This window comes from Leucoraja erinacea, chromosome 38 (genome assembly GCF_028641065.1).
Source record: "Leucoraja erinacea ecotype New England chromosome 38, Leri_hhj_1, whole genome shotgun sequence".
In the NCBI taxonomy this organism is placed as follows: Eukaryota; Metazoa; Chordata; class Chondrichthyes; order Rajiformes; family Rajidae; genus Leucoraja; species Leucoraja erinaceus.
The window spans coordinates 7124632-7194507 of NC_073414.1; the positions used below are offsets into that span (position 1 = coordinate 7124632).

The 69876-nt window shown below is 49.1% G+C and overlaps 4 protein-coding genes, 1 long non-coding RNA gene and 1 pseudogene across 8 annotated transcripts; 3 read left to right on the plus strand and 3 right to left on the minus strand.

Annotated features, from left to right (window-relative positions):
• The first annotated feature begins 4693 nt into the window (after positions 1 to 4693).
• Positions 4694 to 17145, plus strand: LOC129714223 (WD repeat-containing protein 20-like). 3 transcript variants are annotated; one of them, XM_055663756.1, is made up of 4 exons: positions 4694 to 5316; positions 8866 to 9048; positions 9791 to 11042; positions 16383 to 17145. In XM_055663756.1, the coding sequence occupies exons 1-4, from the start codon at positions 5065 to 5067 to the stop codon at positions 16409 to 16411; spliced, it is 1716 nt and encodes a 571-aa protein (XP_055519731.1). In that variant the 5' UTR covers positions 4694 to 5064; the 3' UTR covers positions 16412 to 17145. The 3 variants fall into 3 exon arrangements, with proteins under 3 accessions (XP_055519731.1, XP_055519729.1, XP_055519730.1); XM_055663755.1 differs by having other exon boundaries at positions 4696 to 5316; positions 9791 to 11050; XM_055663754.1 differs by lacking the exon at positions 16383 to 17145 and having other exon boundaries at positions 9791 to 11617.
• On the minus strand, positions 17095 to 19418 carry LOC129714224 (uncharacterized). The gene is made up of 2 exons (XR_008726327.1): positions 17716 to 19418; positions 17095 to 17556 (listed from the first exon to the last, which is right to left on the minus strand). It is a non-coding gene; the product is annotated as an uncharacterized LOC129714224 (long non-coding RNA).
• A 2170-nt stretch (positions 19419 to 21588) lies between these two features.
• tbcb (tubulin folding cofactor B) lies at positions 21589 to 29038 on the plus strand. The gene is made up of 6 exons (XM_055663757.1): positions 21589 to 21903; positions 23616 to 23759; positions 25301 to 25397; positions 26727 to 26918; positions 27498 to 27570; positions 27703 to 29038. Exons 1-6 carry the CDS (start codon positions 21781 to 21783, stop codon positions 27818 to 27820), a joined length of 747 nt encoding a protein of 248 aa, XP_055519732.1. The 5' UTR covers positions 21589 to 21780; the 3' UTR covers positions 27821 to 29038.
• A 1642-nt stretch (positions 29039 to 30680) lies between these two features.
• sdhaf1 (succinate dehydrogenase complex assembly factor 1) lies at positions 30681 to 34419 on the plus strand. Of its 2 annotated transcripts, none has more exons than XM_055663758.1 (2): positions 30681 to 30775; positions 33826 to 34419. In XM_055663758.1, exon 2 carries the CDS (start codon positions 33856 to 33858, stop codon positions 34138 to 34140), a length of 285 nt encoding a protein of 94 aa, XP_055519733.1. In that variant the 5' UTR covers positions 30681 to 30775; positions 33826 to 33855; the 3' UTR covers positions 34141 to 34419. The 2 variants fall into 2 exon arrangements, with proteins under 2 accessions (XP_055519733.1, XP_055519734.1); XM_055663759.1 differs by lacking the exon at positions 30681 to 30775 and adding an exon at positions 30789 to 30807.
• On the minus strand, positions 31922 to 33854 carry LOC129714063 (basic proline-rich protein-like; annotated as a pseudogene).
• A 10440-nt stretch (positions 34420 to 44859) lies between the features above and the next one.
• On the minus strand, positions 44860 to 47770 carry LOC129714228 (mRNA decay activator protein ZFP36L1-like). Its single transcript, XM_055663760.1, has 2 exons — positions 47631 to 47770; positions 44860 to 46627 (listed from the first exon to the last, which is right to left on the minus strand). The coding sequence occupies exons 1-2, from the start codon at positions 47667 to 47669 to the stop codon at positions 45767 to 45769; spliced, it is 900 nt and encodes a 299-aa protein (XP_055519735.1). The 5' UTR covers positions 47670 to 47770; the 3' UTR covers positions 44860 to 45766.
• Positions 47771 to 69876: the final 22106 nt, after the last annotated feature.

A 69876-nucleotide genomic window follows, 5' to 3' on the forward strand; every position in this document is an offset into this window, starting at 1 on the left:
ACCCCGCCATGTCCCGCCCCCCTCGCTGACCATTGGTCCGCGCTCCGGCCACGTCGTTGGGCCAGGGGTTGGACAGTCCATCCGATTGGTGGAGATCGCTGTCCGTCTGCACGAAACCCGCCAAACTTCAGCGCGCCAAGGACAGCTCGTGCCGAGCGATTGTCCGTTCGCTTCGGCCACGAACCCGCGTGACCTCCCCCCCCCCTCCTCCACTGCCGCCAAGCCGGACACTGAGGGAAATGAGCGACACTGAGGGAAGATTTTTTGTTTAATTATTATTTTTTTAATTTTATTTATTAGAAGTAGTGTAGATATAAGCCAAAAATAACATTATATATTTCATGCACCACTTCATATTTTAAACTTTAAAAAGAAGGAAAGTAAAGAGAGTTAAATAGGATAGTAAGTGTGTGAAAGAGTGATCAAAAGAGACCCTTAGAAACGAAAAATTCGAAAAAGAGTTAAGAAGCAAGCCATAGGAAAAGAAAACAGAAGATATATTAAAAGTAAAAAAAGAGATAAAAGGGATATACCAACTTCGCATTTTTACTCACCCCTCACCAGGTCCTGAAACCATTTATTTTCAGAATTCTGTTGCACCTTATACTTGTAGTAAGTCGATAAATGGAGACCAAATGTTTTGGAAATGGTCTGGTTTGCCTGCTAGAAGGAATCTCATATCTTCCAGGTGTAGCATTTCAGACATATTTGAAATCCACATATTTATTGTTGGTGTGGTGGGGTTTTTCCAGAATTTAAGTATGAGTTTTTTCCCCCATTATTAAAACGTAATTAAGTAGGCTATTTTGGGACGCAGTTAACTCATTGTTCCATTGTTCCAAAAATAATCAATTCTGCGTTCGGATTCAATTTTATTTTGAGGGACCATTGGTAGCAATGTTACAAAATTTTGAGATTTAAAAAATCAAGTCTGCAATTTATCCCATCAGATAAAGCATAAAAAGAAGTTTAATTTGACACCTAATTCACTTTCATATCTTCAGTATTAAAAAAGTTATGCTCATTTTCATACTCAGAAATTAGCATCTTGTTCTCTATTGCTTTTCCATTGACTTAACTCAAAAGCTGAGATAATCGGACACAGTCAAAAGTCCATAACCTACTTAAAAATTAAGATAACTGAATGACATTTTCAGTTATTATAGATTGAAGCATTCTGAAACAAATATAAAACAATCTCATTTGGATGACCTGAAATTAAAGCATATAATTAGTTAGTTACCTAATTGTAGCTAATTACAAAATTGAATTACTAGATTTAAACATCTATCAATTTCTTAAGAAAAGGTTAACATTTTTAAATAGCCTAAGTGTCCAAATAACATTCACACAAGAATTCACAATATAACATGATTTTTTAAAATCTCATTGTCTTGAATTTATAGGCCAAATGGAAGGAATTTAGTGTTTAAATTAATGGCCATTTAAATCATCTTGCGAGTGAGATGTTGTGGAACGCGATCGATTGGAATGTTGCATTTGCGGTGAATTTAAACCCCATATCGGCAGGAAAAACACTGCCGGTTCGTATGGGGCCTAAATCACCTTTTTGCAACGTAAAATTTGGATTAAATTAATCCTAAGAAGCACGTTTATATGTAAAATAAACGGCTTACCTTGCTTTGTCCCATACGTGAGATCCGTCCTGTTGTCTGCGTTGACAGCGTTGGAAGTCGATTTTTAATTTACTCCAGCAATTAAATTATCCAGCGATGTTTTTAAAAAACTTGATAAAACACAAGTCGTATCGATTATTCTTCAGCAGCTAAACAGCCTGACAAAGATCGACTTGGTCACTGAGGGTCAGTTGGTCACTGAGGGACTGCCAGACTGAGGGTCATTGAGGGAGCACTGGACATTGACTGATGTTGAGGGACTGAAGGACGCTTGAGTAGATGAGTAGCAATGTTACAAAATTTTGAGATTTAAAAAATCAAGTCTGCAATTTATCCCATCAGATAAAGCATAAAAAGAAGTTTAATTTGACACCTAATTCACTTTCATATCTTCAGTATTAAAAAAAGTTATGGCCATTTTCATACTCAGAAATTAGCATCTTGTTCCCTATTGATTTTCCATTGACTTACACAAAAGCTGTGATCGAGGACAGTCAAAAGCCCATAACTTTCTTAAAAATTAAGATAACTGAATGAAATTTTCAATTATTATAGATTGAAGCATTCTGAAACAAATATAAAACATCTTACTTGGATGACCTGAAATTAAAGCATATAATTAGTTAATTACCTAATTGTAGTTCATTACAAAATTGACCGTTGTGACGGAAATAGTAATAAACGCCCAGACTGCCTTGAATATTCAAAAATGTGATATTCTCAAGATCAGAACTTTAATATTATTGTATTATATGCTGCAAGTCCGTAACAGATAGGTAAATAAATTACAATTTCTAGCATTAGACCAATAGAATTTTGGAAAAGATCAGTTGCTAGCTGGTACATTGGCGTATCATAATCAGTAGCATCATCCTCCTCCTCAGATGGTAACCAATAAGCAGTTATTTAAGAAGAAACTGCAGATGCTGGAAAATCTAAGGTAGACAAAATGCTGGAGAAACTCAGCAGGTGCAGCAGCATCTATGGAGCGAAGGAAATAGGCAACGTTTCAAGCCGAAACGTTGCCTACTTTCTTCACTCCATAGATGCTGCTGCACCCGCTGAGTTTCTCCAACAGCTTGGTAACCAATAAGCAACTCTGTACACCTTGTTTTCCCTCAACTTTTCAATTTTGGCATTGTAAATTACAAGTTTTTGCTCTTCAAACCACGCATGACATGCCTTTCTGCCCACTACTTTCCCATTAAGATTTTTGATGTGGGTGGAGGCCCGGGAGCGGCGCTGTGGGTGGAGGACCGGGAGCGGCGCTGTGGGTGGAGGACCGGGAGCGGCGCTGTGGGTGGAGGACCGGGAGGCGGCACTGTGGGTGGACGCTGTGGGTGGAGGACCGGGAGCTGCGCTGGGTGGAGGACCGGGAGCGGCGCTGTGGGTGGAGGACCGGGAGCGGCGCTGTGGGTGGAGGCCCGGGAGCGGCGCTGTGGGTGGAGGACCGGGAGCGGCGCTGTGGGTGGAGGACCGGGAGCGGCGCTGTGGGTGGAGGACCGGAGGCGGCGCTGTGGAGGCGGCGCTGTGGGTGGAGGACCGGGAGCGGCGCTGTGGGTGGAGGACCGGGACCGGGAGCGGCGCTGTGGGTGGAGGACCGGGAGCGGCGCTGTGGGTGGAGGACGGGACCGGTAGCGGCGCTGTGTGTGGAGGACCGGGAGCGGCGCTGTGGGTGGAGGACCGGGAGCGGCGCTGTGGGTGGAGGACCGGGACCGGGAGCGGCGCTGTGGTGGAGGACCGGGAGCGGCGCTGTGGGTGGAGGACCGGGAGGCGGCGCTGTGGGTGGAGGAGGACCGGGAGGCGGCGCTGGGGTGGAGGACCGGGAGCGGCGCTGTGTGTGGAGGACCGGGACCGGGAGCGGCGCTGTGGGTGGAGGACCGGGAGCGGCGCTGTGTGTGGAGGACCGGGACCGGGAGCGGCGCTGTGGGTGGAGGACCGGGAGCGGCGCTGTGGGTGGAGGACCGGGAGCGGGCGCTGTGGGTGGAGGACCCGGACCGGGAGCGGCGCTGTGGGTGGAGGACCGGGAGCGGCGCTGTGGGTGGAGGACCGGGAGCGGCGCTGTGGGTGGAGGACCGGGAGCGGGGAGCGGCGCTGTGGGTGGAGGACCGGGACCGGCGCGGCGCTGTGGGTGGAGGGACCGGGCTGTGGGGGAGCGGCGCTGTGGGTGGAGGACCGGGAGCGGCGCTGTGGGTGGAGGACCGGGAGCGGCGCTGTGGGTGGAGGACCGGGAGCGGCGCTGTGGGTGGAGGACCGGGAGCGGCGCTGTGGGTGGAGGACCGGGACCGGGAGCGGCGCTGTGGGTGGAGGACCGGGACCGGGAGCGACGCTGTGGGTGGAGGCGCGCTGTGGGTGGAGGACCGGGAGGGAGCGGCGCTGTGGGTGGAGGACCGGGAGCGGCGCTGTGGGTGGAGGACCGGGAGCGGCGCTGTGGGTGGAGGACCGGGACCGGGAGCGGCGCTGTGGGTGGAGGACCGGGACCGGCGCTGCGGGTGCTGTGGTTGGAGGCGGCGCTGTGGGTGGAGGACCGGGCGGGAGGGCGCTGTGGGTGGAGGACCGGGACCGGGAGCGGCGCTGTGGGTGGAGGCGGCGGTGGGTGGAGGACGCGGGAGCGGCGCTGTGGGTGGAGGACCGGGAGCGGCGCTGTGGGTGGAGGACCGGGAGCGGCGCTGTGGGTGGAGGACCGGTAGCGGCGCTGTGGGTGGAGGACCGGGAGCGGCGCTGTGGGTGGAGGACCGGGACCGGGAGCGGCGCTGTGGGTGGAGGACCGGGACCGGGAGCGGCGCTGTGGGTGGAGGACCGGGAGCGGCGCTGTGGGTGGAGGACCGGGAGGCGGCGCTGTGGGTGGAGGACCGGGAGCGGGAGCGGCGCTGTGGGTGGAGGACCGGGACCGGGAGCGGCGCTGTGGGTGGAGGACCGGGAGCGGCGCTGTGGGTGGAGGACCGGGAGCGGCGCTGTGGGTGGAGGACCGGGACCGGGAGCGGCGCTGTGGGTGGGAGGACCGGGACCGGGAGCGGCGCTGTGGGTGGAGGACCGGGACCGGAGCGAGCGGCGCTGTGGGTGGAGGACCGGGAGCGGCGCTGTGGGTGGAGGACCGGGAGCGGCGCTGTGGGTGGAGGACCGGGAGCGGCGCTGTGGGTGGAGGACCGGGAGCGGCGCTGTGGGTGGAGGACCGGGACCGGGAGCGGCGCTGTGGGTGGAGGACCGGGACCGGGAGCGGCGCTGTGGGTGGAGGACCGGGACCGGGAGCGGCGCTGTGGGTGGAGGACCGGGACCGGGAGCGGCGCTGTGGGTGGAGGACCGGGACCGGGAGCGGCGCTGTGGGTGGAGGACCGGGACCGGGAGCGGCGCTGTGGGTGGAGGACCCGGGGCGGGCGGAGATCATCTTTGGGCGGAGCCGCTGTTTTGCGGGTCGCTCGGGCTGAAGATGGCGGCTGAGGGCGGGGGGAAGGAGCTGAATGAGATCAAGTCGCAGTTCCGCACCCGGGAAGGAGCCTACAAGCTGCTGAGCCTGCCCGAGTACAGCCGCCCCAACCGGGTGCCGCTCAGCGCCGCGCAGGGCACCAACCCCGTGCGGGTCTCCATGGTCAACGTGCGCGACCAGAGCGGCAGCGGCGACCGCATCTGCTTCAACGTGGGCCGGGAGCTCTACCTCTACCTGTACCGGGGGCCCAGGAAGGTGAGGCCGGGCCGGGGGGAGGGAGGGAGGGAGGGAGGAACCGGGCCCGGGATGGAGAGATGGACCCAGACCGCGGGGACCGAGTCCAGTCGGGGAGAGTGAGAGGAACCGAGCCGGGGGTGGGTGGGGGTGTGAAGGGACCGGGGTGGGGGAGAGAGATGCACCGAGACCGGGGAAACCAAGCCCGGCCCGGGAATGGAGGGGAGGTGAGGTAGAACCGAATGTGTAGGAAATAACTCCAGATGTTGCTATAAACCGAAGATAAGACACAAAATGCTGGAGTAACTCAGCGGGACAGGCAGCATCTCTGGAGAGAAGGAATGGGTGACGTTTCATGTCGAGACCCTTCTTCAGACCGAACCCAGGAGACTAACCCAACCCGGCGCGGGAGAGAAGGGAGGACCGAGCCCGGTCTCTCCTCCATTTCCCCCGCACAGTGGTCAGAAGGCTGAAGATCAGACAGCGATGGCTGGATCGGAGAGGGAGGTCAAACACTGGGATATAATCGGAATCCAATGTTACTGATGGGGTGGAGATAATTCAAGGGTTTGCAGGTTAATCGGCCTCTGTAAACCTACCCCTAGTTTGTAGGGAGTGGGTGAGAAAGTGGAATGGGTGATTGATAGTCGGTGCAGATGTTGTGGGCCTGGGATATTTCCATGTTATACTCTAAACTAACTAAAAACTGCAACCTTCTGAAGGGCAATTAGATTCGGGCGATAAATCCCACAGCCTAAGAGCGATGTCCAGATCTGTAACGTGAATTTATCTGAATAAAAGTTGTGCTGGGATTACGTAAGAGAATGCCCCCCAAGGTCGGGTATGGACTGGGCTGGGATGGGTTACTTTAGGCCTGGTAGCCCGGGCTGCATCTACTACCGATAAATAACATGGGGTAAAAAGCATCCAGAGGCCAGGAAAACACCCGATCCCATCGATGTAATTGAATGGGAAAGGATTACTGTTTATGACAGGGTGATGGACAGTAAGATTCAAAGCGTGTCAGCAAGGAGATTTAAAGTGAGAAAAGGAGGCGTGGTGTTGTAAGTAAGATGAAGGGAGGTGTTAATAGGTAACAAAGTTTGGAGGAGGTGTGAAAAATAAAACTGCTGGGGGAACTCAGTGGGTCAAGCAGCAGAAATGTGAGGTGTTACATTTTGGGACGTCTAACATGGCCAGGACCTACAAAATAAATGAAGAAGGGTTTCGGCCCGAAACGTTGCCTATTTCCTTCGCTCCATAGATGCTGCTGCACCCGCTGAGTTTCTCCAGCTTTTCTGTGTAACCTACAAAATAAATGGTAGGGCTCTGGGGAGTGTTGTAGAGCAGAGGGATCTAGGAGTCGCGGGTGGATAGGGCGGTCAAATGGCCGTTTGGCACACAGAGTATTGAGTATAGTTGGGAGGTCATGTTGAAGTTGTATAAGATGTTGGTGAGGCTACATTTAAGCTATTGTGTTCAGTTCTGGGCACCATGTTATAGGAAAGATGTCAAGCTGGAAATGGTACAGAGAAGATTTACACAAGGGCTTTTTTCCCACACTGCATCAATCTCTGACTAACCTTGAGTGAAAAGTAGTGGGCGACGTTTTGGGTCAAATAATCTATTTACAAAAACAATGGGGAGTGAAATTGATAGGACAGTCCGAAGAAGGGTCTCGACCCGAAACATCACCCATTCCTTTTCTTCAGGGATGCTGCCTGACCCGTAGTTACTCCATCTTTTTGTGTCTATCAGTGGAGTGAAATGGAGTCAGGAAACTAGCGACTACAGGCTGTAATGTGGAGTAAAAAACAAACAGCTGGAGGAATCTGGATCAGGTGGCATCTACGGAGGGAATGGACAGGTGACGCTTCGAGTTGGGACTCTGAGTCCGCACCCACCAGTGATCATCCTGTGGAGGGTTGCAGAGGAAGATTTCCAGTACACTGCCTGGATTAGAGGGCTTCAGCTACAGGGAGAGGTTGGATAAACTTGGATTGTTCTCAAGAACATTGGAGATTGAGGGGAGACTTGATAGAAATATATAACATTTATGAGAGGCATAGATAGGGTAGACAATCGGAACCATTTTCACATGGAAATGTCCAATGCAAGAGGGCATAGCTATCAGGTCAGAGGGGGAATGTTTAACAGAGACGTTCAGGGCACTTACACGGAGAATGGTGGGATCCTGGAATGCATTTCCTGGGGCGGTGGTGGAGGCTGCTACGATAGTGGTGTTTAAGAAGCTTTTAGGTAGGCACGTGGAAGTGCAGGAAATAGAGGGATATGGATCAAGTACAGGTGGATGAGATCAGTGTAACTTGGCATCATGTTTGGCACAAACATTATGGGCTGAAGGGCTTATTCCTGTGCTGCACTGTTGTGTTCTGCAGGTCAAAGGCTAGTAAACGATAGGTGACATTTCAGGTCAGGGCTGTCTTTAGACTGATTCAATGTGAAGAAGGATCCCGACCCGAAACGTCACCTATCTGTGTCCTCCAGAGATGCTGCCTGACCCTCTAAATTACTCCCGTACTTTGTGTTTCAATCAAGTAGTGGGTGGATATAGGTAAGGGGGCTTGACTGGCTGATAGGTGGAGTAAGTCATGAAAGTTAGAGATGAAAGGGGTATTAGATAAGGAGACGAGGAGTGAAATGGAAACCCAGAGGAAGGAATATACTGCTAGAACCTAGCAGGTCGGGTAGCATCTGGTGAAAACTGTTTAAAAATGCCACAAATACCTACTACGGTTCAAGAGGTTTCTTTGATAAAATGAGATTGGCAATATTTAGCTGATTGGCCAACGTTCATAACATACCTGGAGTTTTGAAGATAAAGTGGATGTAGGGTTTGTAGATTTTAAAATAGATTTGTTAAAATGTAACCACGCGCAATTTACTGGTTTGCAATTTCAAATTCCTACCAACATGTTAGTCTCGACAAGTCCCTACGCTCAATCCGCCTTGGCCTATGCGATCTCCTGGCTGCCAGACATTTGAACTCCCCTTCCCATTCCCACACTGACCTTTCTGTCCTGGGTTGCCTCCTCTGTCAGAGAGAGGCCAAACGCAAATTGGAGAAACAGCACCTGAAATTTCACTTGGGCATCTTACCCCCGGGCGGTATGAATATTGATTTCTCTAATTTCAAGTAATCCTTGCATTCCCTCCCGCTCCATCTTTCCCCCACCCTAGAAGTCCTGCTAGTTTCACTGTTCGTATCCCTTTCTTATTACCTCCTTCACAGCCAACAATGGACCATTGTGGGCTCCTTGGCCATCGGTGCCGGCTGGGATTTGGTCTGTACCTTTTTATACCCCTTAGTTTCCTCCTCACCTGACTCTCAATCTGCAGAAGGGTCTCAATTCAAAACGTCACCCATTCCTTTTCTCCAGAGATGTTGCCTGTCCCACTGAGTTACTCCAGCATTTTGAGCCTACCTTTGGTGTAAATTAGCATCTGCAGTTCCTTCCTAAACAAGTCATAAAGTGGCAAATGTTTCATTGTTTGCATGGAGGTTTGGCACTGGCTTGACTAAAAATGGGTCTATTATGTTCTCTGTAGGCGGCCGACCTAAGCAAACCCATCGACAAGCGAATCTACAAGGGGACGCAGCCCACCTGTCACGATTTCAACCAGTTCACTGCCTCACCCGACAGTGTCTCGCTTGTGGTCGGCTTCTCTGCAGGTCAGGTGCAGTACCTGGATCCCATCAAGAAGGAAACCAGCAAACTCTTCAACGAAGAGGTAGTGTAATTGTACTTTTTCTGTTGAGGTTTGGCTGCAATTTATAACCAGATAGAATGCAGAACATAGAACAAAGGGGCGGTGCAGCGGTAGAGTTGCTGCCTCACAGCGCCAGACACCTGGGTTTGATCCTGACCGCGGGTGCTGTCTGTACGGAGTTTGTACCTTCTCCCCGTGACCAAGCTAGTGACTAAAAACTCCCCCGTGACAGCTGTTTAGTTTAGACACAGCGTGGAAACGGGCCCTTTGGCCCACCAAGTCCACACGGTTAATGATCACGCGTACACTAGTTCTATGCACACTATGGACAATTTGCAGAACCAATTAACCTTCAAACCTGCCTGTCTTTGAGAGGCGGGTGGAAACCGGAGCACCCGGGGAAAACCCACGGGGTCACCGGGAGACCATACAGACTCCTCCCCTCTCCTCCCCTCCAGTTTAAATTCCATTTGGAATATTTTGGAGGACCAAGAACCCAAGAAGAACAGCACCCGTAGTCATGATCAAATCTGGCGCTGTGAGGCAGCAACTCTGCCACTGTCTGTCCTGTGTAGGGACTTCAGCTCATCAGTACTGCTAGTTGAAGCTGACGAAGCGTCTCGACATGAAATGCCACCCATTCTTTCTCTCCAGAGATGCTGCCTCACCCACTGAGTTACTCCAGCATTTTGTGTCTTTATCTTCTGCTAGTTTCCTGCCAGTTAGAGGCTGATGACGGCTTTTCTCTCTGTTCCCACTGCAGAGGTTCATCGACAAGACCAAGGTGACCTGTCTGAAGTGGATGCCTGAGTCCGAGACCCTCTTCCTGGTGGCCCACACCAGCGGCAACCTCTACCTCTACAACGTGGACCACCCGTGCGGGACCACCGCCCCCCACTACCAGCCGCTGAAGCAGGGGCCCGGCTTTTCCGTCTACACCTGCAAGAGCAAGTCCAGCCGCAACCCGCTGCTGAAGTGGTCAGTGGGCGAGGGGGCGTTGCACGAGTTTGCCTTCGCTCCGGATGGGAAGCACGTGGCGTGCGCCAGCCAGGACGGCAGCCTGCGGGTCTTCCACTTTGATTCCATGGAGCTGTACGGCGCCATGAAGAGCTACTTTGGCGGCTTGCTGTGCGTGTGCTGGAGCCCGGACGGGAGGTACATCGTGACGGGCGGCGAGGACGACCTGGTGACCGTCTGGTCTTTCTGGGACTGCCGGGTGATTGCCAGAGGCCACGGTCACAAGTCCTGGATCAGCGTGGTGGCATTTGACCCATACACGAGCAGCGTGGATGAAGGGGAGCCGCCCGAGTTTAGCGGCAGTGATGAGGAATTACAGGAACACGCTCTCCCCCTTGCCCGCGATCGCACCAACAGCACTTTATCCCGACTCTCCAAGCACAACTCCACAGAGGGGCGGGCTGCCGGAGTCACCTATCGCTTTGGCTCCGTGGGACAGGACACCCAGTTTTGCCTGTGGGATTTGACGGAGGACATCCTCTTCCCCCACCAGTCCCTCTCGCGGGCTCGGACGCACACCAACGTGGTGAGCACCGCGGTGCCGGGCTCGCTGAGCGGCGGCAGCCTGGCGCTGGAGGCCGGCACCGCCAACTGCGTGCCCCACTCGCTCTCCCGCTCCAACAGCCTGCCCCACCCGGCGGTGGCCAATGCCAAGGGCCACGCGGACGGCCCCGCGCCCTTCTCCGTCAGCAAGTTCGCCACCCTGGCCTATCACGAGCGCAAGGCCAAGGGCGCGGAGAAGGACCACAAGCGCAACCACAGCATCGGGCACGTCATCAGCAAGAGCAACGACAAGCTCCACATGGTGACCCGCGCCAAAGGCGACGCGGCAAAGACCCTGGGCACCACGCTGTGCCCGCGCATGGACGAGGTGCCCTTGCTGGAGCCTCTGGTCTGTAAAAAGATCGCACACGAGAGGCTAACGGTGTTGATATTTCTGGAGGACTGCATAGTCACTGCCTGCCAGGAAGGCTTCATATGCACTTGGGCGCGGCCAGGTAAAGTGGTGAGTATGGGAGGTATGGGGACAGGGCAGAGGCATCGTCTCTGTAACCTCCTCCTGCCTTAGAACCCCTCTCAGATGTGTGTGCTCCTCCAATACTGCTTTCTTTTGACGGCGCTGGGCCTGTACTCGCTGCAGTTTAGAAAGATGAGGGGGGGGGGAGACCTTATTGAAACTTACCGAATAGTGAAAGGCCAGGATAGAGTGGATGTGGAGTGGTTTCCACTAGTGGGAGAGTCTAGGACCAGAGGTCTCAGTCTCAGAATTAAAGGACATTCCTTTAGGAAGGAGATGAGGAGGAATTTCTTTAGTCAGAAGGTGGTGAATCTGTGGAATTCATTGCCACAGAGGGCTGTGGAGGTCGTCAATGGATATTTTTAAGGCAGAGATAGATAGATTGTTGATTAGTACAGGTGTCAGGGGTTATGGGGAGAAGGCAGGAGATTGGGTTAAGAGGGAAAGGTGGATCAGCCATGATTGAATGGCAGAGTAGACTTGATGGGCCGAATGGCCTAATTCTGCTCCTATCACTTACAAGCTTATTCTGCTCCCTCCCCCCCCCCCCCCCCCCCCCCCCCACTGGTGCATATGCCATCAGCGGCAGGAAAAAGTGTGGCAACAATAAACCACCCCTCCTTTTACAATGCTGCTTTAAAACCAGCCCCTTTGACCAAGCATAATACCTTCTCGCACAATAGGAAGGAACTGCAGATGCTGTTTAAAACCGAAGATAGACACAAAGCTAGGGTGACTTAGTGGGTCAGGCAACATCTGGAGAAGAGGAATAGGTGACATTTTGGGTTGAGACCCTTCTTCAGACTGAGTCAGGGGAAAGGTAAATGACAGATATAGACGTTGATATGGAGAGATATGGAACAAATTAATGAAAGATATGCAAAAAGTAACTGATCGAGGAAAGGTTGAGCCCACAATGGTCCATTGTTGGCTGTGGGCTAGGTGATAACAAGTTCTCCAGAGATGCTGCCTGACTGCTCAGTTACTCCAGTTTCTTGTGCCTACCTTCTCACACAACACAGAGTGTATTGTGTTGGCTGGCAATGACCCTTTGAGGGACAGCAGAACAGTTTGTGATGTTAAAGGATGCTACATTACAGCAAATGACCACACTTCAGAATCACATCGTTCTTTGGGATGTTCTGAGGTGGTGAAAGGCACTAAAAATATGTCATTTCATGTATAAATGCAAGTTAGTGTAGCGTTTAATTGATCAATTGATTATGGTGGCAAAGTGTATATGAAAGGCCTATCAACATTCAAGAGTGTTTAATTGTCATTTGTACCCACAAAGAAACAATGACATTCTTACTCGTAGCAGCGTAAAATACAATACACATGGGTAATATATAAAAATAAATAATCATAATACATGCAAAAACCCAAAGGTTCTTAGTTCAACCAAAGACAGTCCATCGGTGTTCATGGTTGAGGTTCGTGTCGTCTAGCGTTCAAGAGCCTGATAGTTGCTGGAAATAAACTATTCTACATCCTGGCAGTCATGGTTTTCAAGTTCCTGTACCATCTTCCCGATGGTAGTAGCGAAATGTGAACATGGCCAGTGTGGTGTGGGTCTTTAGGTCATAATATCCTCCTGTGTGGCTTAGTCACATTTTGTCAGATCATGCTCTTGCGATGCACTTTGACACATTTTGCTGAGTTTAAGACACTATAGTCTAAATGTCTGCGCATAAGATTCTGCCAAATATCATAACAAGAGGTAGTGGATTTGGGAGAAGTTAAGGTTTTGAACATTAATGTGTCAGCGTCTGTTTCCTTCTTGTGCCATCTCTGATCTCCACCTCTCGTGAGACTTTAGAGCGTGGAAACAGGCCCTTTGGTCCACTGAGTCCACGCCGATCAACAATCGCCCAGTACACTAGTTCTATTCTACACCCCAGAGATAATTTACAATTTACAGAAGCCAATTAACCAAACCTGTACTTCATTTAGTGTGGGAGGAAATTGGAGCAACCCGAACCAACCCACGCAGGTCACAGGGAGAACACAAACTCTATACAGGCAGTGCCCGTAATCAGTATCGAACCTGGGTCTCTGGCTCTGTAAGGCAGCACCTCTACCGCTGTGCCACTGTGCTGTCCCAATTGCCCTCTCATGAAGATGTGACCCTTGTTTTGGCCCTTATAATAATTATGTTGCTCCCGTCAATAATAGTCATACAGCACTAAAAAACGCCCTTTGGCCAAACTTGCCCATGCCGACCAGATGCCCCATCTATGCTAGTCCAATTTGCTCTTTATCCCATACCCCTCTAAATCTTTTCTATCCATATACCCATCCAAATGTCTTTTAAATGTTGGAATGAAATACTTTATTGTCACATGTGACTAGGCATGGTGAGATTCTTTGCTTGCACACACAATGTATACAAATAGCAGCCACCTACGGCACTGATAGTTACAAAGCTTGCTGGCTCCTCCTTCTGTTCTCACCCCCCCCCGCCCCCTCCCATTGTACCTGCCTCAACTATCTCCTTTGCTTTATCTAGAATCTAAATCCACAAGGCTGCATGTGCTTTGTGTTTCTTTGATTAACAAAATATCTCACACAAACTTGACATTAATGGTTGATTTAGCATGAGTTCATCTTTTAGCTAGGAGCTGTTAACTTTGCCACCTCTTGTTCGCAGGAGTGTGTTATAACCGCTTGATCCGAGAACTGATTCATTCTAATCTGTCAGTTCTCTGTGTTGCCAATTAAACATCTTCAAGCTTCTAAATCATAGGGAATACAACCAAAGGACATATAATTTCTCCACTTTAATTAAGAATATAATACACTGGAGTGGGCTATTTGGTCTTTCATGCCTGCTCCACAATTCAAGAAGATCATGGCTCATCCTTTTCCATATTATATTAACACTTTCCGGCCTAACTCAATATCTGTAGATTTCCTTAATATCTAAAAATCTACATGCTTCTGAAAGCGTACACCATTTCTTTGGAATCAAGGTATCATTTGGCTAAATGTGTAACTCACTCCTCCCCGGGCCATGATAGGGCTGATGTCCAAGATTGGTCACCAGATGCAGATATATATATCAGGGTGCATGAAGCTCAGAGTAAACGCGGCCTAGACCATCACGCAAACCAAACTATTGACTACGTCTACACATCATGCTGCTTCGGCGTGGCCACCAGCATAATCGAGGACCAGTCTTATCCATTCCCTCTTCTCCCCTCTCCCATCCCAAGAGGCACAGAAGTGTGAACACGCACACCTCCAGATTCAGGGACTGTTTCCTTCCAGCTGTTATCAAGGAACTGAACCATCCTCTCACCAACTGGAGAGCTGTACTGACCTACCATATACCTAATTGGACTATCTTTTATTGGATGTTATCTTGCACTAAGCATTATTTCCTGTATCTGTACACTGGATGGCTTGATTGTAATTATGTATAGTCTGACTATAGCACACAACAAAAATGCTTTTCACTGTACCTCGGTACACATGACAATAAACTAAACTAAAACAGTATGCATTATACTATTAAATATACCAATGAATGTGAAGCAGCAGAATGATGCAAATATTGCAATCCAAACTGAAGTAGTGCAAAGAAACACTAGAATACAACAGTGGAATAACTCAATGAGGTAGGGTTAACAGCAAGAGTACATGGCACCACCTCCGGGGTTTGTGCAAGATGTGATTGGAGAGTCCGTTATGCGTGGGGAAGAAGCTGTTCTTGAATTTACCAGAAGGTGGAAAAGAGAAAAGGAAATGGCCAGGGCAGCAGGCATCCTTGCCAATAGTTCCAGCCTTCCTGATGCAATGCACCGTAAAGGTGGACTGAATGGAAGGAAGTAACGAGCCTGTGATGGACGAGGCTGTGTTCATCACTCTGGGAAGATTCGGGCGGTCAAGAGCAGTTGTCCTGACAGGGTGAAATGCATCCTGTCAGAAAACTTTCTAGAGTGCATTTGTAGAAGTTTGAGAGAATCCTTTTCGACATGCTGAACCTTCTCAGATGCCTAAGAATGTGGTAATGTTGCCAGAGATCTGAGTTCAAGCCTGACCACGGATGCTGTCTGTACATTCTCCTTGTGACCAGGTGGGTTTTCTCCGGGTGCTCTGGTTCCTTCTCACACTACAAAGAAATACATGTGTGTAGGTTAATTGGCTTTTGTAAATTGTCCCTTGTGTTTAGGATAGTGCTAGTGTATGGGGATTGCCTGTCCATGCAGACTCGGTGGGCTGTAGGGCGTGTTTCCAGTCTAAAGACAGGTATCGTTGGAGACTGGCAGTGAATTTCAACGATTGGAATTACCATCCAGATTTGAGGATTTAGGCAGAGAGGAATTATAAAGAAAACATTCTACTTCAGTGATGTGAAACTAATGTTGAAGCTGAGTAGTTCAGTTTCAGTGTCACGGGTTCAGTGAAAAGCTTTTGTTGCATGCTAACCAGTCAGCGGAAAGACAATACATGATTACAATCGAGCCATTCACAGTGCACTTAATGTTGAGTGTGTGTGAAGTTTGTCTGGAGATGACATAGGAATAGTCGGCCTTTCAGTCCATTTCCACCATTTAAACCTGAACTGCAGAGAGCATATTGACTGGTTGTCACAGCCTGATTTATCACCTTGAATGCCCACGGACAAAGAAGGTTGCACAATAAGGTGAACACTGCCCAGTTCATCAGTATACTGACCTCGCCACCATTAAAGGTATCTAGAGAGGTCCACATCATCAAAGACCCATGACACCCTGGCCACACTCTCATTTCACTCCTGCCATCAGGACAAAGGTATAGGGGCTTAAAATGTGTAATATCCAGATTCAGGAGCAGCTTCTTCCCAACAACCATCAGAATATTGTACACTATGAACTCCAACTATACACCGAACTATAAACTGCCCTTGATTGCACTAGGGGCATTGGTTTTTTTTTGCGCTATACTGTTTGTTCGTTCCTATATTGAACTTTTGTTTATTATGGTGTCCACTAACTACTATGTTTACATATCTGTTGTGCTGCTGCAAGTAAGAGTTTTGTTGTTCCATTTTGAGACGCATGACAATGAAACACTCTTTAATCTGAATTTTCAATGGAATACAGCAACTTCGTTGGAAGAGTTGCAGATTTCAATCATGTCTGAAGAAAGGACTCGACCCGAAACGTCACCCATTCCTTCTCTCCAGAGAAACTGCCTGCCCCCCTGAGTTACTCCAGCTTTATGTGTCAATTCCGCATGAAGTGCCTTGTGGAATAAGGTACGCGCACCCATCCCTGCCACTTTTTATCTATTGAGTTGTGGTAACCCTCCCCCTCCTCTGTGTGTTTCTTCCCAGGGTTTACTGTCGGCACAGAATCAAGCTAATTCACCGAGTGGCACTGTGGTGTAGTTGGGAGTCTTCAGCGGACATACATTCAGTTGCGCGCTGCCAGAGCTCTACAAGTATCCAGGCATCTGCCTGTTGAACATCAGAGCTGCTGCTGCCTCAGTGGTCCCAGTTCTTGGATGCCCAAGCTGACCAGTCGTGAGCCGAAATGGACTCCTTTATTTATTAATAAATGTTCAACACTAAATCCTACCGTGGATTTGAACCTCAAATCACATCTAATTTATGAAACTGTACAGTTAAAATGTAACCCAGAGAGCAAAATCAGGAGCTTTATCAGTGTCTTATTACAGATAGATTATTATATATTGTGCACATAGACAATGATTCAAGAAAAACTAACTAAGAGGCAATCTGTGTAATTCTCCCTCCAATCTCGAGCATGACCACAGACAAATGCTTATCCCACGAGTGTGAGGAATAGGATATGATACAGGTTTGTGTCTGATCTGGTGCAGAAACACATGAGCAATAGAAGGCTAGGCAGAGCGATCTGCTTTTGCCACTGTTAGTGGAATGAGCAATGTACAGTTGATGGTCACTTTTTAAAATTTGCACTTGACCGAATTCTGCAGGAGTGAATTGTGAAGAAGTACACTTGGTGCCATTACCTCTGGCTATAAATATTGTACATGTGATGATTTGCAAGAAATAACAAATGACTGGTTTCACCTTTATTAAAATATTTAAAGTATGTTTCTAATACAGTAAAGTTTCATTTCTTGACTTGTTCCACCCACGAGTATAAGCTATGTGAGCGATGGGGTGGGAGAGACAATATGCACTTTGGACAACATTCAATATTTTGTTGAAAATTAAAAATCTTAAGATGCTGGAAATCTGAAATAAAAATGAAGTACACCCGATGACAAATACTACTTTTGTTCTCTCTACCCCTCCCTCTCTGCAATGTAAAGCTCATTTCCTCGCTCCACCAGGTCTGATGAAGTGTTCCGTCTGTTTTCAGGCCACATGGAGTGCTGCCTGACCTGCTGAATGTCTTCAGCACTTTCCTTGTCATTGGCTTTTTGTGTTTATGTGGGACCGAGCAGAGCAGAAACATCTTCATTCGCAGGATTGTGAGCCTTTGATATTGCTGTCAAGTCTATTGAAGTCTGAAACACTAATATAACAAGAAATAGAGATACGGTTTAAGTTTAGAAATATGGTGCAAGAACAGACCCTTCAGCCCACCGAGTCAGTGCCGACCAGCGATCCCTGTTCACTAGCCCAATTCTAAACACCAGGGACAATTTTAAGCAGAGCCAATCAACCTACATACCTGTACGTCTTTGGAGTGTGGGGGGGGGAAACCGGAACACCCAGGGAAAATCCACGCGGTCACAGGGAGAACGTGCAAACTCCGTCCAGGCAGCACCCGTAGTCAGGATAAATCTCAGATCTCTGCGCAGTACGGTAGCAACTCTACCGCTGTGCCACCATGCTGCCCAGCTATGGGTCGGTGTGGCATTAAGGGAGGACAGTCAGAACCTTTCTCCCCAGGGTGAAAATGTTCAACACTAGAGGGCGGAGCTGTAAAGGGAGAGGGAGAAAAGTTTTTTTTACACAGAGCTGTGGGGGACCCCTCATTTAATCCTTTTCCCCAACTGCTTTTTTTAAATCTTTTCATTCCTGCTTTCTTCTCTTCCCTTCCTCCTCCATCTGTTGTAAGGGGCACAGTAGATAGATGTATTATGCACTTTCATTCAGAGCTGGACTTGAGTATGGGCAATATAATGTGTGCGGGACCCTTGATGGAAGTTGCATTGCCTTCCACTGGGACACCAATTGAGAGGAATCCAAGCACGGCCATGGTTTGACAAATTATGGATGAAAATAATGACCATCAATTATTGGAAGGTAGACAAAAATGCTGGAGAAACTCAGCGAGTAAGACAGCATCTATGGAGCGAAGGAAATAGGCAACATTTCGGGTCGAGACCCTTCTTCAGACAGAATTTCCAGCATCTGCAGTTCCTTCTTAAACATAAATTATTGGAAGATGGGATTTAACATCTTCAAATCTTAGGTCCTTATAATATCTGCCAGCCAAGCCACACAGTCTGTCACTGGTCCTACAATAACCTGCATTCATGTTGTAATTGGATGCATCCAAAACTAATGGAGCAATGGTTAGGCCAAACGCATTTTTAATTTGCAGATACTAAAATTCAACGCAGTAATATGATTGTTTAAGAAAGAACTGCAGATGCTGGAGAATCGAAGGTTACACAAAAAAGCTGGAGAGTAATATGATTGATTAGTATTAATTCACAGTTATAAGGATAATGTTCTCTGGCACAGCTGCACCATGGAATACTAGTTGCAATTTCCTGAGGTGCATAGAATAAATATAGATTTAGAACAGAGTGACAACTTTGTTTTATCACATTAATAATGCTCTGCAGAACTGATATCAGCAAACCAGTAGCACCTGCAATTAAGATGAGTTTAGTTTAGAGATACAGTATGTAAACAGACCTTCAGCCGACCATCGATCACCCGTTCATTAGTTCTGTTATCCCACTTTTTCATCCACTCCCTACGCCTTATGGGTAATTAATAGAGGCCAATTAACCTACAAATCCTCTTGTCTTTGGGACATGGTAGAAAACTGCAGAGGAAACCCGCGCGATCACGGGGAGAACGTGCAAACTCCACACAGACAGCATTATAAGATAGCAGCTCTACCAGCTGCACCACTCTGAAGAAGGATCTATGTCCTCCACAGAGGCTTCCGCTAAGTTACTCAAGCACTTTGTGTTCTAACCTCAAATATATTACCATTTAGTCTGTTCGTGCTCCTCTGGGCATTTTGCACGAATGAACACAAGATGGCTTCTGAATCTTATGACCCTTCCCATTAGTTCATTTTTGTTTGCCTGATGCTTAAACTTTCTCCGCTGGACATTTTGGCATCCGCTGCAAATCTTTCATGCCAGTTCTCCTGACACCAGGGACAATTTTAAGCAGAGCCAATCAACCTACATACCTGTGTGTCTTTGGAGTGTGGGTTTTACTCATTCTGATGGAGTTCCAAAGATCAAAGGTCATTCAGTCAAATCACAGCTAATCTCTCTCAGTCTGAAGAAGGGTCCCGACCCGAAACGTCACCCATTCCTTCGCTGCATAGATGCTGCCTCACCCGCTGAGTTTCTCCAGCATTTTCTTCTACCTTTAATCTCTCTTGCAGTTCAGTCTCCTTGGTTCCATATTTTCTCACAGTTTTGCCTAAAAGAACATTTACCAATTTCAAATTACTCTTAAACTCAACAACTGTCAGTGGGGAATATTCCAAATTACTTGAGTAGTATCATCCTGTTATTGTTCTTGTTCCCACTTCTCCATCATGTTATCGGTTAACAAAACTAAAAGACACTAACCATAAATCAAGACATTGGATTTATTTTTTCACCTGTATATGTTCAGTACATTATGGAGATTTGTGACGGGAAACAAGTGATTATTAGTTTAGACACAAAGAACAGCAGATGCTGGTTTACAAAAAAAGGGCACAAAGTGCTGGAGTGATCAGCGACTCAGGCAGCATATCTGGAGAACATAGAGAAGTGACATTTTGGGTTGGGACCCTTCAGACTGGCTTCAGGGATCAGTGCTGGGAGCCTTACTGTTTGTTATGTACAGTAAGTACTTGAATGTAAATGTAAGGGGTACAATTAGTAAATCTGCGGATGGCAAAAATTGGTCAGAAAGTTGCTATGTCACAACAAGGTTCTGTCTGTAACCCAAACTGCCCGTAAGGTGGAAATGAGCAGAAACAGTGTGTGGGAGAGGATCACAGAAACGAGTCTGAAGAAGGGTTTTGACCCGAAACATCATCTATTCCTTCTCCAAAGAGTGCTGCCTGACCGCGGAGTTACTCCAGCACTTTGTGTCTATCTTCAGTATAAGCCAGCATCTGCAGTTCTTTCCTAAACTGTTATGATGGGAGAGCGAGCAGGCACGGTGAGAGCGGCCGCAGTACAGTATGGTTAATACTCCCCTCCCTCCAGAACCGCCCTTATCTATCCCCTTCCTCCTCCGTCCCTCCAGTCTTTATCCCACCCACCTCCTGCCCCTCCCTCTTTAAGGCCTCCTCTCTGCCCTCCCCTTCTACCTCTGTCCCTCTTTCTTTACCCGTAGGCGGCGCGACTCTCGTCAGCAGCGGCCTCTGCAGCCCGTCCGCGTTTTTATTATTTTTTGTCTATGTTTCTATGTAGTTTTTGTTATTTTTTGTTGGGGTGTGTGTGTGGGGGGGTGGGGGTGCGGTGGGAGAGAGGGGTAACTTTTAAATCTCTCCCTGCACGGGAGACCCCCGACCTTTTCTTGTCGGGTCTCCGTTGTCGTTGGGGCTGCAACGAGGAGCGGCCTCCAACAGGAGAAGACCGGGGACTCTGGTGCCGACGACTCACCGTCACCGTCGCGGAGCTGGCCGAGTCCGGAGCGGGTGGAGCGGTGGTGGAGCGCTGCTGCTGCTGCGGCCCGACCTCCGGAGATTCGGAGGCTGCAACTGCGGGTCTGCGGACGGCGGCACCGGGAGCCCGCGGGTCCCTGGAGGGAGACCGCTTTTCAGGGCTCCTGCCACGGCGACTCCTCCCGGCCCGAGTTGCGGGGTCGAAGAGCTCCTGGAGCGGGGCCTCACAGCACCGCCCCGCGCGGCTTGGAATGGCCGCGGGACTCTGCGAGCGCACGCCGGGGGCTCTAACACCAAGACCCGGTGTGCGACCTCGCACCACCCGGCGTGGCTTTAATGGCCGCGGGACAATCGCCATCGCCAGCCGGGGGCTTTGACTTTGACTCTGACATCGGGGGGGGGGGAGAGAGTGCAGTGGAGAGATAAGTTTTTTTGGCCTTCCATCACAGCAATGTGATGGATGTTTATGTAAAATGTAAATTATGTTGTGTCTGTGGTCTATTTGTTTGTAATGTATGGCTGCAGAAACGGCATTTCGTTTGGACCTCAAGGGGTCCAAATGACAATTAAATTGACTCTTGACCCCCCTCCCTCCTGTCTGTCCCTTCCCCCCTCCCCAGGCCACGCACCCGACTCGGGACCCGCCCCTTTGCTCGACGCCAATTGGACGCCGGCGAGGAGTGACTGACAAGCCGGCGCGCCAATCATCGGCGAGCTGTGCGGCGGAACCTTCCAGAAGCGGACGGTGTGGTGGGTGTGAGAGAGAGAGAGACCGCGCACCGCCTCAAACCGGCGCCGACAGGACCCCCGCCCTCCTCCTCCTCGACCCCACAGCAAGCACAGGGACCGGGCCCGCCGTGAATCCGTGATCGCACGCCAGAGCCGGAGTCGGGGCCCGTGAGACGGACGGCGGCGTCGGAGCACAGGCGGAGAATGGAGGCGGTCTCGTACCGAGTGGAGTCGCTGCCGGTGGTCAACCTGCGCATCGGCAGCTCGCTCACCTCCTTTATCTCGGAGAAACGATTCAACCGCGGCATCACCGTGTCCGAGTTCAAGGTGGGCGGCGAGTCGAAGCGGGGCCGCGGGACCGGCGGTGATGGCGTCTAACGGCTGAAGGCCCGGGGGAGGGGGCGGAGCGCGGGGCATGGGGGGCGGGGGGGCGGGAAGTAGGGGCGGGGCATGATGAGTGGGGGCGGGGCACAGGGAGTGGGGGCGGGACATGGGGGATGGGGGGCGGGGCATGGGGAATGGGGGGGGGGGCATGAGGAGTGGGGGCGGGGCACGGGGAGTGGGGGCGGGACACGGGGAGTTGGGGCGGGGCACAAGGAGTGGGGGGCGGGGCATGAGAGGGGGGGGGGCATGGGGAGTGGGGGCGGGGCACGGGAAGTGGGGCGGGGCACGGGGAGTGGGGCGGGGCCTGAGAGGAAGGGTGAGGTATAGACAGTGGGGGCGGGGCGTAGATAGTGGGGGCGGGGCCTGAGAGGAAGGGTGAGGTATAGGGCAATGGGGGCGGGGCCTGAGAGGAAGGGCTTGGCAGATTGATGGGCGGAGCCAAAGAGGGGCGGGGCATAGTGACGTGTGGGGCCTGAGATGAGGGGCGGGCACAGATAGTGGGGGCGGGGCCTGGGTGGAGGGTGTGTACCCCGGGGGTAGGCGGGGTTCATGGGCAGAGTCTTCAGGGAGTTGTCAATATGGGGTGCCGGTGAGGCGGTGGGATTGTCTCAGCGGGTATGGCTTTGGTTGCATGGGTGGGTATGTATGTGTGAGTGAATGTAACCTGTTGGGCTAAGACAGGAAGACACAAGGAACTGCAAAATAAAATCACCATGTGCTAAAGTAACTCAGTGGGTCAGGCAGCATATCTTAAGAACATGAATAGGTAATAGGAATAAAGAGAGGTGGGGGGAGGACAAAGCTTGGTGAGTGATAGGTGAGTATGGGTGGGGGAAGTGGGAGTTCATAGGTAAATGATTTGACTAAGGCCAGAGATTAAAAGACATAACTATAGAAAAGTATGAATTATAAGGCAGCATATCTTAAGAACATGAATAGGTAATAGGAATAAAGAGAAGTGGGGGGAGGACAAAGCTTGGTGAGTGATAGGGGCACAGGGAGTGGGGGTGGGGCACGGGGAGTGGGGGAAGGGGATGGGGCGGGGAGTGGGGCGGGGTCAAGTCAAGTTTATTTGTAACATACACATACGAGATGTGCAGTGAGGAAAGAATATAGATGGAAGAGTACAAATGGGTGTGAGTCCAGGTGGGGCATAGAGAAAAGGGGGGAAATGGGCCGGAGGAAAGAATATAGGTGGAAGAGTACAAATGGGTGTGAGTCCAGGTGGGGCATAGAGAAAAGGGGGGAAATGGGTTGTTTATAGGTTAGTCACTTAAAATTGAAGAATTCAATTTTCATGCTGTCTACTATTGTTGAACCCAAGATCTATGGTTGTAAAACACCTCATGATATTTCTTCTGTGCAATAAGATGAAAGAGACTGGATTACAGGCAGCCAGCTGGAATAGGATGCTGCACATACGCTCACATTTTTATAATGTTGAGCCGGCAGGGAATTGTATTGAAGAGATAGATGTGAGGTTACTTTAACAGGGAGCCCCGCCACAATACAGTTTGATGCATTATTAATACTATTCCAGAAAATGTACTGATTTTCAATAAAACTCTAAAGACTCACTATCGTTGATCAGACTGTTTAAATTCTAGAATTAGTGTGCTCATTTTAAAAAAAATTATTGAACCATTTTATAATAGTGTAAATTGGAACTGATTGTGGGCTCTCCTGCCTCGTGCATGGACCTGGAGTTGTTCAGCCCAGATGACAAATTCCTTGGCTTACTAGACCAAGATGATGCCCTGCTTGGATCCTACCCTGTAGATGATCGCTGCCGGATACATGTGAGTGTAATACAGTCAGATAATTATTGTCAGTAAACACCATGAATATAGGCCATCTAACTGTGTCAGTTGTAATCAGAATATACTTGTTTCCATTAAAAGTAAAACATTTCTGTAATGCTTCTTAATATTAACTTTGTTTCAGTATATTTTTAATTACTGTAGCTTTAGTTTAGTTGACAGATACAATGCGGTAACACAGTCCTCACCGACCAGCGATCCCCGTATACTATCCTACACACTGGGGACAATTTGCTATTTTTTCAGAAGCCAATTATTTTACAAACTTGGAGTGTGGGATAAAACCCGTGTGGTCACGGGAAGAATGTACAAATGTCGCACAGACGGCACCCGTAGTCAGGATCAAAACCAGGTCTCTGGCGCTGTGAGACAGCAACTCTAATACCACTGCGCCACTGTCATATTTTAGATATAGTTAAACCGATGACTGGTGGGAATATATTAGGTCCATTATTCTGGTTAATGATTTGGATGCTGCTTAAACTCAACTGTTTACTTGTGTGCAACAAATTACTGGCCTATGGATAATTCTGAGTAATTTGCAAATAAAAATTGTAGAAAAGTTTGAAAGTCTTGAACGACACAAGTATGTTAATGTTGTCTCTGGAGTTTGCAGCACTTTCTGTGACTGCATGGGTTTCCACTGTGTGTTCTTTTTTCCTCACATATCCCAAAAACCTGTTGGCATGTTAATTAATTATGGTCCTACGTTTCTGAGGAATTGAATGGGAATAGTAAGGAAAGAAACCAGAAGCCAGATATTTTTCTTCCAGTCAGGATGCAGTAAAGCAAAAGCAAATCCCACATGCTTTGACGGGTATCAACAAACAAACTGAACCTTACAAATCATTCCTCCAATGGCCAGTTTCCAGATGCAAGAACAAAGACGCCCAAGTGATTTGTTTTCCATTTTAAATAGCTTGTTTACTTAAATCATTCCCTTCAACCAGTACAAAGAGACTGTTACTGGCTTCCATGGACCCCTGCTTGAAAGAGATCTTCAAATGTATTCCCTATCTTTTGTATTGAATGAAATGTTTGGTATGCAACAGACTAACTTAAATAAAACCCTTGCTGTAGCAAAGATTTATGTGAAAATTGGGAATTGTAAATCTTGCTGTGGCATGGAATTCAGACTTGTTCACAACATTTCAAATGTGCTCACACCAGAGCACATTGTCTTTACTCTTGTATTCAAATTTTTTTCTGATTTTTTAAAATCATGGTATGAAACCCTTATCGTAGAGTAAATTTCTCTAGGCTTGACAACTAAAAGATAGGAATCACTGATTGAAGTAAAATATTAGTCCTGCATCTGATGAATTAACTGAGTCGCATGCTTGTCAGATTCGGCTTGGATAGGCAGTATGTTTTCAGACAATACTGAAGCTATGTAGTCAATGAAGATTAGATTATTGTGCACGTAGCCACTCTGCATCACTTATCTGGAGCTATACAGGATAGTTCTTGCCATCCTTCACTTGTTAACAGGATTATTGTTTCAAGTCTGTGTTTTCCAGGTAACAGACAAAAGTGGAGTGAAGGTGGGAGAATATGACGATGTTTCTAAAGTTATTAAGTACGAAATGTCTAATGAAGCATATGAAAAGAGACCAGGTAAGGCATTTTGATAAGATAATGTTCCCGGGATGGCGGGACTGTCATATGCTGAGAGAATGAAACGGCTGGGCGTGTACACTCTGGAGTTTAGAAGGATGAGAGGTGATCTTATTGAAACATATAAGATTGTTAAGGGTTTAGATATGCTAGAGGCAGGAAACATGTTCCCAATGTTGGGGGAGTGCAGAACCAGGGGCCACATTTTAAGAATAACGGGTAAGCCATTTAGAACGGCGACAAGGAAACACTTTTTCTCACAGAGACTTGTTGTGAGTCTGTGGAATTATCTGCCTTGGAGGGCGGTTCTCTGGATACTTTTAAGAGAGAGCTAGATAGGGCTCTTAAATATAGCGGAGCTAGGGGATATGGGGGGAAGGCAGGAACGGGGTACTGATTGGGGTTGATCAGCCATGATCACGTTGAATGGCGGTGCTGGCTCGAAGAGCCGAATGGCCTACTCCTGCACCTATTGTCTATAAGGGTAACCACCAAAAATAGCCTGTGCAGCACATCCATCCAACTCAAGGTAGAGAAAGCCATGTGGCTAGTGTTAAAAACTGTTAATAAAATTGTTTTATTTTAATAAAAGTTCATTTTGTCCGCTAATATTCAAAGGTATAAAATGTAAAATGTTTTACTTGGCATCAGTAGTTTGTGACACCTATTCATGAAGTCTTTATTGATTTCTCATCTTGCATGGCAACAGAATCAGATGAGGGATCATGGGAATGGATACCAACCTGATTCTTTGTTCAAGCTGATGAAGCGATGGTGTGGGGTGGCAGGTTTACACATTAATTAATGAGTAGTGTTCTCGAATAAATAGAAATACCACCGCACTGTGTACATCCTTATCTGTTTTACTTGGTTGCGACAGTTGCCCTTATTCACTGCTTCTAATTTCCATTTATAATGATGTTCAGAGAAAAATAAATTGTACGGAGAAAAAAATCCAAATCACAGTTGAATTTTGACGCTAAAAGTGTGTAAATGCATCAGTTATTCTCTCCAGAGGGCATGTGGCTGTGGCATTAATCATAAAGGAATTAATTGCATTACATTATGTGGAATAGTATTCCTAAAGTGTGCTGTTAAAACTGGAGGTCTCATTGGTGTCATTTGCTTAGTATATGTACTGGGTTGGTGTTGCTGATGAGAAATTTGAGTATCTTTTACCAGGAAGTAGTTTATATTTTATTTTCTCTTGTACTCGTCGCGTTACTACTTTGCACGCTACGATGTTAAGCCGCATCTCCTGTTGACGTGGCGTTTAACTGGAAGTACTTTGGGTTCTCTGGTAACAATGTGGGCTGGTTTCTATTTCAGAATCAGCTCGATTATTTCTGAAGCGCAGCAAGCTGGGCTTGTATAATGAGGAGCAGAGAGCAAAGGATGAGTCCGAGATGCAGGAGAGACAACAGGAAGAAAAGATTTTGGCAGACGACATCCTTGTCGGCTCAAGGTGTGAGGTTCTAGTAGCGGGACAGCCAACCAAGCGAGGCACAGTGATGTTTGTTGGTGAGTGGACTGTAGAAATCCCTGAATAAAATTCAGAGAATGCTGATGTAAAAAACAATGTAGTCCAAGAATACATTGGGAACAATAATGCAACATTAATTGAAGATGAAACTGCAATTTGACTTGTGTACTGAGACGGCAACTGATCTCTTGAATCGGGACTAGAAACACTGTCATCACCTGAGTGGCCCTGGACTCTCCTTTTGTCCTATCAATCCCTCCATAACTCACAGCAACTTAAAGCTCATTTTGTTTTCACCGCTGCCTCACAGCGCCACAATCTGGTTTCGATCATGACCTTGGGTGCTAGATGTGTGGAGTTTACACTGTGATTGTGTGGGTTTTCTCCGGGTGCTCTGGTTTTCTCCAACATCATAAAGACGTGCGGGGTTATACGTTAATTGGCCTCAGTAAATTGTACCAAGCATGCAGGGAGGGGATAAGAAAGTGGGATAACATACAAATAGTATGAACGGGTGATCGATGGTCAACGTGGGCTGAAGTGCCTATTTCCATTCTGTATCTTTCAATCAGTCAATTCAATTTAATTGCTCTATAAATCTGGGCTTACTGTTTCAGGTCAAACGGAATTTAAGCCAGGATACTGGGTTGGATTGAAATATGACGAACCTTTAGGAAAACATGATGGCAGGTAAAAACCTTTGTGAAATTCCAAATTATCTGAGTGTTGAACCATGTGCTGAGTTGACATTTTGATTGTAAAAAGTAGAATTACTATTTTTCATTCATTATTGCTCATCAAATAATTGTGTTCATTCTGCAGTGTAAATGGAAAAAAATACTTTGAATGCCAGCACAAGTATGGAGCATTTGTAAAGCCACAGTCAGTAACAGTGGGAGATTATCCAGAGGAAGACTATGGCCTAAATGATGAAATATGAATGCTAATCATCCTACATCTTGGAAGCGTTGCACAGCGGATTTGTACGCTGAAGATCCAGAATCCAATGATTCCTTGTTACAGTTGAATGCAAGTGGCTGGAATTACTGAATATGTTGTGACTATGCAGTTATTTGGCTTACATGTTCTTCAGATTGTTTGGCTCATGATGAAATAGAGACATTTATTACTTTTTTTCAATTTGCTACATTCGAAGTATTCCTAGTTTAGCATCTGACACTAGTTACTTGAAAATCCAGACAAAATTTGCAAAGTACATTAGTTTGACAAAAGCCACTGTTGTGAGTCACACTTGGAATCTCTCTTGTATTGTGATTGTACTGCATTGTAAAGTCCAAATGTAAGCACCTGACTGTAATCTGGGCTGAATTATGCCCATCTTGATACTTTATGTGAAACAAAGAGTTACTTCCTTTCGGAGTTTTGTCTTTTTATAATTGTGTATTTTGCGATTCTGTTTACTACGGCACACTTTATTTAGAGTTTTCAGCTGAAGTGAATGATCAATTGATCGCCAAAGTAACATACTGTGATAATCAACACTAAGAGTTGACACATTGAGTAATGACTCGTCTAATTTTTCTTTGATTTATTGTTGGAATAATATAGGTACTAACTCTAAACAAAATACTTGAAATGTTGCATCATTTCTGCCTTGGTTTCTTACTGAGCTAAAGTATTTATGTAGAGGTCCATGTTGTCTCAGCTGTGTAAGAGGTTGCATGGAAAACATGGATGATTATTTTTTCTTGTGTTTTCCTGAGAGTTTATCACACTTGATCGCTTTAAAAGTTTGTTATCTTGCCAAACACCCATTTCCTACTATTTGAAAGATGAGCTAGTGACTTCTTCCATGTCATTGAATGTTGTTTTAGCCAGGGTGTGCACAGAGCTGTTTCTTGGAATTGTAAGGAAAGTTTTTTGTTTTTTTTGCCTTAACTTGTACTACTGGTTATTGTTGCTGCTGATAAAAGAAAATCACCCCCTACTGCACAGTGGTCATTTTGCCTCACTCCATACATTCCATGCACAAATGTTTTAAAAGTTTGTTGCTAAACCATTACAATTTTTTTAGCATGTTTGACAATTGGCTGCATTATAAGGCCTCTTGCAACAAGGTTTCAACGCATGTACACCAATTTGTTTTTGATCTGTAAAAGAAAGTAGAATAATAAAGCATCAATGCTTGTTGGCAGCTTTTCCATTGCGTTTGGGTATTAGTTATTGAGTTGGCCACAAACCAATTTCACAAGGTAATGGCTTATTCCGAACCAAATTAGGCAGTAGATTTTGTGTGATTTTCAGTGATTTGGTCACATCAATTTTCATGAGCAGAAAAGTGGTCCATCCATATAGGGTGAAATGGACAGAGCAAAACGGACTATGGTGGGATGCGGAAGAGAAAGCAAAGTTAGCATTGACTCGGAGAGAATCGGTCCTTTTTGATTCTCCTCAGTCCACCCCTTTCCTGCATTAATTGTTTGATTTCCCTTGCTTCTAAAGATCTAGGTTCAGCCTCTATAGCCCTTTTGTGCACAAAATAACAAAAATGTCATTACCCTGAGATGAAGAAATTTCCTTCCAGAGCCCTTTGAGTCAGACCCTCCATGGGATAAACAATGTTTCAGTTATCAGTCTGAAACATCTCTACCCAGTTCTTCTAGAGTGCTGCCTGATCCGCTGACTTCCTCCAGCAGACTTCCATTCAGCAAACTGCAGATGCTCATTTACAAAAAAAGACGCAAGGTGCTGGAGTAACTCAACCAGTCAGGCAGTATCTCTGGATAAGGTGGGTAGCTTTCTTCCTTCAAATACTGCCAGCACTTTGTTTTTTGCTCAAGATCTTGCGTCTGCTGTTTCTTATGTCTTCATTGTCTGCTTTATTTTATTGGGCCCTTTTAAAAATTTAGTGAACGTATATCGTAGGCACCAATGGAGTACATCATCTATTCCCCCTCAAATACAAGTTCAAGCTTCCTTGAAAGACTAGGGTTAGGTTTATTTTAAGGAAGCATAAACTTGAACTGGTAGGCTTTATTTTGCATGCTAAAAAACATATTGGCGATAACATACATAGATACAAACAAAGATAGACACAGAGCGCTGGAGTATCTCAGCGGGTCAGACAGCATCTCTGGAGAGTAGGTGACGTTTCTGGTCGAGACCCTTCTTCCAAAACATCACCTATTCCTTTTCTCCAGAGATGCTGCCTGGCCCGCTGAGTTCCTCTAGCTTTTTGTGGCTATGGGTTAAACCAGCCTCTGCAGTTCCCACCCACACATAAATACAATGAAGTCAAACTCAAGTCCAATAGGGCAAAGGGGAACACTTCTCCGCTATGGAGGATGATATGGGATCTGACAAGCAAAGATCCTATAGCTAGCTATATATATATCAGCAAATATCCTATAGCTTGCTATATATATCAGTGAATATCCTATAGCTTGCTATATATGTCAGCAAAGATCCTATAGCTTGCTATATATGTCAGCGAATATCCTATAGCTTGCTATATATATCAGCAAAGATCCTATAGCTTGCTATATATATCAGCAAAGATCCTATAGCTTGTTATATATATCAGCAAAGATCCTATAGCTTGCTATATATATCAGCAAAGATCCTATAGCTTGCTATATATGTTAGCGAAGATCTTATAGCTTGATATATATGTCAGTGAAGATCCTATAGCTTGCTATATATATCAGCAAGGATCCTATAGCTTGCTATATATGTCAGCAAAGATCTTATAGCTTGCTATAGGATGCTATAGGATCTTTGCTAACAAGTGGCGAAGCGCTCGCAGGAGCGGGAGCGCCGGCAGGTGGCGCAACCCTCGCGGTGCTTGCAGGTGGCGCAACCCCTCGGAGTGCCGGCAGGTGGCGCAGCGCTCGGAGGTCCGGGAGCGTCCACGGGCGGCGATGGAAGGAGCAAGGTCGGGCAATGGCGGCGGGGATGGGGCATGGGGTAGACAGGGGGGTGGGGGAGGGCAGGGGGGGGGTGGGGGAGGGACAGAGGGGTAGGGGAGGACATGGGGTAGACGGGGGGGTAGGGGAGGGGTAGACAGGGGGATAGGGGAGGGACAGGGGGGTGGGGAGGGACAGGGGGGTAGGGGAGGGGACAGAGGGGTAGGGAGGGACAGAGGGGTAGGGGAGGGACAGGGGGTAGAGGGGTGGGGGAGGGACAGGGGGGTAGGGGAGGGACAGAGGGGTAGGGGAGGGACAGGGGGTAGGGGGAGGGACAAGGGGGGGACAAGGGACAGGTGGGGTAGGGAGAGACAGGGGGGGTAGGGAGAGACAGGGGGTAGGGGAGGGACAGAGGGGTGGGGGGAGGGACAGGGGTAGGGGAGAGACGGGGCATGGGGTAGACAGGGGGGTAGGGAGGGGTAGGTGGGAGAGGGGTAGGGGAGGGACAGAGGAACTGGCGAGGGACAGGGGGGGGTGGGGGAGGGACAGGGGGATGGGGGGACAGGGGGACAGGGGGTGGGGGAGGGACAGGGGGGGTAGGGAAGGGACAGAGGGGTGGGGGGAGGGACAGGGGGGTAGGGGAGGGACAGAGGGGTGGGGGAGGGACAGAGGGGTAGGGGAGGGACAGGGGGTAGAGGGGTGGGGGAGGGACAGGGGGGGTGGGGGAGGGACAGGGGTGGGGGAGGGACAGGGGGGTTAGGGGAGGGACAGGGGGTAGGGGGTGGGGGGGGAGGGACAGGGGGGTGGGGGGGACAGGGGGGGGTAGGGAAGGGGACAGAGGGGTGGGGGAGGGACAGGGGGTGGGGGAGGGACAGAGGGGGTAGAGGGGGGACAGGGGGGGGGGAGGGGACAGGGGGGTGGGGGAGGGACAGAGGGGGTAGAAGGGGGACAGGGGGTGGGGGAGGGACAGGGGGGGGGGGGGGAGGGACAGAGGGGGAGGGGGGACAGGGGGTGGGGGAGGGACAGGGGGGGGGGGAGGGCAGGGACAGGGGGGGTGGGGGAGGGACAGGGGGGTAGGGAAGGGACAGAGGGGGGGGGGAGGGGACAGAGGGGTGGGGAGGGGACAGAGGGGGGGTAGAGGGGGGACAGGGGGGTGGGGAGGGACAGAGGGGTGGGGGAGGGACAGGGGGTGGTAGAGGGGGGACAGGGGGTGGGGGAGGGGACAGAGGGGTGGGGGAGGGACAGGGGGTGGGGGAGGGACAGAGGGGGTCGGGGGAGGGACAGAGGGGGTGGGGGGGGACAGGGGGGGGGGGAGGGACAGGGGGTGGGGGAGGGACAGGGGGGTGGGGGGAGGGACAGAGGGGTGGGGGAGGGGGGGGTGGGGGAGGGACAGAGGGGGACGGGGGAGGGACAGAGGGGGTAGAGGGGGGAAGAGGGGTGGGGGAGGGACAGGGGGGGTGGGGGAGGGACAGAGGGGTGGGGGAGGGACGGGGGGGAGGGGGGGAGGGACAGGGGGAGGGAGGGGGGGGGGGGGGGGGGGGGGGGGGGGGGAGGGGGGGGGGGGGGGGGGGGGGGGGAGGGGGGGGGGGGGGGGGGGGGTGGGGGGGGGGGGGGGGGGGGGGGGGGGGGGGAGGGGGAGGGGGGGGGGGGGGGGGGGGGGGTGGGGGGGGGGGGGGGGGGGGGGGGTGGGGGAGGGGGTGGGGGGGGACAGGGGGGGGACCGGGGTAGGGAGGGACGGGGGGGTAGGGGAGGGACAGGGGGGGTAGGGGAGGGACCAGGGGGGTGGGGAGGGACAGAGGGGGGGGGGAGGGGACAGGGGGTGGGGGAGGGACAGGGGGGTGGGGGAGGGACAGAGGGGTACAGGGAGGGGGGGGGGAGGGACAGGGGGGGTGGGAGGGACAGGGGGGGGGGGGGGGAGGGACAGGGGGTGGGGGAGGGAGGGACAGTGGGAGGGGGTAGTGGGGGAGGGACAGGGGGGGGGGGGAGGGACAGGGGGGGGGGGGGGTAGGGACAGGCGGGGGGGGGACAGGGAGGGGACAGGGGGGGTGGGGAGGGACAGGCGGAGGGGGGGAGGGACGGGGGGGGGAGGGACAGAGGGGGGGGGGGAGCAGGGGGGGGGGGAGGGACAGGGGGGGGGGGGAGGGACAGGGGGGGGGGGAGGGACAGGGGGGTGGGGGAGGGACAGGGGGGGGGGGGAGGACAGGGGGGGTGGGGGGGGACAGGGGGGTCAGGGGGGGGGGGGTCAGGGGGGGGGGGGGGGCAGAGGGGTAGGGGAGGGACAGAGGGGGGGGGGAGGGACAGGGGGGCGGGGGAGGGACAGAGGGGTGGGGGAGGGACAGGGGGGTGGGGGGGGGACAGGGGGGGGCGGGGGAGGGACAGGGGGGCGGGGGGAGGGACAGGGGGGGGGGGGAGGGACAGGGGGGGTAGAGGGGTAGGGGAGGGACAGGGGTGGTGGGGGAGGGACAGGGGTGGGGGGGGAGGGACAAGGGGGGGGGGGAGGGACAGACGAGTAGGGGAGAGACAGAGGGCAACTGCAATGTCAGCCTGAAGAAAGATCCCAGCCCTAAACATCATCTGTCCATTCCCTCCACCGAATCCTTCCCGCACTTTGTGTTTTAGAATCTACTTGTTCAGAACTAAATGAATGTGATTTGTGTGTTCACTTGGACTGCTTTGATATCTGGATCCACTTTGTTGAACAATAATGTTTTTTTAAACTAAAGCTTTTCACTGTACCTCAGTACACGTGACAATAAACTAAACTGAACTATACTGCCCTACTTTGACAAAAGGAAGGAACTGACAGAAAGGCGTTTTCTTGTAAATTAGGAAAACGTGTTTCTTACTTCTCTGGTATAAATATTTTCAAATTGTACTCAGAGAAGACTTAATTTGTTCACCATTGTGTAGAGCATATCTCAAATACCCTAAAATGAGCAATAACTCAAAATTGTCAGTTGATTCCTTTTGTCAAATTAGGGCAGTATACTCAGTGAAGGTTCTGTGTTGATTAGAACATTTTGATTGTAAGTGACCAGCAGCAGGTGCCATAAACGATAATTTCTATGTTTATGCTTAGATTCGGATTGATCAGAACTGATTTGACATCATGGCCAGACACAGCAAACTGCAGAAACAGGTGTTAAAACTTTACAAACAGTTCCTTCGAGCTGCCAAAGATAAACCTGGATTTCTGCCTCTGATTCAGGAGGAATTTCGCAAGAACTCCCAAATACCGAGAAAGGATGTAATGCATATCGAGTACTTGTTCCGAAGAGGGCAGAGGCAGTTGGAACTGTTGAGGGAGTCAAATACCAAACAAGTGGCGGCTTTTATCAGATTCAATCCACCAAACAGCCACACAGTGCAAAAGACCAAGGACTTGCCATCATAGCGTCAGAGGCAATCTAAAGATAGTGAACATTATGATTATGAAACACGTCTGCAGTGATAGGGTGACGTGGATAAGAATGAAGCTGTGGGATATGCACTGAATCCAAGAACCAGATGTTATGGCCACAAATATGCATAAAAAAAGATATCTGCATTTTACCCTGCGCTCCAGCAGTAATTACAGTTCAAAACTACTTCATAGAATGTAACACACTATGATTGTGAAAGGTAGTATGTAAATGTATAATACATAAATATATTGGTTTATTATTGTCAAGTATATCTAGATACAGTGAAAAGCTGTGTTTGCATGCTATCTAGTCCAATTGTACATTAATAATATACTTGAGTACAGCATGAGTACAATCAAGCCACACACAAGTGTATTATACATGTGTAGGAAGGAACTGCAGATGCTGGTTTACACCGGAGATAGACACAAAATGCTGGAGTAACTCAGTGGGACAGGCAGCACCTCTGGATGGAAGGAATGGGTGACGTTTCAGGTCGAGACTTCTTCAGTCTGAAGAAGGGTCTCGGATTGGGAGATTGCAACCTTCACGTGGTCCGCCCTGTTTCGACGAATGCCATCAACCCGGCGTGCAATCAAATAGAACAAGTTGTCCTACAACTTTAGGCTGTGCGCGCCATACGCAAGAAGAAGAAGGGTCTCGACCCGAAACGCCGCCTATCCCTTCTCTCCATAGATACTGCCTCGCCCGCTGAGTTTCTCCAGTATTTTTGTCTACCTATTTTTCCAGCATCTGCAGTTCTTGCTTAAACATATAATTATATAAATATAATATTGTAAATCTCTCCACCATTAGTCCTGGTGCAGGGTCTTGACCTGAAACATCAACCATCCCTCTGCTTCCATGATGCTGTTTGACCATCTAAGTTCTTCCCACGGGATTTTATTTTGCTGTGTAAATATAGATCTTCGATTTTAATTAACAAAATCGTGACCAGGAAAGATTTGAACCTTGGGGCAAAACAGTCTGTGTGTTTTTTTAGACTGTCTTTATTCTCGGAAAGGATGTCAGAGATTTGTTTTGTCGTCATTGTTAAATATGTAGTTCAGAATTAGGCTTGGTCCTTTTGAATAATTTTTCCATGTTGAAATACGAAGTTGGCTATTTGCCACGGTCACGGAGGGGGGAGGGCAAGTGAGGAGTGGATACGGAGCAGTGGGAAGTAATCTCACTGATGTAACATAGAGAGTTTAGAGAAAAAGGGTGGAAATGGGCCCATCGGACCACCGAGTCTGTACCGATCAACAATCACCCTGTAGACTAGTTCCATCCTACACTCTAGGGAAATTTTACAGAAGCCAATTAACCGTCAAACTCACATGTCTTTGGAATGTGTGAGGAAACCAGAGCACCCGTAAAAAAAACCCCACGGGTTTACAAGCTAGAACTTACAGACCTCTACCACTGCGTCGGTGGCACTGAGACACCACATCCTCAGGATTGAGAGTGTCGGCCTGGAGGGATCTGCGTCAATATGGGTACTGACCATTGCTGAGAATGACATTTTGAAAATGATCATTGAATTCTGTAATTAATGGTTCACTTCAACATACCCCCCCCATCCCCTCTACTAAAAGTTGGTTAACCAGTTCCATGTATCCTTCTTGTGATCACACCGCCCCTAGCCAACAATTGGTCAAACAGCGAACCTCCCTGCCTGAGGTCATCTGCCAGCCCTGGTTTGTCCTCATCTGTTCTTGCTTCTAGTTGCCTCCACACCACTTACAATCAGTCTGAAGAAGGGTTCCAACCCAAAAGGTCATCTATCCATTTTCTCCAGTGATGTTGCCTGACCTGCTGAGTTACTCTTAACATTTTGTCTGTCTTGGGTACTAAACATGCAGGGCTGAACAGACGCATTTCTTATCAGTGGGATGTGTTTGACCATAGCAAACTGCAAATGCTTAAACATGGAAATGCTTAATTTCCTGTCTGAAGAAGGGTCCCGACCCTAAACCTTACCTATCCATGTCCACCAGAGATGGTACCTGACCCGCTGAGTTACCCCGGCACTTTGTAGTGTCTTATTTTGTAAACATGCACCTGAAGTTCCATCGTTCTACATTTTGACTGCTTCACTGCTTAATCTCCTCACGGTATGCCTACTTTGCAGAAGTTCGCCACCTCACTCCAACGGGAATTCTGTGAGACCCTCTCTCACTCCCTCCTTTCTGTGATTCCTGCTGCTCCCCTGCTCTATGACCATGTTCTGACCTGGACTCTCTACCGCAGCCACGCGTATTTCCGCAACATGTGCAGCCATCTTGTGTCTCGGGGCTTGGTCCCATCCCACACAGTTTGGGCCCAACCAAGCTTTCAGGCATCTACACTCAATCGACCACTTCTCACAACAAGCAGTCTGAAGAAGGGGTGCCGACCGAAAACATCGCCTGTTCGTGTCCTCCAGGGAGTTACTCCAGCACTTTGTATCTTTTTTTTTTGTAAACCAGCATCTGCAGTTCCGTGCTTCTACGTGGAGTATAGCAAATTTACCGGCTCCAGATGAGAACTAAAATCACCATGGCCCTGAAGGCTAGGATCCATGAGCTGGGTTAGTAGATAGACACAAAATGCAGGAGTAACTCAGCAGGACAGGCAGCATCTCTGGAGAGAGGGAATGGGTGATGTTTCGGGTCGAGGCCCTTCTTCATTCTATACCACTCTCTTCAGGCCTATTCACTATTCGGCAAGTTTCAATGAGGTTCCCCTCTCATCCAACAGTCTCCAGCGTCCCCTGTTCTTTTGCTTATTTGGTTCAGTCGCCTGCGATCTTTGGCATCAGCTTGGAAAGTTTGGGGCCGGTCCAACATTGCAACACATTCCACATCTGCAACCACTCAGGAACGTGCCCAAGGGTGAGATGTACTCAGCACATGCTGTAGGCAAATCCAGAAAGCTGCAAGTCACAGCATTGCTATTTCACCCTTCAACTGCAGACTTCACTCACTAGCAATTCCGGTATGTCCAAATCAACAACAGTCCACAGCTCAGTAATCAGAGTGAACCAGGAAATAAGGGTGTGCAGTGGACACCATTGTTTCACATGTGCGGTGCCCACCATGAGTCAGAGTGAAGGTGGATAAAATTGCGGGAGAAACTCAGCGGGTGAGGCAGCATCTATGGAGAGAAGGAATAGGTGACGTTTCGGGTCGAGACCCGGAAGGGTCTCGTCCCGAAACATCACCTATTCCTTCGCTCCATAGATGCTTCCGCGTCTCGACCTGAAACGTCACCTATTCCTTCGCTCCATAGATGCTGCCTCACCCGCTGAGTTTCTCCAGCATTTTTATCTACCTTCGATTTTTCCAGCATCTGCAGTTCTTTCTTAAACACTAGTCAGAGTGAGTACTGTTTGCCATTAATTAGGTGGGTGGCATTATACACTATAAATCGTGTGTAATAGAAACATAGGTGCAGGAGTAGGCCATTTGGCCCTTCAAGCCTGCACTGCCATTCAATATGATCATGGCTGATCATCCAACTCAGTATCCTGTACCTGCCTTCCCTCCATACCCCCTGATCCCTTTAGCCACAAGGGCCACATCTAACTCCCTCTTAAATATAGCCAATGAACTGGCCTCAACTACATTCTGTGGCAGAGAGTTTCAGAGATTCACCACTCTGTGTGAAAAATGTTTTTCTCATCTTGGTCCTAAAGAATTTCCCCCTTATCCTTAAACTGTGACCCCTTGTCCTGGACTTCCCCAACATCGGGAACAATCTTCCTACATCTAGCCTGTCCAACCCCTTAAGAATTTTGTACGTTTCTATAAGATCCCCCCTCAAACGTCTAAATTCTAGCGAGTACAAGCCGAGTCTAGCCGTAATAACATATCAATGAGGTATGTAACACTGCTCACCATTAATTGGGTGTGTAACATTGCTCACTCATGTGTGACACTGCACACTATCAATCAGATGTTTAACTTTGCTCACTGTTACTCCGCTCACTATTAATCAGATGTGTTGCATTGCTCACTGTTAAAGCAGGTGTGTAACATTGCTCACTATTAACCAGGTGTGTGATACTGTTCACTATTAATCAGCTCACCATTAATCAGGTGTGTAACATTGCTCACTGTTAAGCAGGTGTGGGACATTGATCACTATTACTCAGTGTCACCCTCATTACTAGTAAACAACATATTTGATCGATGGTGAGTAAAGAACCTGCTGACTAACTGTGAGTAATCTGTACTGGATTGATGGAACATTAATCAATGATGAGTACTGGCCAGCTGTATAAATGGTGATCTGTGAGGCCCCTTCGGGAATGTTTACCGGCATGGTGGTGCAGCGGAGAGTTGCTGTCTCACAGGGCCAGAGACATACCATGGTTCGATCCTGACCACGGGTGCTGTCTGTAAGGAGTTTTTGTATGTTCTCCCTGTAACCAGCATGGGTTTTCTCCAGGAGCTCCGGTTTCCTCCCACACTCCAAAAACCCGCAGGTTTGTAGGTTAATTGGCTTGCCAACATGGTAAATTGTCTCTAGTATGTGTAGGATAGTGTTAAATGCGCAGGGATTGTTGGTTGGCGTTGACTCGGTGGGCCGAATGGCCTGTTTCTACGCTGTACCTTTAAACTAAAAATTACGGCATTCTACTCCCTTGCTTTTGCTTCTCTTCACTGCAGACGTATCCAAACACAAGGCAGAGTCCAGAGCTCAAAAATCACCATTTTAGCTCTCTGCTAATCAATGACCAACCCACTCACATTCATCACAAGCTGGTTATTGATCTGTTCATCCGAGAGATGCATTGTTCAGTATTAATCACCGACGTTAATCAAATCTGTTGCCCGCTTATCATTGATCAAGCTGCCCTTTTACATTGTGATCTGGATATCTCTGGCAAAGTCAGCATTTGTTGCCTTCTATCATGGCCTGTGAGAGGATGGGGGTGAGCTGCCTTCTTCAACTGCTGCAGCACAAGTTATATGTAGGAGTAGAATTAGGCCTGTAGCCCTGCGAGTCTACTCTGCCATTCAATCATGGCTGATCTCTGCCTCCTAATCCCATTTTCCTGCCATCTCCCCAGAACCACATGTCCATCTGGTGAAGATGCTCCCACAATGTTGTTGGGGAAGAGGTTCCCAGACCTAGATCTGGTGACAGTAAAGGACTGATATATTTCGCGTGCAGAGTAAGTGACTTGCAGTACTTAATGTTAAATCCTACCCTCACCTTTCCCCTCCCCTACAATCTTGATTCCCCTACAATCAGTCTGAAGAAGGGCCCCGATGAAGAAAGACTGGATAGACTTGGTTTATACCCTCTTGAATTTAGAAGATTGAGAGGGGATCTTATAGAAACTTACAAAATTCTTAAGGGGTTGGACAGGCTAGATGCAGGAAGATTGTTCCCGATGTTGGGGAAGTCCAGGACAAGGGGGTCACAGCTTAAGGATAAAGGGGAAATCCTTTAAAACTGAGATGAGAAGAACTTTTTTCACACAGAGAGTGGTGAATCTCTGGAACTCTCTGCCACAGAGGGTAGTTGAGGCCAGTTCATTGGCTATATTTAAGAGGGAGTTAGATGTGGCCCTTGTGGCTAAGGGGATCAGGGGGTATGGAGAGAAGGAAGGTACGGGATACTGAGTTGGATGATCAGCCATGATCATATTGAATGGCGGTGCAGGCTCGAAGGGCCGAATGGCCTACTCCTGCACTTAATTTCTATGTTTCTATGATCTGCAACATCACCTGCCTGTCCCCTCCAGAGATGTTGCCAGGCCCGCCTAACTGCGCCAGCACTCTGTGTGTAGTTTGGTGTAAACCAGCATCGTTTATGCATGATTCCAGCATCTGCAATTCCTCATGTCCCCATTAAATTCAGATAACCTGATTTCTCTGGTTGTACATGTCATCCGTTTGTTGTAGACACAACATGCTGGAGTAACTCAGCGGGGGAGGCAGCATCTCTGGAGAACATGGATAAGTGACGTTTTGGATCGGGGCCCCATGTCATCCATTTGCAATATTGGCTCAGCTTGTTTATCTCTCCCCACCCCCAATGCCCCACTTTTTTTAATCTCAGGGAGTGGAGAACATTCCCACTCTGACCAGCCGGGCATAGTCAAGAGAGTCAAGAGTCAATTTAATTGTCATTTGGACCCCTTGAGGTCCAAACGAAATGCCGTTTCTGCAGCCATGCATTACAAACAAATAGACCCCAGACACAACACAATTTACATTTTACATAAACATCCATCACATTGCTGTGATGGAAGGCCAAAAAAAACTTATCTCTCCACCTTCCTACTCTATGTTTCGCAACTCCTGCATTCTTTAGTCCAGGCTCTGACCGCTCCCATCCTTTCATTGACCACATAACCTTGTTTTAAGCTTATCCTCATGGTCACTTTAAAAAAAAAATTGTTTTCCCTTATGGCAAAGATTCGCCCTCCCCAAAGCTTCATGAATTAATTTTCTCCCCTTCTCAGTTTTGTCAAAGAGTCTGTACGGAGCTTTTACATTCTCCATGTGACCACGTGGGTTTCCTCCGGCAGTTCTGGTTTCCACCCAGACTCTGCTAGGGCCCAGGGTCATCGCTGATCGGAGTGGATTCTGGGCTGAAGGGCGTTTCCACTCTGTAAAGTCTACGTCTTTGAGCTGAAACATCAATTGTTTCCCTGTTTCTCTTCCCACTGATGCAAACTGATCTGCCCAGTCTTTCTAGCATTTCCTGTTTTTATTTGGAGTTACGAATTGCATCTATTTTTAAATATATATTTTCTGATTTGTATGTGCCACGTACTTAAACTCCCTCCACCCAATGTAATAACAAAGAATTGTAGATGTTTGTCTATACCAAAGATAGACACAAAGTGCTGGAGTAACCTAATGGGTCAGCCAGCTCACTGGAGAACATGGGTAGGTTTTGGGTCAGGACCCTTCTTCAGACCGATTGCAGTGAGAGGAAGAAGGCTGGAAGAGAGGTGGTTGTAGGGAAAATCCTGCCAAGTGATTCCTGAAGGGTCTGAGGAAGAATTCCGACCCAAAATGTCACCTATTCAATCTGTCCAAGCAGAATATGAGGTGCTGTTCCTCCAGTTTGGTTGTGGTCTCACTGACAATGGAGGAAGCCCAGGACAGAAAGGTCAGATTGGGGATAGATACAAAGTGCTGGGGTAACTCAGCAGGTCAGGCATTATCTCTGGAGATAAAAAGATGGGTGACGTTTCAGGTCAGGACCCTTCATACCTTCCAGAATGGGAATGGGAAGGAGTTAAAATGGTTAGCAAACGGGAAATCCAGGGTGACGAAGCACAAGTGTTTGATGAAACAGCCTAGTCTATACTTGGATAGACACAAAATGCTGGAGTAACTCAGTGGGACAGGCAGCATCACTGGAGAGGAATGGGTGACGTTCCGGGTCAAGACATTTCTTCAGAAAGAGTCTGAAGGGTCTCGACCTGAAACGTCACCCATTCCTTCGCCAGAGATGCTGCATGTCCCACTGAGTTACTCCAGCATTTTGTGTCGACCTACAATTTAAACCAGCATCTGCAGTTCTTTCCTATACTTTGTGAGTATATGCTTGGTCTTGTCGATGAACATTGTTCATAAGGACCATGGCAGGAGCCACAGAAGGCTATGGAGGTCAAGTCAGTGGGTATATTTAAGGCAGAGATAGATTCTTGATTAGTACAGGTATCAGGGATTATGGGGAGAAGGCAGTAGAATGAAGGCATGATTAAATGGCGGAGTAGACTTGATGGGCCGAATGGCCTAATCCTGCTCCTGTCTCTTATGAGCCAGGGATTGTGCTAGGATGGATGGAGTGAGGGGAGTATTGTCTACGGGAGAGGAAGGTGATATTGAGAACAAGAATAGTATGTAGTCAATTCAGGCTGCAGAAATAGAGTTGGGTGTGCATGCGAATCCATCCCCCATGCCAGACGTAGTGGGAAGCGAGAATATTTCTTGTGCAATCACACAGTAAAATTAACTCAAAACATATTTACTGAAACCAGTCATCGCACTCCAGGCCTGGGCGAGGAGTCAGCTGGGAAAACGGAAGTAAGCTGATTCACATCGTTAAAATGGTGAACTAAAACTGATGAATCACACCACGATGAGCTGATAACAACTGCATATTGCACCACTTAGAGAATAGAGTAAAAAAAATAAAATAGGCAATCTGGAGAGGGTGCAGAGAAGAATTACATGGATGTTGCCGGGACTGCGCTCCCTCTATAAGCTGGGAAGGCTAGGACTCTACTCCTTGGAGTGCAGGAGGATGAGGGGTGATGATCTTATAGAGGTGTATAAAATCATGAGGGGGATAACCATAACCATATAACAATTTCAGCACGGAAACAGGCCATCTCGGCCCTACAAGTCCGTGCTGAACAACTTTTTTCCCTTAGTCCCACCTGCCTGCACTCACACCATAACCCTCCATTCCCTTCCCATCCATATAATAGAATATATATATATAATAGAATATAATAGAATTCCCTTCTCATCCATAAATAGAATGAATGTAACAATCTTCTTGCATCTAGCGGTTGGACAGGCTAGATGCAGGAAGATTGTTCCCAATGTTGGGGAAGTCCAGAACAAGGGGTCACAGTTTAAGGATAAGGGGGAAGTCTTTTAGGACCGAGATAAGAATTTTTTTTTCCCCACACAGAGTGGTGAATCTGGATTCTCTCCAACAGAAATGAGTTAATTGGCTATATTTAAGGGAATTAGACGTGGTTCTTGTGGCTAAAGGGATTAGTGGGTATGGAGGGAAGGCAGGTACAGGATACAGAGTTGGATGATCAGCCATGATCATATTGAATGGCGGTGCAGGCTCGAAGGGCCAAATGGCCTACTCCTGCACCTATTTTCTATGAAGTCTTTTACCCAGAGTAGGGGAATCAAAAACACTGTTTAAGGCAAGAGGGACAGGATTCAATATGAACAAGCGACAACATTTTCCACTCAGATTGTGATGGGTGTGGAATGAGCTGCCAGAGGAGGTAGTTGAGGCAGATACTATAATGATATTTAAAAGACGCTTGTTTAAGAAAGAACTGCAGATGCTGGAAAAAAAAAATCAAAGGTAGACAAAAATGCTGGAGAAACTCAGCGGGTGAGGAGGCATCTATAGAACGGGTGAGGCAGCATCTTCATTTGCTCCGTAGATGCTGCCTCACCCACTGAGTTTCTCCAGCATTTTTGTCTACCTATAATAGATACTTGTACAGTTACATGGATAGGAAAGGATTCGGAGGGAGATGGGGCATCTTTATCGATCTGAACATTGGACCAAAGGCCGTTTCTGTGTTGAAAATAACTTGCGAGTCCAACTGCTAAACATGTGGCACACAAACGTTCCATGATTGCACCTCTGCACTGGCGACATGTGGATATACAGCTTAAGTATTAGGCTCTGCATCAGAGTTCAGCAGAAACTAACGTTGCCCCTAGTCCACCGACAATCCCCGAAGATCAAGGATGAATTACTTTCACTACGATCCTGTGGGTTTTGAGGTGACTGATGCACGAACCAAACGCACTCCACAGAGCAGACTGGGAGCGTTTCATGTGTGTCCTTTAACACAGGAAACCAAGGTACTTGTAATTCTTATCTACTTTAAGGTGGGAGTAGAAGGATTTGTTAACCTGAAGGGCAACTGCTCTCCCCAGAGAGTGGTATGTATATGAAACAAACTGAGAGGATGTAGTTGAGACATGCAAAATACCATTTAAGAGTTTGTTTTGGACACCTGGATGTGTAGGGAATAGGGGGATATGGATCACACACACACAGACTGAGGTGATTTGTTTGACTTGGCATTATTGTGGCCGGTTCCTGTTCATTTTTAAAAAAGGCATTTGGACAGGTACATGGATTGGAAAGATTGAGGAGGATATGGGCCAAACCCAGGCTAATGGGACAAGTATAGAATATCTTGGTCAGCACGGATTATTTGGGCTGCGGGACCCATTTCCTTGGCGTGTGATTTTATTTGGACTATTTTAAAGGGGGCGAAGGTTTTAGCAAGGAATTTCAGTTCCATATGTTGTACGTCAGGAACAGCTTCTTTCTCTTCAATCAGACTCGAGAATGGTCCTTCTTTAAGCTAGGATACAGCCCTGGCCTTTCAGCCCATCTTTGTAGACATTAGACTTAGTCTGGACCCATTACCCTCCAACACCAAGAAACCATGATGTCGACTATTCCTCTCCCTCAGATACTTTATGACACCAGGTTCCTCCAACAAACTATTTGTCACCATCTCAGATGAAGGCTTTGATCACACCCTCAAATCTTTTCCTGGCTGCATAGTCATCTCTTCTCATGACAGGTTGGAATAGATTGTTGATTTCAACATCACAACAGGCTGGCCTGTCAAACGCAGCATAAATTGGGCCTCAAGAGGAAGGTGGAAGAGCTGGGCTGGGCAGGTTGCCTTGGTTTGTTAATCCACAGAATCGAGCACTTTCGCCACTTAATTTCAAAGCCAGCACCAGGTTAAAGTGCAATAACCCACTGTATAGTACAATGACTTCAAAACAGGTTTGCATGAGGTAATGCCAGGTATTATGTACCTTCCAGTTACTAATTAACAACAGCAACCAAACAAGAGTAATGTAGCCAACACAGAACTATCTCAACACCCATCTGCAACTCATGACATTGACTAGTCTGTGATACTGGTGCAAACATCAAATATTCTAAACCAGAGGGCAGATTTTTTAATTAGAAGTTTATTTCACTTCAAAATGAAATCAGTTATAAGGCACTGGATAGCATTATAATCGATACATTCAGAATGTTTTTAAAAAGATCATAAATTATCTAAAAATATAGTACTTTATCATTAAATATACAAAACATTCCAAAATCTTCAATAAATAATTTAAATATAATCTATTGTGCATTAGACAGCTTAGAAAAAGTTTGTACAAATACTTGGTACAATAGGTTAATGCGTTGTATGTAGGTACCCGATTACCAACAATGCTGGCAAGGCGCAATCCCTGGCAATGGGCATTCCCTTCCTCTGCTACATCAGGACGTATGCTCCCACCATCCATAGATACCCTCCTCCCACCTCTGTACACAAGGGCTACAGGTGAGGGAGCACAGAGCCAACCAGACACCCCTCCCAGTCAGACAGACAGGGGGACAAATACCGACACCCTACAGTCACACATACACCTTGGGGTGAAACTCGAGAGACATACGCCCCCCCACCAGCACACATACACAAGGGGTGCCACATACAACTTGGGGCACAGGCAAGGAATGCCCCTAGTCCGTCAGCGACACATACTCCCAGGCAGAAGCAACACCCCAGGGTAACACACACACGGGCAAGTTTGATACTGGACACACCCCTGGTCTCTCATATACTTGGGGTGGTAACACACACACACATTCCCAAATCACAGGCAAACCAAAACAATTAACATTCTCTCAATGGGAAAGATATCACCGCCCCTTGCCCCCTTTAGTCTTTCACACCAGGGTACAACAGCACCCACAAACCCGGAGTGGAGGGTGACACCCTTGGGGAGACGGCACCCAGCCACAGACACAGCTTGGGAGAGGCAACACCCCGATTCACTTCCCTTCTCCACCTCCACCCCTCCCTCAGTCCGACACGGAGATCCGGCTGAAGATGGGCAGCCGCCGGCCCTGCTCGAAGATGGGCGACTCGGAGCCGCTGCTGCTGGTGTCGTCCTGGTCGGAGAGCGAGTCTGCGGACGGGCTCCTGCCGGCCATGGGCAAGCCGGGCGCCCGCTGGAGCTGCTGGTGTTGCCGCTGGTGTTGGTGTTGGTGATGGTGGTGCTGGCGGCAGCAGCAACTTCCTCCTCCTCCTCCTCCCTTGCCCAGCCCCAAGCCCAGAGTCCGGGCCAGCTCCAACTCCAGGTCAGGACTGAAGGCTGCCCGCAGCGCGGCCCAGTCTAGCGCAGGGCCGGGCGAGGCTGAGCCCAGGCTGGCGCTCTGGCGCAGGCGAGGCCGGGCCCCCCTCTCCTCCTCGGGGTTGTGGATGAAGTGGCAGCGGGTGCCGTAGGGGCAGAAGCCGGTGGTGTGGAAGGTGCGGCACGGCTCCGTCTTGTACTTGGGGTGGCGGCTGAGGGAGCGCAGCTCGGACAGACCATGGGCGAACTGGCACTTGTCCCCATAGCGGCAGAAGCTGCTCTCCTGGAAGGGGCGGCACAGCTCGGTCTTGTAGCGGGCCGACGGCGAGGGAGAGGGCGGCATCAGCAGCGACACACCCCGCCTCTCCTCCTCCTCTTCCTCCTCCTGCTCCTGCCCCCACTCCACGTCGCACAGCCCCGGCTCCCGGAACCCCAGCCCCAGTCCCAGCCCCGGCGGGCCCCGGCACCCCGGCAGCGGCAGCTGGCTGGTGGAGTAGCGGCGGGAGGTGACGGGCAGCGGCGGACCCACCGCCCGGCTCTCGGGGCCAGACTTCCAGGCGGAGAAATCGTCGGGATCCAAGAAGCTCAACTGCGGGGAGAGAAGAGAGGGGGAGAGAGTCAGTCGGTGTGGGAGGGCGGAGGCCCGCGGCGGCGCGCTTTACTCGGGAGCGCGCACTCGCACTCTTGCATTTACCCCACAAAGCGCGCTCCCGCCCCTTGCATTCAACTCAACCCCCCCCCCCGGGAGCGTGCACGACCCCTGCCCGTGCATTTAGCCGACCCCCCCGGGAACGCGCACTCGCACACTTGCATTTACCCCCACAAAGCGCGCTCCCGCCCCTTGCATTCAGTCCCAAATCGGGAGCTCGCACTCTTGCATTCAACTCACCCCCTCCCCGGGAGCGCGCACCACCCCCCACTGTCCGTGCATTTAGCCGCCCCCCGCGCGCCTCGCACACTTTGCATTTAGCCCACGAAGCGCGCTCCCGCCCCCTCCCCACCCACGGGAGCGCGCCTCCCCACCCCGGCCCCTGCATTCATTCACCCGTCCGGGAATTGCGCGCTCCCGCTGCTGTCAGTCGTGCCCCCCCCCCCTCCCCTCCTCGGCGACACGAATGCTCGTGCACTCACCCCCGGAGCGCGTGAACCGCGACCACGCAAACACGACCGGCCCGGGGGCGCGCCTGCTCCTCTCCCTGCGCGTTCACACACAAACGCCCAGGGAACTGGGATCACGCGTTGACCCGTCAGCACCCGAGCATCGTGCCCGCGCAAACCCCCACACCCCTGGAGCGCGCGCTGCACGTGCCCGCGCAAATCCCGGCAGTGCGCTCCCCTTAATCACGCCGAGTAAACCATATAACAATTACAGCGCGGACACAGGCCACCTCGACCCTTCTAGTCCGTGCCGAAACCCCATCGGGAGCGCGCCTGCCTTGCCCACAAACTCCTTGTCCATGGACTCTCCACCCTATCGGGAGCGCGCATCCATCCCACACCAGCTCCACCAACACGGGAGCGCGCATCTCCACCCCGGCTCCAACGCCCGTCGATCGGAGTCGCTGCATTGCACCCAGTCCTCGCTCCCTCACCTCAGACACCAGCTCGCACAGCTCCCTGAAGTCCGACATTGCAGCAGCGCGTGTATCCGTGTCTGTCTGTGTCCGCTCCAGCCGCGTTCTGCCGCCCAGCGCCGCCGCCCCGCCTTTATATAGTCACGGGGGCGGGGCCAACGGGAAGCGTCATCGTCGGGGGCGGGGCCTCGACTGGTCTGTGATGTAATGGGTGAATCACCGCGGGGGGCGGGGCCAGGCGGCGGGGAGTCCCCGAACCGGACATTGTATCTGTCACTGGATCTATCTATGGCTCTGTCTCTGGCTCTGGCTATGTCACTGGCTCTATCTCTGGCTATGTCACTGGATCTATCTATGGCTATGTCTCTGGCCCTGGCTATGTCTCTGGCTCTATCTCTGGCTATGTCACTGGATCTATCTATGTATCTGTCACTGGCTCTATCTATGGCTCTGTCTCTGGCTCTGGCTATGTCACTGGCTCTGGCTATGTCTCTGGCTCTGGCTATGTCTCTGGCTTTGGCTCTGGCTCTGGCTATGTCACTGGCTCTGGCTATGTCACTGGCTCTGGCTATGTCTCTGGCTCTGTCACTGGCTCTGGCTGTCTCTGGCTCTGTCTCTGGCTCTGGCTATGTCACTGGCTCTGGCTATGTCACTGGCTCTGGCTATGTCACTGGCTCTATCTCTGGCTCTGTCACTGGCTCTATCTCTGGCTATGTCACTGGCTCTGGCTATGTCTCTGGCTCTGGCTATGTCACTGGCTCTATCTCTGGCTATGTCACTGGCTATCTCTGGTGCCTGGCTATGTCACTGGCTCTGGCTCTGGCTATGTCACTGGCTCTGGCTATGTCTCTATCTCTGGCTATGTCACTGGCTATCTCTGGCCCTGGCTATGTCACGGGCTCTGGCTATGGCTCTGGCTCTGGCTATGTCACTGGCTCTATCTCTGGCTATGTCACTGGCTCTACCTCTGGCTGGCTATGTCACTGGCTCTATCTCTGTCTCTGGCTATGTCATTGGCTCTATCTCTGGCTCTGGATCTGTCTCTGGCCCTGGCTATGTCACTGGCTATCTCTGGCTATGTCACTGGCTATCTCTGGCTCTGGCTCTGGCTATGTCACTGGCTCTGGCTATGTCACTGGCTCTATCTCTGGCTATGTCACTGACTCTCTCTGGCTCTGGCTATGTCATTGGCTCTGGCTATGTCACTGGCTCTATCTCTGGCTATGTCACAGCCTCTGTACCTGTCACTGGCTGTCTGTCTTTATCTATGTTATTGGCTGTCAGTGTCCATGTCTGTGTCTCTTTCACTGTCTCTAGAATTCTCACTGACTGTCTCTGGGTCTAGCTCTGTCTATCACCCGGCCCTGTCGCCCAACACTTGTTTTCCATCTCTCTCACCATCTCAACTGCTTCACTCTCTCAGCTTGTCCCTGTATCTCTCGCCATATTTCTCTCTCCCCCATGCTCGGTTCTCTCCTCTCTCTCTCTCCCTCTCTATCTGCCTTTCTCTGTATATTTCCCTATCTTTATCTCTCTGCTTCACTCTCAATGTCTCAGAGCTCTCTCTCTCTCTCTCTCTCAGCATGCCTGTCTTTCTCTGTGCTTGTCGCAGTTTCTCACATAGAGTCCAAGACTCATACAGCACTGAAAGTCCTTTGGCCCAACGCCCATGACGACCAAGATGCCCCAACTATCCTAATCCCACCTGGTCTCATTTGCCCCGTATCCCTCTAAACCTTTCCTATCTATTGTATGTACTTGTCAAAATGTGTTTTAAATGTTGTTATTGTACATGCCTCAACTATCTCTTCCGGCAGCTCATTCCATACACCTGCCACCCTCTGCGAGAAAAAGATGAACCGCAGGATCCTATTAAATCTTTTCCCTCTCACCTTAAACTTATGGCCTCTGTTTTTTTATTCTCCAGCCCTGGGTAAAATCTGTTCACCCTATATATTGCCCTCGTGATTTTATGCACCTCTATAAGATCACCCCTCATTCTCATGTACTCCAAAGAATATAGTCCAAGCCTGTCAAAACTTTCCCTGTCTCTCATGTGTCAGTGTCTGTGTGCGCCAGTGTTCACCTGTCTGTATGTGTCTGTGTGCGTGTGTCAATGTGCGCATGCCTGTGTGTTGTGTGTGTGTGTACAGTGGCAGACTGGTCAGCTTGCCCGATGGCAAGTGGGCCCCTGATGAAGTGGGCCCCCTATATCAAGTGGGCCCCTGATGAAGTGGGCCCCCTTTGTCTTCTGGCAACCAATATTTTTAGACCCAGTCCGCCACTGTGTATGTCTGTGAGTGTGTGTGTCTGTGAGTGCGTGTGTGTGTGTGTGAATGTGTCTGAGTGTGTGTGTGAGTGTGTCTGTGTGTGTGCCAATGTGCGCATGCCTGTGTGTTGTGCGTGTGTGTGTGTCTGTGAGTGTAAATGTTTCTGTGTGTGTGTCTGTGAGTGTGTGTATGAGTGTGTGAATGTGTGTGTGTGTGTGTGAATGTGTGTGTGTGTGTGTGAGTGTGTGTGTGTGAGTGTGTGTGTATGTGAATGTGTGTGTGAGTGTGTGTGTCTGTGTGTGTGTCTGTGTGTGTGTGTGTGTGTGTGTGTGTGTGTGTGTGTGTATGTGAGTGTGTGTGTGTGTGTGTGTGTGTGTGTGTGTGTGTGTGTGTGTGTGTGTGTGTGTGTGTGTGTGTGTGTGAGTGTGAGTGTGTGTGTGTGTGTGTGTGTGTGTGTATGAGTGAGTGTGTGTGTGAGTGTGTGAATGTGTGAGTGTGGGAATGTGTGTGTGTGTGTGTGTGTGTGTACATCTGTGTGTCCTTATGTGGTCCACTTGTGTTGAGGTCTCCCCGTCTTCTCGCTCCCCGGGGCCGCGCAGTCTCTCACAATCCGCTCTCCCAGCGAGCCCTATCCCAGTGAAACTCTCGGGCAGACCACCCCGTTCACCAGTGACCCCCCCCCCCCCGACATGGCCATTCTTGAGCCACAGCCGCGAAGCCAGAAGGAAACCGCACACTCTTACGAACTTGCCATGATTCATCGGATAACAATCTTGCGTCAGCGTTCAGTTTGCACTTTGGTGGTTCGACACTCAGCCCAACACATCTCTGGGTCCCGGCCAGTGTTTATCTTTACATCAATCTCACAAAAATAAAAAGACTATTTCTGCACATTCTTGCCAGCTGCTGGACGGACGTAGCAGAGAGAGAGGGAGAGAGGGGGGGGGGGGGGGGGGGGGAGGGGGGGCAGAGAGACAGAGAGGGGGAGAGAGAGAGGAATGGGAGAGAAGGAGGGAGGGGGGAAGAGAGAGGGAGGGGGGCAGATGGATTGAGTGGAGAGGGAAAGAGTGAGAGAGAGACAGAGAGGAAGGGGGTGGGGGAGAGACAGAGAGAGACGAAGAGAGCAGTTAAGAACACAAAGTGCTGGAGTAACTCAGCAGGTCAGGCAGCATCCTTGGAGAACATGGATAGATGACGTTTCGGGTCGAGACCTTTTCTCAGCCTGCAGTAAAGCACATTCCTATCGAGAATTGCCTACATACTAAACTCAGGAGCCTTGGTACCTGTGTGAAACGAGGCACATGTGCACGGAATATTTCTTCACCGTCTCAAGACATTTTAATTTTAAAATGTTCATTCTTGAATTGGTGATCAAAAACGCCCAAAAATCAACCTGCCGGAGGGGCTAGAGCCAGGAGGAACTGCATGTGCTGTAATCTTAAGCAAAACACAAAGTGGTTCAGGAACTCAGCCGGTCAGGCAGCATCTATGGAGGGAAATTCCAGTGGAATTCTCTGCCTCAGAGGGCGGTGGAGGCAGGTTCTCTGGATGTTTTCAAGAGAGAGCTAGATAGGGCTTAAAGATAGCGGAGTCAGGGGATATTGGGAGAAGGCAGGAACGGGTTACTGATTGGGGATGATCAGCCATGATCACATTGAATGGCGGTGCTGGCTCGATGGGCCGAATGGCCTACTCCTGCACCTATTGTCTATTGTCTATTGAAAATGACAGATGGTGTTTCGGGTTGGGACTGATTGGTCTTTGTGTTCATTTCCTCCACAGATGCTGCCTGACTGGCTGAGTTCCTCCAGCACTTTGTATATTTTTCTCAAGATGCCAGCACCTGCAGTTCCTCTTGTCTCCAGTTGCTTAAGCAGGTTTTTTTTGTGAACTTTCTTGATCACCAATTGAAGAATTACCTTGATGTTTACGCTCAGGCTCCAGAGTTTAGTGTACAGGGAAACAAGGTGGCGCAGCGGTAGAGTTGCTGCCTCACAGCGCCAGAGACCCGGGTTCGATCCTGACCACGGGTGCTGTCTGCACGGAGTTTGTACCTTCTCCCCGTGACCTGCGTGGGTTTTCTCCGGGTGCTCCGGTTTCCTCCCACACTCCAAAGACGTACAGGTTTGTAGGTTAATTGGCTCGGTAAAAATTGTAAATTGTCCCAAATGTGTGTAGGTTCGTGTTAATGTGCAGGGATTGTTGGTTCGGCACGGACGTCACCCATTCCTTCTCTCAAGTCATCCCCGCTGAGATACTGCAGCAATTTGGGTCTATCTTCGGTTTAAACCTGCGCGGTGTCTCCAAACTAAACTAAACTAAAGTGCTGGAGTAACTGATCAGGCCAGGTCAGGCAGCATCTCTGGAGAACATGGAGAGGTGACGACAGGAATTTGAAGTTCAAACGCGTCCCAAGCGCTGACAAGCAGCGGGACAGCCGGCTGTGTTGTGTCTGGTTGCAGCCTGGGGTGTATAAGCGAGCTGCTCCCCCTCCCCTCTCTTCCTCTCCCCACCCCTCTCGTCTCCTCCTCTTCCCTCCCCTCTCCTCCCCTCCCCTCCCCGCTCCTCATCGCTCCTCCTCTCCCCTCTCCGCTCCTCTCTATCCTCCTCTCCTCTCCTCCTCTCCCTCCTCTCCTCTCCCTCCCTCTCCTCTCCTCTCTCTCCTCTCTCCTCCTCTCTCTCTCCCCTCCCTCTCCCTCTCCTCCCTCTCCTCCCATCTCCCTCTCTCTCCTCTCTCTCTCTCTCCCCCTCTCCTCTCTCCCCTCTCCTCTCCCCCCTCTCCTCTCCTCTCCCTCCCTCTCTCTCCCCCTCTCCCTCTTCTCTCCTCCTCTCCTCTCTCCTCTCCTCCTCTCTCCTCCTCCCCTCCTCCTCCCCCCTACTCTCTCCCCTCTACTCCCCTCCTCTCCCCTCCCTCATCTCATCTCCTCCCTTTCCCCTCCTCTCTCCTCTCCTCTCATCTCCTGTCCTCTCTTCTCATCTCCCGCTCTCCCCTCTCCTCCCCTCTCTCTCCCCTCTCCGCCACTCCCCTCTACCTCCTCTCCCCTCCCCTCTCCTCCCCTCCCCTCCCCCCTCCCCACTCCCCTCATCCCCCCCTCTCCCACTACTCCCCTCCCCTCCCCACTCCTCTCCTCTCCTCCCCTCACCACCCCTCCCCTCCACACTCCTCCCCTCCCCATTCCTCTCCTCCCCTTTCCTCTCCTCCCCACTCCTCCCCTCCCCTCTACTCCCCTCCCCTCTCCTCACCTCTCCTCTCTTTCCTCCCCTCCCTTTCCCCTCCTATCTCCTCTCCTCTCCTCCCATCTCCTGTCCTCTCCTCCTCTCCTCATCTCCTCCCATCACCCTCCCCTTCCATCCCTCATCTTTTCTCCGCCCCTCTCCTCTACTCCCCTCCCCTCCCCTCCCCCCTCCCCTCCCCTCCTCTCCTCTCCCTCTCTGTCTATCGCCAGCTCTGTGTCCCTTCTCCATTGACTCCAGTGTGGAGGTGGGGCCGCGCTCAAAGCTTGCCTCTGTGCGCTGTTGACTTTGGCCGTTTCCTGCCGCATCCCACGGCATTCACACAGCTCACATGTTAGCTCACGCAACAGAGAGGCAACTGTGCGAGAGAACCGAGGCGGAGCTGGGGGGGGGGGGGGAGGGGGGGGGGGGGGGGTAGGAAAACACATCCACTGCCGCCTTGCAACGGCATTTGGATAAGTAAGAGGAGAGATGACATAAGGAACTGCAGAGGCTGGAACCTTGAGCAATACACAAAGTGCTGGAGGAAAACTCCAGGAAATATCAACGGCAGAGATAAATAGATTCTGATTAGTACGGGTGTCTGGGATAATGGGGAGAAGGCAGGAGAATGGGGTTAGGAGGGTAAGATAGATCAGCCATGATTGACTGGTGGAGTAAACTTGATGGGCCGAATAGCCAAATCCTTCTCCTATCACTTATGATCTTTTGATCTTATGAAAGGGAAATGAGAGATGTAACTGGTGATATAGAACAAAAAAATGAAAGATATGCAAAAAAAGTAATGGTGATCGAGGAAAGGTTGAGCCCACAATGGTCCATTGTTGGCTGTTGGCTGTGATGGACAGTTTTGTATTCTAAGAACTATGTTCAATGCTATAAAAATGCAAACCTTCCTGTTCCTTTCACTCATTTTCTTTGCATTGCCTTCCTTAAAGCTGGTAATCGAGTTGTGTCTGAAAAAGGGTTTTGTCCCGAAACGTTGCCTATTTCCTTCACTCCATAGATGCTGCTGCACCCGCTGAGTTTCTCCAGCACTTTTGTCCACCTTCGATTTTCCAGCATCTGCAGTTCCTTCTTAAACAGAGTTGATCGAGAGATGCTCTCCACAATTGCAGTCCCTGCTCTTGCATCTGATCACATCTGCTCCGACATTATTCCGCAAACTTTTTTGAAAATCCAATAAAATGTTTCTGTGGTTTACTGTCATGGATATCATGTTCCAGAGAAACAGCAGAACAATACCACTCACCTCATCCCACAAACTCCCCAGGGACTGACTCATCGTCAAAGCGGAAAATCTATATCCTAAATAAGCTAATCGGCCAAAGAACCCAGGGCAAAATGAGAGGAATGTATCTGTGCATTGTGTTACACTCTGGAATGCTCCACTTTAAAGTGCAGTCATAAGGTCACAAGTGATAGGAGCAGAATTAGCCCATTCGGCCCATCAAGTCTACTCCGCCATTCAATCACGGCTGATCTATCTCCTCCTCCTAACCCCATTCTCCTGCCTTCTCCGCATCAGTTTAGTTTATTGTCACGTGTACGGAGGTACAGTGAAACGCACTTTGTTGCGTGCTAACCAGTCAGCGGAAACCAGTGCATGAAAACCAGTACATGTTTTCTCACAGAGAGTGGTGAGTCTGTGGAATTCTCTGCCTCAGAGGGTGGTGGATGCAGGTTCTCTGGATACTTTCAAGAGAGAGCTAGATAGGGCTCTTAAAAATAGCAGTCAGGGGATATGGGGAGAAGGCAGGAACGGGGTACTGATTGTGGATGATCAGCCATGATCACATTGAATGGCGGTGCTGGCTCGAAGGGCCAAATGGCCTACTCCAGCACCTATTGTCTATTGTCTATTACAACCAATCCATTTCCAGTGTATAGATACATGATAAGGGAATAACATTTAATGCAAGGTAAAGCCAGCAAAGTCTGGTCAAGGATAGTCCCAGGGACATCAAAGAGGTAGATAATAGTTCAGTACTGCTCTCTGGTTGTGGTAGGATGATTCAGATGCCTGTGTTTAAGAAGGAACTGCAGATGCTGGAAAATCGAAGGTACACAAAAATGCTGGAGAAACTCAGTGGGTGCAGCAGCATCTATGGAGCGAAGGAAAGAGGGAACGTTTCGGGCCGAAACCCTTCTTCAGACTAAGTTCAGTTGCCTGATAACAGTTGGGAAGGAACTGTCCCTGAATAACCATAACCCCTGACATCTGGAGGACATGGACAGGCAACGTCTTAGGTCTCCCCCAGAGGAGGTGGTTGAGACAGGCATCATCACAATGTTTAAAAAACCTTTGGATAGGTGTATGGATAGAACGGGTTTAGAGGGATATGGGCCTAAAAGCAGGCAGGTGGGACTAGTGTATATGGGGCATGTTGGCCGGTGTGGGCAAGTTGGGCCAAAGGGCCTGTTTCCACACTAGAATTCTATGACCATTCAGATTAAACTGTAGTGGGTGAGGGAGAGGGGGGGGGGGGGGGGGGGGGTGACTGCTTCGTAACTCACATATTGGTCTGAGACCTCAGCATTTATAATGTTTAAGAAGGAACTGCAGATGCTGGAAAAAAATCAAAGGTAGACAAACATGCTGGAGAGGCATGCTCAGTGGGTGAGGCAGTTTCTCCAACATTTTTGTCTACCTTCAGCATTTATAATTGTTCTTTTTCCAGAAGTGATCTATTATTGAACAGCAAATGAGTGCAATTTGAAAGATCATCGAGGAATGGGGAAACCTGATGAGCGCGTGATGATGCTATTAAAGTAAGTGACCACATCCATGATTATAAATAGACGCCCATCTCAAAACAATGATGCCTCGGTCACACCTTTATGAACTCAGCGTTCGGTCCCGGCTGGCCGATCTTGGCCAGATGTTGGCCAGATTTAGACATCTCACACACCAGGAAGGGTACGGGGAATGTGAGGACAAGATTCACTAACACTAGGTGTGAGGGTAACCAGAGACAGAGATTGACATTACCTTGAGGAAGGGTTTCGACCTGAAACTTTGCCTATTTCCTTCGCTCCATAGATGCTGCCTCACCCGCTTAGTTTCTCCAGCATTTTTGTCTATCTCCGAAAGATTGGCATTGGTAGTTTAAAAGATGCTGGTATATATGTGTGTGTGTGTGTGTGTGTGTGTGTGTGTGTGTGTGTGTGTGTGTGTGTGTGTGTGTGTGTGTGTGTGTGTGTGTGTGTGTGTGTGTGTGTGTGTGTGTGTGTGTGTGTGTGTGTGTGTGTGTGTGTGTATATATGTGTAAGAAGATAGATACAAAATGCTGGAGTAACTCAGCAGGACAGGCAGCATCTCTGGAGAGGAATGGGTGACGTTTCGGGTCGAGACCCTTCTTCAAACTACGTATGTATGTGCGTATATGTATAAGAAGGGTCTCGACCCAAAGCGTCACCCATTCCTTCTCTCCAGAGATGCTGCCTGCCCTGCTGAGTTACTCCAGCATTTTGTGTCTATCTTATTTTTATATATACACACTTATATACATACACACACACAGGTATAGATATGTATATCTATCTATCTATCTATATATATATATATATATATATATAGTAATACTTTTTTTTGGCTCTCTCTATATATATATATATATATATATATATATATATATGAAAAATATATATAAAATATATATATATATATATATAGAGAGAGAGAGAGCCAAAAAAAGTATATACTATATATATATATATATATATATATATATATATAGATAGATAGATATACATATCTATACCTGTGTATATATATATACATTTTATTGACATATATATATATAAAATATATATATGTCAATAAAATGTGACGTCAAGATCATATAATATTTATCACCACGGTAATCCTGTTAAAGATAATCCCTTTGTCCACTCCTCCTTTCTGTTTCCCTCTCACTCGCTCTGCAATGTAATTTACTGCATGCAGTTTACGAAGGTCATACTTGCCCCTGAGATAAGGTAAGGTTGACAAGATGAGGACATGGCTTTAAAAAAAGTCCTGCCTCGATGGGCTGAGAGGCAGGGGCCCGTAGCCTCGTAGGAGAGGAAGGGGCCCAGTGGAGAGCGAGGCAGCGGGGGCCCGCATGGGGCCATGAGGGGGTCAGGGGAGGGGGCACTTGTTGCCACAGGACGGTTCAGTGATCTTTGTGTAACGTTGGCCGCGTGTACTGTACTGCCCAGGTGAGCTATGCTGTGTGGTTTTACCAGGTTCCACGCAGAAACACAGCACCTTGGCGCACATGACAATAAATAACCTGTCACTGAATCATTGATCGGGCTCATCCTCAGCTGCAGTGGACGTGACTGTGTTTGTACCTGCACCTGTAGCCTCAATAACAAGTGGGTGGTTGGCTGTGGCAAGCAGTGGCGCGTTGCATCAGGCCTGTTCCACACACCGACGGCCTGCCCCAGGCGCTGGGAGACAGATGTTATCGTGTACGGGCAGATGTGGTACGTGCAGGCTTGCTCCGCTACTATGTCAGCCACTGTGACTCAGAGCCCTTCTACCTCTCTGAGCTCAGGCTCAGGATCAGGCTGCCACAGGGCAACACCGCCCCTCCCTCGGGAGTGGAGCCCAGGCAAAAACTCAAAACCCATAACCATTTGTGAAAACGGGATCCGGTAACACACACCTCGCCCCCTTGAGACCCACCCCCCGTCCTGCAGCCGACTCCCCAGGAAGGAATTGGACAGGGTAGATGCAGGAACTGTAACCCTTGGTTCGGGACTTCCCCAACATCGGATTGTTAGTTCAGGTTGGGGAAGTCCCGAACCGGGGAGGGGGTCACAGTTTAAGAATAAGAGGCAGGCCATTTGGGACTGAGATGAGGAACAACCTTTTCACCCAGAGAGTTGTGAACCTGTGGAATTCTCTGCCACAGAAGGCAGGGGAGGCCAATTCACTGGATGTTTTCAAGAGAGAGTTAGATATAGATTGGGGCTAACGGAATCAAGGGCTATGGGGAGAAACGGGGTACTGATTTTGGATGATCAGCCATGATCATATTGAATGGTGGTACTAGTTCGAAGGGCCGAATGGTCTACTCTCTCACGTGTTTTCTATGTTTCTATGATTCATTGTTTCTATGAAAGGCGGGTGGTCATAAGGTCATAAGTGATAGGAGCAGAATCAGGCCATTCGGCCCATCAAATCTACTCTGCCATTCAATCATGGCTGATCTATCTCTCCCTCCGAACCCCATTCTCCTGCCTTCTCCCCATAACCCCTGACACCTGTACTAATCAAGAATCTATATCTATCTCAGCCTTACAAATATCCATTGATTTGGCCTCCACAGTCTTCTGTGGCAAAGCATTCCACAGATTCACCACCGTCTGACTAAAGAAATTCCTCCTCATCTCCTTCCTAAAGGAACGTCATCTGAGACCATGACATCTGGTCCTAGACTCTCCCACTCGTGGAAACATCCTCTCCACATCCACTCTATCCAAGCCTTTCACTATTCTGTACGTTTCAATGTCCCCTCTCATTCTTCTAAACTCCAGCGAGTACAGGCCCAGTGCCGACAAACACTCGTCATATGCCAACCCACTCATTCCTGGAATCATTCTTGTAAATCAAGAATCACCATATGTGTCCTTCCTCAGATATGGTGCCCAGAATTGCTCACAATACTCCAAATGCTGCCTGACCAGTGGTTTATAGAGCCTCAGCATTGTCTGAAGAAGGGTTTTGGCCCGAAACGTTGCCTATTTCCTTCGCTCCATAGATGCTGCTGCACTCGCTGAGTTTCTCCAGCATTTTTGTGTACCCTCAGCATTACATCCCTGTTTTTGTATTCTAGCACTCTTGAAAATAAATGGCAGCATTGCGTTTGCCTTCTTTACTACCGGATAGCAACATCTGTAACTACATCCACAGTTAGAGGGGCAGTGAACTCCTGTAGAGTGCTGCACAAACCCTGGGGGTGATTGCGGAGTGGGGTGGGGTGGGAGGATCAGTCACTCTCCCGGCTGCAGGGACTCACAATATCACATGTTGAACTCACAATATCCCCTCTCGGGGAGTTCTGAAGATTATAGTTTGTGTGTTGATATTCTTCTGCCTGCGGACTATTCAACGTAAACACAGAGGTGAGGAAGTCAGCAGTCCGCCTGGGCCTAAGCGATCTCCCGGTTGCCAAACACTTGAAATCCCCCTCACATCCCCAATCTGACCTTTCTGTCCTGGGCCTCCTCCACTGTCAGGGTGAGGCCCAGTACAAACTGGATGAACAGCACCTCGTATTTCACTTGGGCAGCTTACACCCCAGTGGTATGAACATTGACTTCTCTAACTTCAAGTAACATTTGCTTTCCCTCAACCTCTGCTTTAAAAAGACCTAATGTCTTGGCCTTCACACCGGTACCATAGAGGGAGTACAGCGAAGGTTCACCAGACTGATTCCTGGGATGTCAGGACTTTCATATGAAGAAAGACTGGATAGACTCGGCTTGTACTCGCTAGAATTTAGAAGATTGAGGGGGGGATCTTATAGAAACTTACAAAATTCTTAAGGAGTTGGACAGGCTAGATGCAGGAAGATTGTTCCCGATGTTGGGGAAGTCCAGAACAAGGGGTCACAGTTTAAGGATAAGGGGGAAATCGCGTAGGACTGAGATGAGAAAAACATTTTTCACACAGAGAGTGGTGAATCTCTGGAATTCTCTGCCACAGAAAGTAGTTGAGGCCAGTTCATTGGCTATATTTAAGAGGGAGTTAGATGTGGCCATTGTGGCTAAAGGGATCAGGGGGTATGGAGAGAAGGCAGGTACAGGATACTGAGTTGGATGATCAGCCATGATCGTATTGAATGGCGGTGCAGGCTCGAAGGGCCGAATGGCCTACTCCTGCACCTATTTTCAATGTTTCTATGTTTCTACTAATCAAGAACCTATCTATCTCGGCCTTAAAAATATCCATTGACTAGGCCTCCACAGCCTTCTCTAGCAATGGATTCCACAGATTCACCATCCTCTGACTAAAGGAATTCCTCCTCATCTCCTTTCTAAAGGAACGTCCTTTTATTCTGAATAGTGAAGGGCTTGGACACAGTGGATGTGGAGAGGATGTTTCCACTGGTGGGAGAATCTAGGACTAGAGGTCAAAGCCTCAGAACTAAAGGATGTTGTTTTAGGAAAGGAAATGAGGAGGAATTCCTTTAGTCAGAAGGTGGTGAATCTGTGGAATTCATTGCCACAGACGGCTGTGGAGGCCAAGTCAGTGGATATATTTAAGGCCGAGATAGATATATTCTTGATTAGTACGGGTGACAGAGGTTATGGGGAGAAGGCAGGAGAATGTGTTTAGGAGGGAGAGATAGATCAGACATGATTGAATGGCAGAGTAGACTTGATGGGCCGAATAGCCTAATTCTGCTCCTATAACTTATGATCTTACGATCCTATGATCTTATGACGCCGTGGGTTTCAATGAGATCCCCCTCATCCTTCGAAACTCCAGCGAGTACAGGCCCAGAGCCATCAAACGCTCTTCATACATTGACCCAATCATCCCTGGGATCATTCTCTGTCCCACACGGGCCACAGTGGCGCAGCGGTAGAGTTGCTGCCTTACAGCACTTGCAGCGCTGGAGACCCGGGTTCGATCCCTACTACGGGTGCTGTCTGTGCGGAGTTTGCACGTTCTCCCTTTGACCTGCGTGGGTTTTCTCCGAGATCTTCAGTTTTCTCTCACACTCCAAAGCCGCACAGGTATGTAGGTTAATTGGCTTGATGTATGTGTAAATTGTCCCTAGTGTGTGTGTAAGAAAGTTGCGGGGATCGGCATGGACTTAGTGGGCCAAAGGGGCTGTTTCTGCACTGTTTCTAAACTAAACATGGAAAATAGGTGCAGGAGTAGGCCATTCAGCCCTTCGAGCCTGCACCGCCATTCAATATGATCATGGCTGATCATCCAACTCAGTATCCCATCCCTGCCTTCTCTCCATACCCCCTGATACTCCCTTAGCCACAAGGGCCACATCTAACTCCCTCTTAAATATAGCCAATGAACTGTGGCCTCAACTACCTTCTGTGGCAGAGAATTCCACAGATTCACCACTCTCTGTGTGAAAAATGTTTTCCTCATCTCGGTCCTAAAAGATTTCCCCCTTATCCTTAAACTGTGTGGCCCCTTGTTCTGGACTTCCCCAACATCGGGAACAATTTTCCTGCATCTAGCCTGTCCAACCCCGTAAGAATTTTGTAAGTTTCTATAAGATCCCCCCTCAATCTTCTAAATTCTAGCGAGTCTAAATTCTAAACTAAACTAAATATTAATTGTAATTCTTTGCCCCAGTACAAATTCTCCTGCTTACTTTTGTGAGAGTCAGATTCACTTTTCCTTTTACTTTTCCACAAAAATCCCCTGCATCTTAATTCTTCCCCCCTCCACTCTTGTAACTCTCCCTTTCTCTAAATCCTTTGGTTCTTTGCTGAAATTTCCCCAGTCCCTAGGCGCAGCAAATATTTGGCTGTCCCTCCCTTTGAGCCAACGCCACCTTTAACTTCTTTGCGGGACTACTTTTCCTGTTGAAATTTATTTTTTGGCTTCAAGGAATATGCAGCAGTGGCGAACTATGTACGCATTCTTGAAATGTTAGCCTCTGCTGGAGAAAAGGAATGAATAGAGGAATGAATAGGTGATGTTTCAGGTCGAGACCCTTCTTCAGTTCTTCAGTAAAGAGCCTGAAGAATGGTCTCGCCCCACTGCCTGACCTGCTGAGTTACTCCAGCTTGTTGTGTCTATCTAGAGCCTATTCCTTCACTGGCTACTCATGAAAGAAACATAGAAAATAGGTGCAGGAGTAGGCCATTCGGCCCTTCAATATGATCATGGCCCTTCAATATGATCATGTCCAAGCCCTTCACTATTCAGAATAAAAGGACGTTCCTTTAGAAAGGAGATGAGGAGGAATTCCTTTAGTCAGAGGATGATGAATCTGTGGAATCCATTGCTAGAGAAGGCTGTGGAGGCCTAGTCAATAGATATTTTTAAGGCCGAGATAGATAGGTTCTTGATTAGTAGAAACATAGAAACATAGAAAATAGGTGCAGGAGTAAGCCATTCGCCCCTTCGAGCCTGCACCGCCATTCAATACGATCATGGCTGATCATCCAACTCAGTATCCTGTACCTGCCTTCTGATTCACCACTCTCTGTGTGAAAAATGTTTTCCTCAAATTGATATTGATCTATGAAACAATCTGCCATAAACTCGAGGAATTCATCCACCACACTGTCACTGCTAACTTGGTTTCCCATTTTAATGCAGATTGCAATCGCCTGTGATTCATTTGTTATTTTTGTTACACAGAGCAGTACAGCAAAGGAACTTGTCCTTCAACCTACAATGTCTGTGCCAAACATGATGCCAAGATAGCCTAATCTCATCTGCCTGTAGTTGATCCATATCCCTCCATTCCATTCATATCCATGTACCTATTTAAAAGTCTCTTAAATGTCACTATCATGTCTGCCTCCACCACCACCATCACCCCTGGCAGCACGTTCCAGGCACCCACCACCCTCTGTATAACAACTTGCCCCGCACACCTCCTTTAAACTTTTCCCCTTTCTTTCCAGCCCGGGGAAAAAAGGATTCTGACTGTCCACCCTATCTGTGCCTCTCATAGATTTATGTACCTCTTCCCTCAAACTCTGACGCAACAGAGAAAACAATCCAAGTTTGTCCAACATGTCCTTGCAGCTGAAACCCTCGAATCCAGCCAATATTCTGGTAAACCACCTCTGCAGCCTCTCCAAAACCTCCACATCCTTCCTGTAATGGGGCGACCAGAACTGCACACAACACTCCAAGCGTGGCCTGAACATCGTCCTATAAAGCTGCAATATGACTTCCTGACTCTTGCCCTCAATGCCTTGGCTGATTAGGCAGCACGGTGGCGCAGCGGTAGAGTTGCTGCCTCACAGCGCCGGAGACCCGGGTTCGATCCCGACTACGGGTGCTGTCTGTACGGAGTTTGCACGTTCTCCCCGTGACCTGCGTGGGTTTTCTCCGAGATTTTCGGTTTCCTCCCACACTCCAAAGACGTACAGGTTTGTAAGTAAATTGGTTTGGTGAATGTAAAAATTGTCCCTACTGGGTGTAGGATAGTGTTAGTGTGTGGGGAGATCGCTGGTCGGCGCGGACCCGGTGGGCCGTAGGGCCTGTTTCCGCGCTGTATCTCTAAACTAAACTAAGCAAAAACAAATGAATGCCAGCAATAAAGAATATTGGTTCTTTACCACTCTATGTGTGTTGTATTCTTGCAATTTCTCTTTATGAAATAGCAGTGGAGGTCCTGCCAATGTTACAAGAGGGATCTGTTCCTACCAAACCTTTTCTCAAGTCATAAATGTGGCTGCTCAACAAAATACAGTCATAAAGCCACAGAGTGATATATTGGGGGATCAGGCCCTTCGGCCCAACTTGCCCACACTGGCCAACATGTCCCAGCTACACTAGTCCCACCTGCCCGCATTTGGTCCATATCCTTCCAAACCTGGCCTATCCATTGTACCTGTCTAACTGCTTCTTAAATGTTGGAATAGTCCCAGCCTCAACTACCTCCTCTGGCAGCTCGTTCCATACACCCGCCACCCTTTATGAAAAAAGGTTACCCTTCAGATTCCTATTAAATCTTTCCCCCGTCACCTCAAACCTATATCCTCTGGTCCTCGATTCACCTACTCTTGGCAAGAGACTCTGTGCATTGACCCGAACTATTCCTCTTGTGATTTTATACATTTAAACATATTTAAATAAAAGCTTCGGTCAAACCAGGGTGTTACACTCCAAGATTCACTCTATAAATTAGCTCCATGCGTGGATACTACCTAGCAACCTCTCCAGAGGCTCCACATGAGGGGAATTGTAGTATAAAAAGCAATGTCTGCTTTGTATCTGAGAACAACATCTGCCCCAGGACAGGGGAACATCTGGCATTGGAGATAAGCACATCTGTAAAACATCTGGCCTAGGACAGTAAAACATCTGGCCAGGACAGTAAAACATCTGGCCCAGGACAGTAAAACATCTGGCCCAGGACAGTAAAACATCTGGCCCAGGACAGTAAAACATCTGGCCCAGGCCCAGGACAGTAAAACATCTGGCCTAGGAGAGAACATCTGGATAGGTGACATTTTTGGTCGAGATTCATCTGTAGGGACAGATTGATCCAGATCTGCCAGTAATCACCTTTGAAAGAAGAGTCTTGACCCGAAACGTTACCTATTCATGTTCCCCAAAGATGCTGCCTGACTTGCTGATTTACTCCAGCACTTTGAATCTATCTTTGGTGTAAACCAGCATCTGCAGTTCCTTCCTCTCTCTCTATATATATATATATATGTACAAACAAACAAACAATAATAGTGCAAAGAGACAAAACCAATGCCCCCGACAATGTAGTTCAGAGCGTATTTGGAGGTTGTAGTGTGTAATAGGCTGATGGGTGTATGGAAGAAGTTGCTGCTGAACCTGGACGTTACAGATTTCAGCTTCCCTCTACCTTCTTCCCGATGGCAGGGGGGCAATGAGGCGTGGCAGGGTGGTGTGGGTCTCTGATGATGCTGGCTGCTTTTTCGAGGCAGCGACTCCTGCAGCTCCTGAAGATGTAAATCTTGAAGAGTTGGGGCAGATGATCAGCCAGAGGGGTGTGCGGGGAGGTGGTGAAGGATGCAAAAAGGAGGCACAGGGACAGGATGGAGTCACAGATGGAGCAGCGGGACACAATATGCCTTTGGCAGGGGCTACGGGATATAACTAACTATAGTTAGCAGCTCCCCCCCAACCGGGAGTGCCGGCACCTCCCTAGCCAATGACCTGAACTCTTTCTACGCATGATTGGAGATGGGCAGCATCACCCCGAGCTCGCCGGCTAACAACAACACCGCCAGCGTGCTGGCTAGCGAGGCTGGAGGGGGGCCCACCGCTAGGGATGTGCACACAATCTCGTTGTCCGAGCACGACGCGAGGAGGGCTCTGACCCCGTGTGAACACGAGGAAAGCTGGAGGCCCAGATGTTAGCTCCAGTGCTCACCACAATATTCAACCTCTCCGTGGCCAAGTCCGTGGTCCCTGCCTGCTTCAAAAGATCCATCATTGTACCGGTACCAAAGAATGCCTCTCCAGCTTGTTTGAATGGCTACCGACTGGTGGCCCTCACCTCAGTAGTCATGAAATGCTTCGAGAGGCTGATCAAGAACCACATCTGCGCCTTCCTCCCTCGCAACATGGACCCGTTACAGGGGATATCTCACCAGGGACTAATTTACTAATTTACTGTTGTGTTGTGTCCTTTTTTTTAATTTTTATTCTAAAAATGTAAATACTGGTTCTGTTCTATTCTGTTCTGGTGATTTTGCACAATCCGCAGGCATTGCCACTTTCATTTCACTGCTCATCTTGTATGTGTATGTGACAAATAAACTTGACTTGACTTGTCTTGAGAATTCGCTCAGGAGCCCAGCGCCTGAGAGCAACCAACGCAAATCGCAGGTCGCTGCGTAGGAACAAGATAGATGTCTTTGGTTTAGGGTCAGAGGGGGCGGGCTCCAGTAAAATCCATTTTGATCTGCCTGCAAAATAAGTGCGCAAGTATAAACAAGTGCTGAAATTCCCCAGCATGGAAACGCAAGCAGTGAGCCTGAACACTGTGATGCAATACAGCTGCCAGCTGCTGGAAGAACCATCTATGGTTCCGAATGACGGTGCAGAGGGAGCTTCACTTGGTGGCAAAACTTTTGTTTAATCTTCGTGCAAGGACCTCACATAGTATTTTTTAAATACGGTTAAAGGCTATTTAAAATAGTTTTTAGTTTAGTTTAGTTCAGAGATACAGCGCGTTCAGGAAACAGGCCCTTCGGCCCACCGAGTCCGCACTGACCAGCGATCCAATACAATAATACTTTATCAGCCAAGTATGTTTTGCAACATACGAGGAATTTCATTTGCCAAGTCAGTCATACGAATAAAAAGCAACAAAACACACAAAATACATTTTAACATAAACATCCACCACAGCGACTCCTCCACATTCCTCACCGTGATGGAAGGCGAAACAAAAGCTCAATCTCTTCCCTTCTTTGTTCTCCCGAGGTCAGGGGCCTCGAACCTTCTGTTGACGGGACGATCTTGACTCCCGTAGCCGGCGGTGTTTGGGCCCTACACATCGGGGTGATCAGCTCCTGCATCGGGGGGATGTCAGCTCCCCCGCTCCGGCGATCAGACCCCAGGTCGGGGCTGGTCGAACCTCTGTATCGTTGGAGCTCCCGACATCTTCGGTCTCTACGATCCCGGCCCATTAACACTATCCTACACACACTAGGGGCAATTTTCACCTCGCGGGTGGTGGACCGCTTCACCCGGTGGCCGGAGGCCATAGCGCTGGCCGATTCCTCGGGGCAGCAGGGACCACCCTCATCCACCCTACAGCGCCTTTGCGAGCGAGTTGGCAGGCTCGCGCCCGTGTCGACGTCCCGCCATACAGTATAGTCTTTTTGCTGAGCGGCCAGCACGCAGCATAAAGCCTTTTCTCTGTACCTCGGTACACATGACAATAATAAATTAAACAAATAAACTAAACTGTGTTGGGCGGAGCTGTAGATGCTGGTCATACACTGAAGGTAGAGACAAAATGCTAGAGTAACTCAGCGGGACAGGCAGCATCTCTGGAGAGAAGGAATGGGTGACGTTTTGGGTGGAGATCCTTCTCAGTGAGAGTCAGGGGAGAGGGAGTCTAGAGATATGGAAGGGTAAGGTGTGAAAACAACAGATCAAAGCAGACGATGATCAAGAAATATGTAGAACGGTTCATTGTTAGCTGAGGATTAGGTGACAACTAGACACACAATCAGTAGCAATAAACATGAAGAAGGTTTTCGAAACGAAACGTCGCCTATTTCCTTCGCTCCATAGATGCTGCCTCACCCGCTGAGTTGCTCCAGCACTTTTGTCTACCTTCCATTTTCCAGCATCTGCAGTTCCTTCTTGAGCATTAAACAGTCAAACTAGTCGGGAAACTAGGGTGGGGGAGGGACAGAGAGAGAGAGGGAAAGCAAGGGTAACTTGAAACTAAACTAAATTAATCTCCTTGATTCCTGGATTAGTTTAGTTTAGTTTAGAGATACAGCGCGGAAACAGGCCCTTCGGCCCACCGGGTCCGTACTAACCAGCGATCCCCCGCACATTAACACCATCCTACACCCACTAGGGATGATTTTTACATTTACACCAAGCCAATTAACTTACAAACCTGTACGTCTTTGGAGTGTGGGAGGAAACTGAAGATCATGGTGAAAACTCACGCAGGTCACGGGGAGAATGTGCAAACTCCGTACAGACGGCACCCGCAGTCGGGATCGAACACGGGTCTCCGGCACTGTATTTGCTGTAAGGCAGCAACTCCACCGTTGCGCCACTGTGACTATTTCTCACTGATACAGCTGTATGGCTGTGCTGGTAACATTGATGTATTTACCCTGATCTACCGACACACCATGCTGCTATAGGGCGGAACGGTGGCACAGCGGTAGAGCTACTGCCTTACAGCGCCAGAGACCCGTGTTCGATCCTCTCTATGGGTGCTGTCTGTACGGAGTTTGTACGCTCTCCCCGTGACCTGCGTGCGTTTTCTCCGGTTTCCTCCCACACTCCAAAGACGTACAGGATTGTGGTTTAATCAGTTTGGTATCAGTGTAAATTGGCGACAGTGTGTGTGGGATAGTGTTAGTGTGCGGGGATCGCTGGTCGGCGTGGACTCGATGGGCTGAAGGGCCTGTTTCCGCGCTGTATCTCTAAACTAAACTACAAACTAAACTGACAAACGTACACCCTCTGGATAATGGCACACTGCAGTGGGAACATTGCACAAACCTTTGCCCTAGATATGTTTTATTTATTTCGGGGCAAGATGAAGCCCTGATAGAATTAGAGGGTGTGTTTGATTTTCAAAGGGAAACTATTCACTCAAAAATCCCCTTGGCTGGTAAACAGATCTCTGAGCAAACAGGTCTCAGCCTTTCAAGGCGGGTTGGCCAAGAAAACTGTTTCCTGTTCACTCATTAACAGACTCCAGCAATTCAGTGACCTCATTCTAACGTGATCCAGCCTCTACTGTTCCTGCAGGCAGGGTTGTGTTTGGAGATTATACGGACTGGGCTGTTGTGAACAGGGACTGTTGTGAACAGGGCTGTTGTGAACAGGGGCTGTTGTGAACTGGGACTGTTGTGAACTGGGACAGTTGTGAACAAGGAGTTGTGAGCAGGGACTGTTGTGAACTGTTGTGAACTGGGATGATTGTGAGCAGGGGCTGTTGTGAACAGGGGCTATTGCACTAAGCAATATAGCAAAGCCCAATCAGGATAATCTGAGGGTCACCAATGAGGTAAATAGCAAAGATCCTATAGCAGAACTCTATAGGATCTTTGGTAGAAAGTAGTTCAGCACTGCTCTCTGGTTGTGGTAGGATGGTTCAGTTGCCTGATAACAGCTGGGAAGAAACTGCCCCTGAATCTGGGGGTGTGCGTTTGTTTTCACACTTCTGTGCCTCTTGCCCGATGGGAGAGGGGAGAAGAGGGAGTGGCCGGGGTGCGACTGGTCCTTGATGATGCTGCTGGCCTTGCCGAGGTAGCGTGAGGTGTAGATGGAGTCAATGGAAGGGAGGTTGGTTTGTGCGATGGTCTGGGCTGCATCGACAATTCTCTGCAATTTCTTGTGGTCCTGGATGGAGCTGTTCCCAAACCGTGCTGTGATGCGTCCCTGATACGATGCTTTCTATGGTGCATCTGTACTTTATGTGGTCTATGGCATTGGAAGGAACTGCAGATGCTGGTTTAAACCATAGACACAAAAAGCTGGAGTAACTCAGCGGGACATGCAGCATCTCTAGCAAGAAGGAATAGGTGACGTCTTCAGTCTGAAGAAGGGTCTCGACCCGAAACGTCACCCATTCCTGCCTGCCTGCGTTACTCCAGCATTTTGTGTCTATCTCATCTACGGTGTTTACAGGCCTGTTTTCCTGCAGCAAGTAAAAATGTAATTGTTCCCTTGTCGGTATGTAGGACATTAATCACTCTTGACTCTCCTGACTCTTTTGACTGCGCAAGTTTTATATAAAATTACAAATTGTACCCTGTACTCCGTTGGCAAGAGTAAGTAAAAGGCAACACATCTCGTTGCGTACCTGGGGAATCTCCACTGCACACTTCCCTACAGCCCAAAAAAACACCTTTCAATGTTTCCTTTTCTTTCCTGTCACCTGTTCAGTTGTGTCACCTTGCACCGAGAGCCCTTTCACAACCCGGCCAATTTACTGAAAGCAATCGACTCAAAATTCCGCACGTCTTTGGAGTGTGGGGGGAAACCGGAGCACCCAGAGAAAACCGTACTTATATTCTGAGTTACCTCTCAATGAGTACCTGCTTGAATCATGCGTTAGAATTTAGACATTCAAGATACAACAGGCCCTTTGGCCCATCGAGTCCATGCCGAGCAACGTTCCCCGTACATTAGCACTCTTACAAAGATACAAACAGGCCCTTTATTCAGGGAACGGGGGTTCCCCTCCTCCATCGAGTCCACCAGGCCGAGCAACACTGCGATCCCCGTACATCCCCCTAGTCACTTTCACCCCACACCGTCACATACAAAAAGTAATCCTCCGTCAGTTTCGCCACCTCCAACGTGTCGCCACATTTTTTTAATTGCCTTCCGCAAAGAACCTACAAAACCT

What these genes read in the sequence shown, in the direction of transcription:
- LOC129714223 (XM_055663754.1), top strand. Translation starts at nt 5,065, where the DNA reads ATGGCGGCTGAGGGCGGGGGGAAGGAGCTGAATGAGATCAAGTCGCAG. An exon ending in TGTACCGGGGGCCCAGGAAG is followed by an intron (nt 5,317 to 8,865) that starts GTGAGGCCGGGC and finishes TGTTCTCTGTAG; the next exon opens with GCGGCCGACCTAAGCAAACC. An exon ending in GCAAACTCTTCAACGAAGAG is followed by an intron (nt 9,049 to 9,790) that starts GTAGTGTAATTG and finishes TTCCCACTGCAG; the next exon opens with AGGTTCATCGACAAGACCAA.
- tbcb (XM_055663757.1), top strand. Translation starts at nt 21,781, where the DNA reads ATGGAGGCGGTCTCGTACCGAGTGGAGTCGCTGCCGGTGGTCAACCTG. An exon ending in AGGCACAGTGATGTTTGTTG is followed by an intron (nt 26,919 to 27,497) that starts GTGAGTGGACTG and finishes TTACTGTTTCAG; the next exon opens with GTCAAACGGAATTTAAGCCA. An exon ending in TTAGGAAAACATGATGGCAG is followed by an intron (nt 27,571 to 27,702) that starts GTAAAAACCTTT and finishes TTCATTCTGCAG; the next exon opens with TGTAAATGGAAAAAAATACT.
- LOC129714228 (XM_055663760.1), bottom strand. Translation starts at nt 47,669, where the DNA reads ATGTCGGACTTCAGGGAGCTGTGCGAGCTGGTGTCTGAG. An exon ending in TGTGCGAGCTGGTGTCTGAG is followed by an intron (nt 46,628 to 47,630) that starts GTGAGGGAGCGA and finishes CTCTCCCCGCAG; the next exon opens with TTGAGCTTCTTGGATCCCGA.
- sdhaf1 (XM_055663758.1), top strand. Translation starts at nt 33,856, where the DNA reads ATGGCCAGACACAGCAAACTGCAGAAACAGGTGTTAAAACTTTACAAA.